The sequence below is a fragment of the Paramisgurnus dabryanus genome, chromosome 6, assembly GCF_030506205.2.
Source record: "Paramisgurnus dabryanus chromosome 6, PD_genome_1.1, whole genome shotgun sequence".
In the NCBI taxonomy this organism is placed as follows: Eukaryota; Metazoa; Chordata; class Actinopteri; order Cypriniformes; family Cobitidae; genus Paramisgurnus; species Paramisgurnus dabryanus.
In genome coordinates, this window is record NC_133342.1 from 45,317,275 (window position 1) to 45,389,363 (window position 72,089).

At 39.6% G+C, this 72,089-nt stretch overlaps 1 long non-coding RNA gene across 1 annotated transcript; it reads right to left on the bottom strand.

Annotated features, from left to right (window-relative positions):
- Positions 1 to 22,607: 22,607 nt before the first annotated feature.
- On the bottom strand, positions 22,608 to 25,412 carry LOC135765414 (uncharacterized). The gene is made up of 4 exons (XR_010540706.2): positions 25,318 to 25,412; positions 24,756 to 24,819; positions 24,591 to 24,689; positions 22,608 to 22,689 (listed from the first exon to the last, which is right to left on the bottom strand). It is a non-coding gene; the product is annotated as an uncharacterized lncRNA (long non-coding RNA).
- Between the last annotated feature and the right edge of the window lie 46,677 nt (positions 25,413 to 72,089).

A 72,089-nucleotide genomic window follows, 5' to 3' on the forward strand; every position in this document is an offset into this window, starting at 1 on the left:
CAGGGATGTGATTTTTCCGGATTAATCCAGAATTCCGGATTTTCCGACCTGAAAATGTGACCTACATGAATCATGCAGATGATGATCTGGGAATATATTATTGCTTGTGTCTATCGAAAAAAGAATCACAATCTCGATTCATACCCTGTATTCAGATGCTGCATTCACGTGTTTACATTAAAACAATCCAGATGTTATGTTGTCAAACTTGCTTACACTCACACAGTGTAAAATCAAACCCTATTCATTCACAAATCAGACCCGATCGTTTCTCTCCTCTCTTCTCCTCATTTGCGACGTTTGGCTGTCACTCGCGTGACATGAAACAAAGCGACAAACATACACGTCGGTTTACTTGGTGGATTTGGAGCGGCAATTTTCACAGAAATGAGAGGAAAAACGAACGCAATTGCAGAAAATCATGGTGGCGACTGAGAGAGGGACGATGCAACAATATTGGTTCCGAAAAAAGGCAAGGAAATAAGTTACCTCTGAACGTTTCTCAATTGGAAGGCTGCAGAGGTCTCATATGCAGGCTGCATACGTCATCGAGCCTGGTTTAACCCAACTGAGCATTACAACAATTTACGATTAACCAAGAATAATAGTAAACTTTATAATTGTGGATATTGTGAATCTTGATGAGTCTTGATGACGTATGCAGCTTAGAAATGCGACCTCCGGATGGCTGCAGCCTAGGATTGAGAAACGGCCTCTGTATCATCGTTTGTTTCAAAGGTTTTGTGTTTTTAAAGTTTTAAGGTTGACCAGTTTGATTAAAATAAATAGCATCTGTACTTTTTTGTACAATTCCTTTTATTTATTAGTGTCAACCTTCTATTGTTTATGTTTAACAGCTAACAAAGCGACTCATCTACAGGGGTCTAAAATTAGGAAAAGACACCTTTAAGACACTTTATTATAACTAAAGGTCCTGTGTAGCACATTTTTACAGATATTTGTATTAAAAAAATACTCTGGTAAAAGTAGAAGTACTGATTTAACTTCTTTACTCAAGTAAAAGTAGCAAAGTACAGGCTTGGACATTTACTTAAAGGGATAGTTCACCCAAAAATGACAATTCTGTCATCATTTACTCCCCCTCATGTTGTTACAAACCTGTATAAATGTATTTGTTCTGATGAACACAAAGGAAGATATTTTGAGAAACGTTTGTAACCAAACCGTCCGTGGACCCCCTTCACTTCCATAGTATGAAAAAAAGAATACTATGGAAGTAAATGGGGTCAATGAACAGTTTGGTTACAAACATTTCTTAAAATATTTTCCTGAGTGTTCAGCTGAACAACAAAATTTATACAGGTTTGTAACAACATTAGATTGAGTAAATAATGAAATAATTTTCATATTTGGGTGAACTATCATTTTAAAGTATAAAAGTAGCCATGGAATGATAACAATTTTTTATGCAAAGCTAACGTTACCTGGATCACACAAATGCTAGAGTGCAAGCTGAGGAACCTAAGTGGATATGAAAAAAATCTTTGTAAGATTTATCCATTCTTTATAAGCCATTACCTACATTTTATATGGATGTCTGCAAAATAGGCCTTCTTTTGACATGAACATATGCATGTGGCACATTTAGCTGTTAAAGTTGGGTAAAAATGTAAAACAAAAATAAGTTAAAACATATTTTTTGTCAAGGTTGTTGTTATAGAGAGAGGTGGTGATGGAGCAGTGGACAAGACACTTGCTTTTGATTCCCACTGTTACACATCCACCAAATAAGTTGTTATGTGTCATACTGTACAAAAAGTTGCATGTTGCACATCTAGCTGTAAAATAAATTAAAATGTGTTTTTTTGTTCAAATAAGTTGTTATGGGTCCTGCTTTACTATCCGTATAGATCCGCCACCAGTTTGATTGGCGTGTGTGTGTGGGGGGGGGGTCTTATTATATTTTCCTGCTTTTTTGTCCTTAGCCAATCACATGCCTGGGGCATTCCTTTCCACCATATTTATGCTCTCTGGCTTTCGACCATGGCGTCACGCCCAACCATTGGTCGAATTTGATATACACACTTAGACACCGTCACACTGTAGGCATTTCCCATAGCATCAGCTCTGACACATCATCTGGTTCCCTTCTCAGGGAACAAGGGTTAAATATGTAGTGATTCAGCGAGAGGAATGGAATAAAGTTATTTAAAACACTATGAACCTCCGACCGAAACACTACGCTAATCCCCAAGGGAATTCACAGATTTAACTGAAAGGGAATAATAAGTATAATTAACCTGTGATTAACTATACAAGTTAATAAGGTTTTAAATGATTTAGCAGAATAATAATAACAATTAATTAATGCATTATGTGAGTGCGAGGAAGAGAGTTCCGCTGAGTCCTTGGAGTTGTCTGGAAGTGTGTGTTGTCAGGAGATTAAGATCTCTGATGAAAGCATCACTAGCAGACCTGGTAACAAACTCAATCTAGCATCACAGCATGATGTTGATAACTACCCAGACGACAAGACCTCCAGCTGATGTCCGGCCAAATCAAGGATTTTACAAATCAAGGATTTCAACAGGATTTTTTACTTCAAAATCAATAATGGCATACAACACTGTAAGTATTGTTTATAGCCGGGACAGATAAAATGATGTTCTGCGTTAAGCTGGAGAAGGTTCGCGGGAACTTTTTCCGGTATGTTTGAAACTGCTGGGCGTCAATCCAATCAAATGACGTTAAACTGCTGACATCATTGTAGGCCAGCGAGATGGCTCTTGCGCTGCCAAATCGAAATCTGATTGGTTAATGGAATAATTCATTGCCATTGCTCTTAAGCTAAAAATGCCTGAAAATCCTAAAGGCCTAGGCAGATTTCTTTGACCATGACTGCTATTTCATACGGTGTAAGATCAAGACGGAAAAATATGTTTACCATATGAAAGATCAGTTTATGTTTAGGTAGGCCTGTAGCGACACGTCGAATTCCGTCAACGTCATATTTTTGCGTCGACGCTTCGCACGTGTGAGACCAAAACATTAAATTTTTAAGGCCCAAAAAATGATTGATCATATTTGACTAATCTTTCGTAATGATCCGCTAGCTGCCTGTCCCATAAGCAGGCTGTCAAAAAAACGCTTCTCTGTAGGCAGCCTGAGCTCTGAGATCTACACACAACCTTTCACCAACCACTCAAAACCAAAATAAAGTTTTCCAACCAATCACCAACAGAGGGTAGCTGTTGTTAGGTAGAAAAAGCCAGTGTCAAACCTCATAACAGTCACAACATGTCGGTGATTGGAATGTTTTTAAAAGGATGTAAGTGAAGTCGTACCTTGCTAATACTACATGATTTCAGCGTATAACGGCTGGAAGTGTGTATAGTAATTTTCTTGTGGACTGAATAAAGTCTATGATTGGCATTTCTTCGTACAACAAAACCCAGCAACGTGTTTTAATTCTTGACGTGATCTTTATAGGCTTTTGTATTGTAAGATAATTTCCTAAATAAGATAGCACCCCCCCAAAGGACACTGCATGGGGGCAAAGTGAGTGCGCGGGAAAAGCCACTCTCCACGATTCACAGTGGACTTCCCACTGAGACACATTTGGGTTTCAAAGACACACCTTTAGGGTGTCATACATTTGTATTCTTTTCTCTAAAAGCAAACTGTATATGAAATGCTACATCCACAAAGAATCTAAAATCTGTATCTTATTTGTTTTCTATTGGAATGTCTCATTGCAAGTGGTTACAATGGTCTCATATAACAACAGAATTCAATGTTAAAGTATATGTGAAACTTCATTCAATGTTGATAGACACCTCCCTTTCTAAGCATAAACCAATCACCCACTGTATACAGATTAAGGACAGCCCTTAGTTTTTACAACAACCAATCATTACCAAATTCCTATATGCTTTGTTCTCTGGTTATTTAAGGAGATGTGTAGAAGATTTAGGCGGGACTTTCAATATCGAGAAATGCACCCCCATGATGCTGTCCTTGCACAGCATCATGTATTGTTATTTTACTTTGAGGAATCTGTAACCAGATCTTCATCTCATTACCAGGTATGCAATGGGTTTTCGTTTGATTTTCGTATTCGAATTGGAATGTAAATTGGCTTCTGAATTATGTTTTACCTACCTGGTTAATAAATTGTTATATTTGATTTTATTCTGTGTTGCTCGGTAAATGTTGACACTGCAAGTAATATCGTTGTATCCGTAGTTACCGTAAGGACTGAAATCAGGCTAGGATCGGCCCAATCCCAGTTAGATAGTGAATAATACATCAGCTGAGGATTTGAGAGATACGACTAGCAATTGGCGTTAGTTTAAGTGTACTTAGAAGCGTGGAGGCTGTGTTTCCGTTTAGAGTAACATTTCTGATTACTCTAAATAGGGTCAGCCTCAACCTCTGTTTATTTCAATGTTATTCTATTCATTAATCTTGATTAGAAATATTAATTGTAATAATTAAGTGTCACCTCTAAGGGGACTAAATAAAGTATGTTTTAAGTTGAGCACGCAGAAAGCGGCCGCTTAAGCGTATAGTCCAACCTCTGGCAGCGACCAACACTGATTCGCTTACGACCGTTGACCAGTATATTAATTATGAGGCCCGTACTAGGATCATGTGCGACTGTGAGAACCGAATGAACGAGTGTAATACCAGAGCTTTATCAGAATAAATAAACAAACATCCATCTAAATTCTGTAAGCTTTAAAAGTAATAATCAATCAAATTGGTAATATAATATAAACTAAACCTTTTTCTTTGGAGTCAGATTAGAGATAAATATACCTAAATTACGTAACGCCAAAACGTCATCTGCAAAGCTCCGGAAAAGACCGAACGCGCTATCAATCCTTCCCATGCGGTTTGGACTTCGCCATTGGGCCAAACGGATGGATGGGGGATATAAAATTCACCCCCTTACAAAGTGGTGATTCCCGGGACGTGATATTCAACCAGTGAGAAAATCTTATCAAAATGTACAAAGTACGACTGATTCGATCCCTGGAGAATAAGAGTCTTTTCATGGAGCTAAAGGTTTGAACTTCTTCTATTTCTTCAGCTGATGTGGTAAGTCAATCTTTTCTTTGCCTTTTAAAAATGTTTGAGGGAATGTTTTAAACATCCCACATTTATTAAATAGGTTGTAAATATATCTAATGTTAGACTGGAAATCAAATCCGGTGGGGCTTAAAAATGAAATGAAACCACATTATTAGAAAAATGCTGCGCAATGCTAAATGAAGAATGAATTGCTTTGCTCTGTTAAGATCTTTTGTTTACGTGCCTACGGACAACAAAAGATCGTCTTTCATTGGAGTTAAGTCATCCAAAATTTGTTCTGATTCTCAAACAAGGAAAACAACTAGAATCTAAATTTAAATCACCAAATTCTACACAATTGTTTTTGTTGTGACAGCAAATGCACAACCTAGAAAAGATAGCTAACAAACTTTAACAATTAAAAAATGATGTTGGATGATTTAAACTAATGCAATTAATGTTTTTGCATGTGAAAGGAGGACTTGGACAGTTGAGATGTGATAAGCTTACAGATAGTAAGGTTTTTAAATGCTGCATTTGTATGTAGATGTGATGTTTGACAATCAAGGGTAGCTATCTGTCTGCAGATCCACCATTTGTATGGAGATGTGATGTTTGACTATCAAGGGTAGCTCTCCGGGGAGTCTATTGTATTCAAGGTTGTGAGTGAGCCTTCTAAAAGATCACTCTGGACTGAATGAGGATGAAATCAGGAAGTCATATTACAATTACAAACTTCTAATTCAATGTATTCCTCCATTGATGAGATACAATTAAACAAAATCTAAAATTGTTGCAAGAAAATATAATGTTGTTCTAGGCCAATAAAACACAAATGGTCTTATCTTTCACTGTGAGAAACCCAACTGAGATTAAAAGGGGCTTACCCCCACTCAGATAACGGGCTATCCATTGTTCCCAAGAGAGAACATTGTTTTTAAGGGAGACACTTGTTTTTAAGAGGAATACATTAGCATGAACCAATGAAAATCTGTGCCTCACACCAGTCTGTCCAGGGCTGACACCTTTTCACATTCAAATATATTGATACAGGAACATCTTGCAAACTAAAAACATCAATCTGGTAATCCTTAAGAGATCAGTAATGAATGTACTTTTAATTAATATTATTTTTAATATAATGTAATCTACATTGTGCTCAAGTTGCAATATACATTATATTATAATGGCCAAACAGGCCTCAGATGGTAAATATTGTGGTGTATTACATGTATGTATACTATATGAAATAACTTGCACAGGCCAAACTCACAGAATTGGTTCACTACACAGTGTGTCAAGGAGCAGAGCACGCTGTCACGTGTTGCCATGTTTTAACACTGAAAAATTACATGACACTCGTGATGATAGTGAACCAAATCTCCTTCATTGGAAATCTCTAACCCATCTTTTAATCCAATACAGAGGTCTATTTTAATCATTTGATAACTTAACCTATGATAAATGCTGAACACAACAAGCAAAAGAGTCTTTTGGTTCAGAGATCTGAAGCAGGTGTGATGAGCTGATGAATTGCCCACAGGTCTGACTGAACTGAGTAACTTAAAATGAAGCCATTTGAGCTTATGGAAAAGTTCTCCAGCAGAAATGGAGTTTGAATGCTCACAGCAGACAGCATAAGAGTTTAAAATGCTATCACAGCTTAAAGTAATACACTGTCAGACTACACTGCAATAACAGTAGTCAATAAAAACTCTGAGCAAAAGATGAAAAACTAATTTAACCTCTGAAAATAAATCTGCAAAGTAACATGACAATGGTACATCTATTCCCTAATGACTGATCACCAAAAGAAAATATTTGTACCACATGTCTCAATGCAAATTGCAAAAGGGTTAAAAAACTAAAATTGCTTCTCTGCTTGTCCCTTTATCAGGTTGAAAGCTGTAAATCCTGGCCAGAGATGTCTGGCCTCATCAGACAAGACAGCGAACCCTGCAGAAAAACAATCTAGAAAACTGAGGATGGGTGTGAGGACATTCAAAGGCCATTTTACACCTCACTACACTATACCATCACGAATAGACATGGCCTCAAAATTTGCAACACTAATTGTTAGAGAAAAAAAATCCACCCATCTTCCAGACAAACACTGACTGTACAGCACACACATTGACTAAAACAATCTCGTAACACATCTGGTATAGACTTAAAGACTATCCAGACATAAACACTACACACCATACAACATATTCCAAACTTAACACTACATTTAAAATCAACATTCTCCTGTTACACACCAGAGACATCTAATCTAACACATATGCTAAAGTGATATCATTCACACCCATATTAGCAAAACTACAACATTCATAAGAAACTTACATGGCAAAGTCACACTTTGATGATTATGTTTTAATTGCAATAACAAACTTACTGTCTAAATCTCAAATCAATAATCTGACTGTTGTTGTCATAAGTGGGGACCAGTGGCGCCCTGATCCTCAACTTATCACTAAACAACAGCACAAAAATTTTCAAGAAACAATCAAACCACTTACATCTCAACTCCTAATATCAAAGGTGACTTAGTCAACATATCACATACACACCTATATAAGTATTCACATATCTCTACACTCATACACCTACTTATACACGCAAACACATTGAAATCTGAGATTCTAAATCTTCAAGTGTATGGACTACACATACTCATAAACATGCCTATACACACAGACACATACAGATACATATACACATAGGCACATACCTGCACACATAGAAATCTAACATGAGATTCTGAATATTCAATTGTGCTCATGGACTCAACATGTTCTGAACATATACTAAATTAATCTTAGGCCTACAAGGTGCTTATATTAGAAAATTCAGAGTTTCCCTCGAAACACTCATTATAGATGTGTGTATGGAATGATTACAACATTATGTGCCTATTACTATTATTATTACTATTACTACTATTATTATTATTATTATTATATATGGTCTACCATGCCCATACCTAAATCTATTGTAGCAATATTTTACTATCACGTTTATTGATACACCCTATGAGATGCATTACCAAATTTGACTTTAACATGTTCTGTTATTTTTTTTAACATGACCCAATATATGCATACCTGAATGTTATTTAACACTTTCTGGTTTTTATTTTCTTTTATTTTCACATGACCCAATATGCATACCTGAAGAAGGTTATTTTTACATTTTCTGGGTTTTATTTTCATACAATCTATAATATGCATACCTGAAGAAGGTTATTTTTACATTTTCTAGGTTTGTTTTATGCATACCTGAAGATCATTTTAACCATTCCTGGGTTTATTTTTCATACAATCTGTAACATGCATATCTCAAGGTTATTTTAACATTTTATTTTCTGGGTTTTATTTTTATAATATGCATACCTCAATGTTATGCCTTGTTGTTTTGAACCTGATCTTTTGCATCTTCTTCTTCAATATCCAGAGACCAAGTACATTTAAATTCAACTAAACTCCAAATACAACAGGGGGAAAGAACATTGGTAATTTTATAGATCAGATATATTTGACCTGGTGAGACCGTACCACTTGCACTTTCCACATCAAGGTATCATGTGCTATGTTTTTTATTTATTTTATTTATGGTTTACCCTATGAACCTCTTGATAATGTTGCTGAGTCTATCAGTATTGATCAATGTTCAATCAATGAATGGTCCTTAAGATGTGCAGGTGTTTCACACAGTGATGTATTGTCAATGACATGATCCCCACCTGACGATGTCTGAAATCAGAGGAGATCACCGTTCAGAGGTGACAACTTTCTTCAAAGGGACAGAACGTCTAAAAACAGGTGGTTTTTTCGCAAAAGAATGGGACATTCATTGAACAAAGCACAGAGGCCTTGGTTGACACACTGAACTTGAACACTACGAACACTACAGAGATTGGACACCACCAAGAGCTAACATCTTACTGCATGTTGATCTCATCGGGACTGTTATGTTCTCCGATATGATCAAGCGGCGGAGCTGTAAGATAATTTCCTAAATAAGATAGCACCCCCCCAAAGGACACTGCATGGGGGCAAAGTGAGTGCGCGGGAAAAGCCACTCTCCACGATTCACAGTGGACTTCCCACTGAGACACATTTGGGTTTCAAAGACACACCTTTAGGGTGTCATACATTTGTATTCTTTTCTCTAAAAGCAAACTGTATATGAAATGCTACATCCACAAAGAATCTAAAATCTGTATCTTATTTGTTTTCTATTGGAATGTCTCATTGCAAGTGGTTACAATGGTCTCATATAACAACAGAATTCAATGTTAAAGTATATGTGAAACTTCATTCAATGTTGATAGACACCTCCCTTTCTAAGCATAAACCAATCACCCACTGTATACAGATTAAGGACAGCCCTTAGTTTTTACAACAACCAATCATTACCAAATTCCTATATGCTTTGTTCTCTGGTTATTTAAGGAGATGTGTAGAAGATTTAGGCGGGACTTTCAATATCGAGAAATGCACCCCCATGATGCTGTCCTTGCACAGCATCATGTATTGTTATTTTACTTTGAGGAATCTGTAACCAGATCTTCATCTCATTACCAGGTATGCAATGGGTTTTCGTTCGATTTTCGTATTCTAATTGGAATGTAAATTGGCTTCTGAATTATGTTTTACCTACCTGGTTAATAAATTGTTATATTTGATTTTATTCTGTGTTGCTCGGTAAATGTTGACACTGCAAGTAATATCGTTGTATCCGTAGTTACCGTAAGGACTGAAATCAGGCTAGGATCGGCCCAATCCCAGTTAGATAGTGAATAATACATCAGCTGAGGATTTGAGAGATACGACTAGCAATTGGCGTTAGTTTAAGTGTACTTAGAAGCGTGGAGGCTGTGTTTCCGTTTAGAGTAACATTTCTGATTACTCTAAATAGGGTCAGCCTCAACCTCTGTTTATTTCAATGTTATTCTATTCATTAATCTTGATTAGAAATAATAATTGTAATAATTAAGTGTCACCTCTAAGGGGACTAAATAAAGTATGTTTAAAGTTGAGCACGCAGAAAGCGGCCGCTTAAGCGTATAGTCCAACCTCTGGCAGCGACCAACACTGATTCGCTTACGACCGTTGACCAGTATATTAATTATGAGGCCCGTACTAGGATCATGTGCGACTGTGAGAACCGAATGAACGAGTGTAATACCAGAGCTTTATCAGAATAAATAAACAAACATCCATCTAAATTCTGTAAGCTTTAAAAGTAATAATCAATCAAATTGGTAATATAATATAAACTAAACCTTTGTCTTTGGAGTCAGATTAGAGATAAATATACCTAAATTACGTAACGCCAAAACGTCATCTGCAAAGCTCCGGAAAAGACCGAACGCGCTATCAATCCTTCCCATGCGGTTTGGACTTCGCCATTGGGCCAAACGGATGGATGGGGGATATAAAATTCACCCCCTTACAGTATGATTGTTAACTGGACTGGATTGCACATTGAACTTGAAAGCGCGACCCGCATATCCGATAGCGCACATGCACAGGCAGAGCTTTAACGACTTTATTTTTGAGTCTTTTTTGCTTAAACGGACAAATGCTCATATGTCAAAATAGATTTCTTAGTGATTTTCATAGTAAACATGTGGTTACTGTAAACATTGTATTGCATTCGGCCTTATAATAGGCATAATCTGTCTCTGTCATTAAAGTTAATTAAATATCAAAAAAAGAAAACATTTGTATCTTTGTAAATAAAGATTAATCCACATTTACTTTAAAATTTTTTTGCCAAACATCCTTTGTGTTGAGCTTTGCTATTTTAAATAAGTTTAAAGAGTAACTAAACCCTAAACCAACTTTTTTAAGTTAATGATCTGTAAGAATGGGGCTTTATTAGTGCTGTTCATTGATTTTAGTAAGTTTTTTGACATTTGGATGTAAAGTGTTTCAATACTACAATATATGGTGTAAAAACATCTGAGTGCTGCCCTCTTCAGGTTGAACGGTGGCTACTACAGAATTTTGAATTACATAGAATTTTCCTATTGGATGGTGGGTCCAAAAAATGACTCGTGACGTAAGCAGGTTTAAGATCACCACGCCCTTGTTACAATCTCACCACACACTTAGTTCGTCCCCTCTATCTCCTTGGGATCTGCCCACTTTTCTTGCATTTTTCAAATATTGCCAGTGGGTGGAGTCAGGCTCTGACCAGGGGTTTAGTTACGCTTTAAGGTTTATCTGTCATGGTCTTGTCAGACCTTCTGTACTAGATTAAGGTCTGAGTACATCTGACAGGACCATGACAGTATTATGTTCTGTGTGGGGACACGTGGAGTCATATTGTGTATGTGGCATCCACGTGTTCCCACTGTCTTGTCGCTGTCATGGTCTTGCCAGACCTTGGTGTATATTCAGGTCCTATTTCAGAGGGCAAGGTCATGGCAGCATTGTGTTTTGTGTGGGGACATGTGTGTTCACATTATGTATTTGTGTCACTTGTTCCAAGTGTCTCGTCACTTTTACCCTACTCCCTTATGTGCTCGTGTCTTACGTAATTAATTATGTTCACCTGTTCCCCATTGATGTCTTGTCTTTATATTGCCCTCTTGTTCTCTGTCGTGTGCGCGTTCGTTCGTCCTGATTCAGTGTTGTGATTCCTGTTATCCGGTTTACCTGAATCGTGTGATCTACATTAATGTTATTTTGTTCCTGTGTTTTGTTCCTCTGTTTAGTGTTCATCATCCGTGTTTATTTACCTGTTTCACCCCCACGTGGGTTTTTGTGTTTGTTTATTAAATAAATCTTCAGTTTGTTTTATACTTTCGTCGTGTCTGCATTTGGGTTCCTTTGTGTTAAAGCATACCGTGACATTATCATGGAATGTAGATTTCCTGATCTTTTGCTTCATTAAAGGTATAGTTCACACAAAATTAAAATTCTGAAAAATTTTGTTCTAAACCTGTACAAATTTCTTTTTTCTGATGAACACAAAAGAAGATATTTTTATTTTTTGGAATAAAAACAACATGATGGAATTGAATGGATATACTGTACCATTAATTATGTGCTTACCATCATTTATCAAAATATCTTATTTTGTGTTTATCAAAATAAAATAAACTTATACAGGTTTAGAACACAAGGGTGAGTAAATTATGACAGAATTTTCATTTTTGGATGAATCCCTTTAACAAAAATACAGCGGAAATGTAAAAAATTCACCCTTATTATGTTTACATCTTTTAATGCATTCATTCATGCTTTCTTGATACATAGTTACACATCATTTTCTTTCATGGACTATGGACCCCCTAAAGTAGCTTTGGCCACTCCCTGGCCTGAAATCACTGATACATCCTTTAAAGTATATAATTAAGAATGTTTTTGGCATTTATTTGAGATATATTATGGTTTTTATTTATCAAGCAACAGAAACTAATCGTTAGATTAATCGTCCAATTAGTCGTTAAATTAGTCGACTAAACATTTTTTTTGGGAAAATGTATTTTTGGATGTGGGCATGGCGAGAAAAACCTTTACATAACAGAGGCACCAACAGGGGCGTCATCTCCTCTTCCCCAGCTGGATCCTTGTGCCACTCTCAGGGAAGGTAAAATATCTATTATAATCATTCATTTCTAAAAAAGTTTTATTTCTGTATAAAGAAGGTTTTTTAAGTATAGAGCTATGCCTTTGTTTAGCCAGTTCATTCCTCGTTGACTTGGTATTTTTTACAATAATTGTTAATAGTAACTTATCTTCTTATGTACTGCGTATCATAATTAGGGTTGCCACCCATGTCTGATAAAAAACCGAGACATATCGATGACCCGAACAATTGGTTTGCTCACTACCCCCCCCCCCCAAAGATAATATTTGTATAAACCTATGCAATTATTGGCAACACTTTAAAATTCGTTAACATTAGTTAATGTATTAACTAACATAAACTAACCGTAAGCAGTACATTTGTTACTGTATTTGTTAATCTTTGTTTACATTACTTAACCTGTTAGCCAGCACTTCTATTTTTGAGCATTTTCTGAAAAACGACAACCCCAAACTAAAACGTCTGCAGCTCTTAAACCCTATGGCCTATATTCATAATTCTGGTCTTGTTTGAAACTAGACACTTGACATATTGTTGCCTAATAGTCACAACAACTCAGAGTAGTAAAGAAACAGCGTAAAACAAGGTAAAATATACATTAAATGACTTCTGTTTTTCTTTAAATAACATTCACTTAGCAAAAAAGGTATGAAATGGTCATCTGAGACACCTGGGGACACCCTATAGGTAAACTGAATGTCTGACCATGCTGTGATTCAAATTTGAGAATGATTCTCCAAAAAATTTTGTTTCTGTGAGCTTTTATTTCAAAAAAGTCCAGGCGTCCTTTCAGAAAAAGTGCACTTGGAAACTCCAAATAGACACATGATAACAAAATGACATGATTATAAAAAGAAAATGAGTCAGGACTACATATTACATGATGTATATCAATTCAGAACTTCTCTGCCCACCAAAGCACATAGAAAAAACTATTTCAGAAAAAAACATTTGCACATTATAACAAAATACTTGTTATTTTGAATGTGGTCGCTCATGAATGCACTCCAGATTCCAGTCCCCCTCTGTGTCAGCTGAAGACCTGTTACATCACAACACAACACAACACAGACACACACAAAGCAAGAGAGGATTTTAGTTTGAGTCAAAAGTTAGAGACATACAACTATTTGTATGAGAAACTATGATGTAATATACATGAACATAATACATACACACATACACACATTACATGAATATATTTATAATTACAAATGTCTTATGTTTGCCAAATAACCTATATTTCTCAGCTGGTAATACTCATATTTTCCACCACATATCTTATTTTCTAGTTTTTAGTTTGTATATTCTGTGCATTTGATTCATATAGCTATAAAAATGATTCATTTATATAACATGTCATAGAAAATGAAACCATGTAAAACTCGTATTTTAGTCATCTCCAATGTTACTTTATAATCAAAACAGCTAACAAGAAACAAGAAATGTAACATAAAATAAATAATGAACAAAAGAATCCACTTACTTTATCCAAGCGAGCGCAGCTGAGCTCATAGTCCGGTCCATCTCTCGTCGACGACGCGGTTTGTTTATATCCAGTCTTGTATTTTTGCTCCGCGATCATGCTCTTTATCAACTTCTTCAAAACACTCTCAACACAAACAAGTCCTCTGCAGTCGACAATCCACAATGGAGATGTTATATCTAACCTTTGAGAGGTTTCTCAGCGGCTCCGGAGAGCCTAGCCGACTGCTATGTTACCCAAACAAACAAACGCGCACGCCACGGAGGGGGCGTGGGCATTTCTCTCCGTGCGCTTCTGTAGATTTGCGCAGAAGTACACTTTACTGACGTAAGTTGAATCCTTGTAATCGTTTCATGATTGGTTACTACCCCTGCCCATCAAAACTTTGCTGGCTAAGCATTGGATGGCTTTGTTTTGGCGTAATCCAGTCAAAAGCCTATGGTGAGCTGAAGGACATGTGTCTGGGCAAATCGGTGTTCCCGTGACATTTTGAGTTGTCAAACCTTATCTGATTGAACAAAACAGAAAAGTAGGGCGGGATATTTATCGGAACAGTTTAACGAAGCAGGAAGAGATGGATTTTCACTGATAAAACTCGATATTTGATAGAAAATACACATGATCGATCATACTTAGCGGACGCGCGGATGTAAACAAAGGAGGATATTGCTGGATTTATCACTATTTTTATATGCGTTCCGTCTGCATTTCATTTAACCCTTTCCACACCAGTGTATTGATTGCAAAAATAAGCTCAGAACATGAATTTTGAGTGTTTAAACTTTCAAATAATGCAAAGTTTATGATTGTTGATTGAATATTTGATGTTAAACAAAGTACAAAAACACGTAAAAACGCCCTCTAGGGACCGCCGCCGGGCCGGTGCGTGTTAAGAAGTTTTAATAAAAATACAGCTATTCATGGTTTATTCATGTTAATTCACAGTGCATTAAAGCAACACTATGTAGTTTTTTTACCTTTGAATAATGTCTCTAAAATTATTTCAGTGATAGAACAAATTTTAACTGGACAAATTGTACTGTTGCTGCAACCTGAGCAGCCTCCTAGCTGCTACAAGCACACTCTGAAAGTGGCGGTGGAGGGTAGAAAACACAGCCCAGCCCCTCCACCTGCCTGCAGAAGAGTGTCTGATACCAGGCACTGTTGTGCTTTTCAACCACATTAAGGCTGTAAGTCATTTTTACATGGAAACTACATAGTGTTGCTTTAACTGTGTTAACAAGATTTAAATAATGTATTATTAACATTAACAAAGATTTTCAAAAATTGTTTTAAAAGTGCAGTTCATTATTAGTTCATGTTAAAGGAGCTGTCCGCAGTGTTTCTACTTAAACTAATCCCTTTTCAATTGCCTTTGTGTGAAGGGTTGTAATCTCACATTAAAATGATCCACTTTGCGGGTTTTGCTATTACCTCTGAAAAAAAATATTATTATTTTTATGTGAAAGTACAGCGCCTGATAACAGACTGACATGACCTGTGCCCAGCACAACACAGGCTCCACATATTGTGAAGAAAAAAAGTTATCTGCTGAAGCTCGTAAGGCCAAATGTGAATCGGATCAACTTCGGACATAAACACGGATTAACATTAGCATGGCATTTGAATTATGGAGAAACCTCCGCTTTGTTTTGGGTATAAAAACGGATCCGGAGTTGGCTTTCATCCTTTTGGACAGGTAAGCTAACATTACTACAAAGCATGTCAAATATATTTAGATAATGTGCTTTAGTTTTTTAGATATGTTTCGGTTTGCTAGCCTTCGCTTTAGCGTGTTTGCCCAGCCGTTGTCGATCGCTGACGTAAAACTGCGGACGTGTTTGTTTGCGTGCGTCCGCTTTTAAAAAGTCTTTAAACTCGTACAGTCTGACATTGATGGAAACTGAGATTATACAGTGTGACATAAACTTAACTACGATATTGATCGCACAGTGTGGCAAGCAACAACCTTAAATTACTATTTATAATAGCACAGTATATACCGGGCTTTACTGTTATACCGAAATTGTTCAGTGTAGTTCACTAATCGTTTTCGTTATCTTAACGTAAATTTACCTACGTAACAAAACATTAAATAGGCTAAATGCAGTCAATTAAACGTTGCAGTGGGAGTTTACCTGAGTTTCCAGCATGCTGTGTATGCTTTCTCCGGTGTGTTACATACATCTCAGTCTGGCCGTCGCTCATGAGTTCGAGCACGCGCTTGTAAACTTATTGGTTGCAATCTGAAACATCACCACTAGAGGCCGCTGTAAATTACATACAGCGCCTTTAACTAATGTAGTTAACTAATGAACCTTATTGTAAAGTGTTACCCAATTATCTGTTAATATATGTAATATATGTAAAAGATGTAAATCACTTTTACAATTTATATAAGCTGTTTATACTATTTATATAAACTGTTTTTATTTATATTTTATTTAAACAGGTCTAAATAGCAACTAGCCGGCCTGAAAAATGAAATTAAACTTGTTGAACTCACCTCAACATGTATTTTACAATCATTTAACCCCCCATGGGCAATGCTGAAGTCACTGTTACAAACTGTACACCGTGAAAGATTGTCATTATTTTAACTCTTATAAGACAGGGGTACACTTTTGTGTAGTCTGGCGTAAAATGTGTTTTATATTTTCGCTTCTGGAGGGCTCCTGTTTCTAGATAATTTGGTTCGGGAGAATTATATCTTTATGATTGTCCATATAAAACAATTATTACATATAATACCTAAAATACCAAAGAGTCATAACAGGAAATGAACAAGCTGAGCAAAGAGAAAACTGATACCGTTAAATAACAAAACTTTTATTGATTTTCTTGATTATCTTGAGCCCCCTCAAATTCTGCCCAGCCCCCCTAAAAGATTATTTGATTCATTAATTTGTGATCGCTTCAGTCCCCTATAAAAACTCTTTAGAAATGGTGGCATTCTGCGTCAAGCTTCGACTCCTCCCCTGATCTGAGTCATCATGGATTTAGCGCGTTTTTAAATCCGCAGGGGGGCCGAGCAGAGCGAACATCAGTAGTACAAGGTGTGTGTGCAGGGCAGACTGGCCATTTTGGCCTGGCGGCTGTTCTAACCTGCCGTGCAGTCAGCACAGGTTCACACGTGAAATAATATGATATGAATGAATGACGGACCTCATAAAATCTACGAGTCAGTCAAATGCGGTGCGAAAATGCCACCACATGAACTAACGGCGGCAACCCACTGCTTTTTTGGCTTTATCTAACAAATATGCAGCGCAAAGGAGAAGCAGAGAGAGACAGACGCAGCGAGATGTTGCAAAATCACAGAAATATTCGCCAGAAGGGAGCAGGTCAGTCAAGTTACCATTAAAAGACACGCGTCTATATATTGCGGATTAACGTTACATGTTTTAAAGTCAGGTGCTGGTGTGATGCATTGCTTTATGTACAGTTGTTGTTCTGAACACACCAGGCAGATAATTTCATGCAGAGAAACACCGGGTGATTGTGAAGTTTATCCCTTTTATAAAACTTGTTTTTTTTTGTGGAAAAACTGGATCAAAAGTACTGTTCACCTAATATTTGCAGTTCTTTAAAATCACATTTTTTTAAAATCTAATAATATAAGTAAAGTATAGATTATTAAATATGTTTGTTTCATTTAAAATATTAATATTTCAACATTTGAACTCCTTCCTTTTAAAAAGTGTATGCAACCTGTGTATTTGTCTGTGGTATGGTAGTATACATTGTGTATTCCTAGTAAGTTTTTGAGGATTCACCTACTACAGTATAGACATTGGGGCTGTTTCCCAGTTTAATACTAAAATGCCTGTTTGAGTTTTAGTTCTTAACTAAATGTAGCTTGCACTAACATAAAATACATCAGTCACATAGTTTTGTCTCAAGATGCACACCTGTACTATTTTTGTAAGGTATGCTTGTAAAAACTACATAAGCATCCTAATAAAACTAGTCCTGGATTAATCTAAATCGTGTCATGAAAACCACATCATACTGCATCTTGACAACTCACTATTAAGTTAGATCACTTGTTTGTCAGTCCCCTTTTTTATATTTTAGATCTGTATAAATTTGTTAACACAGTGGCTATATCAACTTATAATATTAACCTATAAGATAAATGACAATAAAACAGTAAAAACAGTAAAATGATGTGTTTGTACTGGAAACGTGTGCCGTGTATTTTCACAGTGAATAATGAATCAGGAAGTCTTCATTGTAAAAAAATCTCCATTCACAACTGAAAATTTTCTAGTCCCATATGAAACACAGGGAATACAATGGAATAGTGGATTACAATAAGGTTTGTAGTATACAACCCTACCCTAATAGTCAAATAATATTTTTTATTCATACCCTTACTGGGGGCTGAGCCCTCCTAAAATAAAAATCCTAGAATCGCCCCTGGTGTACACACCCTCTAAAAGTTTCAGGGTCAGGGAGCTGTCAGTCTAACTAGCCAATGAGAGTTCAGCGTGGTTAAGTCCCGCCCACAAGACAGGTTTGTGCCAGATTGACGTATGTAATTTTGTGAAGCGTAACTGAAAACTGAAAGTATAAACATAACTCTGGCAGTAAATGAATAAAACCAGATTTGCTTAAACACATGTTTAAAACTGTTAAGAAAAAAAATTCAGTTTATTTGAATTTTATTTGAGTTTATTATTTTCATTTTCTATTTAGTTTTTCTTTATTCTCATTTATAATAATAATAAAAATAATAATAAACTTTATTTTGTATAGCGCCTTTAAAAGTAGCATCTCAAAGCACTTGACATAAAAAGGTTAAATTAAAAGATACACATAACATTACAGGCACTAAAACTAACCATATAAAAAATAAAAAGCCAATAAAAAAACAAAGCAAGTAATCACATAAAAGCTACCCTAAAAAGTAAGTTTTAAGGTGGGATTTAAAACACCCCAGGGATTCAGCATTCCTAATCTCTGAGGGCAGGGAATTCCACAATTTAGGAGCCAAGTAAGAAAAAGCCCGATCACACATAGTTTTTAGCCGTGTTGTTTGGACAGTTAGAAGACCAGCGTCAGAAGAGCATAGAGCACGTGTAGGGGGTTAACAGCTCACACAAATATTGCCAAATTATTCAAGACCTTATAAGTGATTATGAGAACTTTAAAATCAATATGAAAACTCAATATGAAAAGGAAGCCAGTGCAAATTTTAACCCTATTAGATCAACAGTGTTGGTTTTAACACATTCTACCAAGCACTATTCATTTGACGATAACTCTTCAACCATTTGCGCTATCAAGAAAATCAATTGCTCCTGAAAGTAGACAAATTGTAGAATTTCCAAAAGTAGACATATTTTTGGAAATATTTGGTTTATTATGGTAATTTCTTGCTTTCAGTTCACCAATTGCTGCTATTTTCTGCAGAGCTGAAAGGGTGGATTTGAACCATAGAGCTTAAAGTAAAGAGTAGAGTAAAGAGAGTGAAAATGGCTGAAGCAAGGGGGTGAAAAGGCTCCTAAATAAAAACTGTGTACATCAGCAACACTAAAATTAGTTGTGTATAGTACAGTATATTTTTTAAGTCTAAAAAAGTTAGATTCTTTCAATCATTCTTTTTTTCTATACCAATCCAGTAACATTTATTTAATGTTATATAACACTTTTTTAATATTTTGTCTATTTAAAGTCTTTTTTACAAACTCACAACACGCAGTAATGTGATTGTAATTTATTAAACCCAGTTGTTTTCTGAACGTTATAAGTTGACCGTTCCAAAAAAAAAAACTAAACGTGTGCAAATTACCCATCAATGGGGAACTTTTTTTTTTAAAGTGTAGGGTCTTGTCTGGACCTTAAATTATTAAAGGCAGGATAGCCAGGAATTATCTAAAAAAAAACTTAAACCCTCTTTATATACCAATACATAAGTAAAATGTAAGTGTCACAGGTCGGAGAAGCGGACCGCCCCGTCGCGGGTCACGCTCCTCCTAGTTCCACCCCAAGGAGGTCCCAAAACACCCCAATGACCAGACCGACACAGGATTAAAATTTGACAACTTTTATTAAATTATTTAAAAAGATAAATGGGGGGGGAACTTAAAATATCGGCCTCTTCATGTTTGCTTTCTCTCTCTCTCTCCTTCCTTTTCACAGGCTGCGGCCTCTCCACTTGGGACAACGTACAGTAAGTACGGCACAGACAGGGTTCTCCTCGTGTTCGTTCTCTTCCTCTCTCCACAGGCTCTCCACTTGGGACAACGTACAGTAAGTACTGCACAGACAGGGTTCTCCTCGTGTTCGTTCTCTTTCTCTCTCCCCAGGCTCTCCACTTGGGACAACGTACAATAAGTACGGCACAGACAGGGTTCTCCTCGTGTTCGTTCTCTTTCTCTCTCCACAGGCTGCGGGCTCTGCACTTGGGACAACGTACAGTAAGTACGGCACAGACAGGGTTCTCCTCGTGTTCGTTCTCTTTCTCTCTCCACAGGCTGCGGGCTCTCCACTTGGGACAACGTACAGTAAGTACGGCACAAACAGGGTTCTCCTTCGTGTTCGTTCTCTTTCTCTCTCTACAGGCTGCGGGCTGGGACACACAGATACAGTTATTCAAACGCTGTTTGGCTCTCACCTCTCCACTTGGGACCACGTACAGTAAGTACGGAACAGACAGGGTTCTCCTCGTGTTCGCTCTCTTTCTCTCTCCACAGCTGCGGGCTGACAACATATGCCAGATAAGCACTGAGACCGGCAGCCTCTTCGTTTTCTGACAATACACACACAGCAATTCACAGCACCACGTCAAAGTGAAATTTCCACAACAACACAAATTCACCCACAGATGCCCGTCTTCCTCCACTTCACCGGGTTCTGTTTGGCGATGTTTGGCACGGCCCAGTCCGTTTTTACATCGCTGTGATAGCCCCAGTCCTTCTTCAGCTCACCCACCACACTGTTAAGGGGTAGGGCCGTCCTCTTTTTTCCCCGGAGTTATTTACTACGAAACAGATTAGTGCAAAGTGTGTCTTCAAACTTATTGTTTTATACTCATAATCGCTGTAAGCTTCCTTCTAATGTTCTCCTCCTTGTTCCACACAGGCGATCAACTCTAGCCACACAGAACAGGGCGTTTCTTCCCCCAACAGGGTTGCACAGCAATATCACAATATCTTCAGTGTATGGAAAACACTCACGCTAACTCCACTTCTCCTTTTGTTTCGTTTCAGTTCCCAGTATTCTCTGATCTTCTTCCAACCATTAAGGTTTTCTAAGTCCCACACAGCCACGCCAGCTTCAGCCTGAGAGGAAAAACAGCTCACAACAAGCGCAACACAACAGCACAAAACGAAACCTCTTCGGGGTGCTCCTTTAGAAGATCCACAGCATGTCTTTCTTTCGCCTCCTGTGGCTCTGTCCTCTTTCCGCTCGCTTCCCGTGATACCCGGATCAACAGCGCCATCGGGCTCTTCAAAAGGTGCGTGTCTTCATTCTACCCTTGGCAATAAGGAGCTTTCCCCGTGTCGATCGCCTCTCGTGTCGATCGCCTCTAACTGTGATTTCAGATGACCCTTTATACTGCCCTGCTCGTCGTTTACTCCAATCATCAGCCGCTAATGTTAACTACACACACCTGTGTATAATTCGCTGATTTTCCCGCTCGCGGCGCTTACCGGAAGTTCAGTGTTCGTATTTTCCGGTCCGGGCGGAAACACTTCCGGGCGGAACCAAACTTCTCCTAATTTCGGTTCCGCCCCTGGAAAGATCGTCACCCTGTGACATAAGTACTCTGAGAAAGAGAGTATAAAAATCGAGTGTCTGTAAACCTCTCACTGTGTTTTAAACACAGCTCATTATTTCCATTCGGGACGAAACAACCCAGTCGGCATTTCAACGTTGATTCAACGTTGAATCAACGTCAGGTACCAACATTGAATCAACGTTGGATTACCTTTCGGTTTTGCAAAAAATTTCAACGTTGATTTCACGACGTTGTTTCAACGTCACACTTTCAACATAGGTGAATTATGGTTGCTATCATGACGCAATTTCAACCTTCTATTTCCTTGTTGTTTTTAACACTAAATATAGATTTTTACTTGACACTGCAATACTCACTATATGACTTACTGTAAACGTGTTATTTTTAGAGCAATTATCATATGAATACAACTTGCTGCGCATAACTTACAGTACAACCCCATTCATAAAACTAAACACCTAAAGAAGGTAAAGTTTAAATGTGGACAAATAAGATGGCAGGTGCCTACCCTTTCCAAATAAACATGAAAGCAGCTGTTAAAAATATTTTTTAAGGATAAAAACACATTCTTTCAAACAGTTAGGTTTCCAGTTAGTAGTGCAGAATGTAATATTCTAAATATAGAATAAAATCATAAAATATGAAAACAAAATCATGTTCAAAAGTCATTTTATTCATCTGAATAGAAAAACTTTATTCAAGAAAAACTGCAAATATGAATTTTGTTGTTGATTTAGTTGACAGTCTTCTTATGGCCACCACCACCCATCCATTCTGGCTCATGCTGTACTTAATACGATGACAGCATCTAAAGAGAGGAAAAAACACAATATTTAATTTTCAAAAAATGCTGCATTTTAGCCCATGTACAAAAAAATCTTGTTATTGCACATCAGGACAAGATGCGTTTTCTTTGATAGTCTGACTTGAAACTTTGCATAGCCATCTGATGAAGGAAGAAAGCTGTTGTGTTTACGAAGATAACAATGAGGTTCAATTAAGATCATCTACAGTGCATTCAGAAATTATTATACACCTTTCACTTTCAAATGTTATGTTGTTGCATGATACTGTAATTGTTTAGATATTTTCTTCAAAGTAAAAACAGAATTTTAGAAACTTTTGCAAATGTATGAAAAAAGAAAACATATCATATTTGCATTATACATATTCAGACCCTTTGCAACAACATCTGCAATTTAGTTTAGTTGCCTCCAATTTCTCTTGAGGTTGCTGAGATGTTTCTACACCTTAAAGCGTCCTGATGAACCTGAAGATTTTTTAAGGAATGTCTGCAACCAAACTGACCAGAAGCACCATTGACTTACATAGTAGGATAAAAGAATACTATGGAAGTGAATGGTGCTTCTGATCAATTTGGTTACAAATGAATCCAATACTGAATGCTTAAGTGATATCAACTTTATATTTTCAACACCCCCCAAATGATATGCTTAAAGGGATAGTTCGGCCAAAAACGATATTAAAACCCATGATTTACTCACCCCCAAGCTGTTCGAGTTGCATATGTCCATCGTTTTTCAGACAAACACATTTTCGGATATTTTAGATCTTTCAGTTGATTAAATGTAATATTACGGTGTCCACCCATAGTCCACGACCTTCAAGTCCAAAAAAAGTGCGTCCATCCTTCACAAATTAAATCCAAACGGCTCCAGGATGATAAACAAAGGTCTTCTGAGGGTAATCCACGCAGTGTTGTTGTAGAAATATTTAAAACTTTATTAACGAAAATAAATACCTTCCGGTAGTGCCGCCATCTTAGACTCCTCTGTATTCAGGAGAAAGTATTAGCGTAGTGTACGCACTTTTCTTAGTGACGTTATGACAAATTCGGAGGGTGGGGGAACAGAGCAGCAGCAGAGTAGCCTCCGTAGGCTGCGTAAGCTCTCATCCTGAACGCGGAAGCGACTAAGATGGCGGCGCTACCGGAAGGTAGTTAATTACGTTAATAAAACTTTAAATATGGATATTTCTACAACAACACCGCACGGATTACCTTCAGTAGACCTTTTTTTATCATCCTGGAGACGTTTGGATTTAATTTGTGAAGGATGGACTCACTTTTTTTGGACTTGAAGGTCGTGGACTATGGGTGGACCCCATAACATTACATTTAATCAACTGAAAGATCTAAAATATTTTCTAAAATATCCGAAAATGTGTTTGTCTGAAAAACGATGGACATATGCAACTCGGACAGCTTGGGGGTGAGTAAATCATGGGTTTAATATCGTTTTTGGCCGAACTATCCCTTTAAAGTGACAAGCCCAGATTGTGGGAATTTAGCTTATTCACCATATCCCCTGGAGTTAGATAAGTCCATACATACCTTTCTCATCTCCGTGCTTGCTGTAACTCTGTCTGACTCAGCCCCCGCTAGCTTAGCTTAGCACACAGACTGGAAGTGAATGGCTTCAGCTAGCATACTGCTCCCAATAAGTGACAAAATAATAGCTAGCTGAAGCTATTTACTTCCAGTCTGTGTGCTAAGCTAAGCTAGCGGGGACTGCGTCAGACAGAGTTACAGCACGCACGGAGATGAGAAAGGTATGTATGGACTTATCTAACTCCGGGGATACGTTGAATAAGCTAAATTCCCAAAATCTGGGCGTGTTCCTTTAACAAAGCAAACACTGACAGGTTGCTTTACGTGTGGGTCAAACAGCCTTTTGTGTAGTCCCTTACCAATGAGATCGAAGATGGTCTTCTGAACCTCTGGACTGTCTGTGTAAGCCTTTAAACTCGTCCAGACCAGCAAGGCATCTTGTTAGCAGACATCCCGACCTGATCAAAAACTTTTGATTAGGAGATGTTCTAATCCTATTTTTAATATACCTTTTACAAACTTACCACAGGTGATCTGGCAAAGCGACTTATGAAACAGCATCTTCCCAAATCTCCTCTTCAGGCTCATCTTAGTGATCATTGCATTTGATAAAGTTTGGAAAAAGAAAAACATTTCATTAGTATAGACACATAAATGTAATGTTTTAGTTAGAAATACAGAAATACATTTTTTTGTCATAACACTATTCCTTACCTGGTAACACTTTATTTCGATAGTCCACTTTAGACATTTTACTAATTATAAGTAACTTTGCAACTACTTATCAACTACCAATCTTTAGTGAATTAGTAGACTGTCTGCTTAATATCTACTAACACTTTATTGTGATGATATCTCAACAGACATTCAACTGTCTATTAGTGTCTTTGCAGGTGCATGTCAACTTATTCCACTAACCCAAACCTCTTCCCTAAACCCAACCCTTACAGTCTACTAATACACTAATGACAGTTAGTAGACGTATAGTTGCAAATTATTGAAAGTTAGTTGACATGTAGTTGCAAAGTTATTTATAGTTAGTAGAATGTCTAAAGTGGACTATCAAAATAAAGTGTAACCCATTACCTTTTAAGGGGGAATGATTTGGGCATCTGAAAAGACACACGACTTCACATCTCTGTATTTTATCACACGTTTTCAAATTGCATGTTGATCTGCCTACAATTTAAAACACATAATAAAATAAAAAACAAGTCATAGCCCCTTTTAAAAAGAAAACATAAATTGTGAAATACAAAACACTGCATCTTAATTATTAGGATTAGTAGAATTTGATTTGATTACAAAACAAATATTAAATGCATTGTAAGGTTTTACGGGAGACGCTTCACAAAAATATTGGATAGAGATTTCTATTGGAAGAGAATTCTATAATGACCTTTATCAGAATGTAATGCATACACTTGCATACTGTATTTAAGTAAATATTGTAGAATAGCAGGGTTAATACGACATTACCTGATCCAGATGTAGTGGCTGTTGATGCATGAAAATCTCAGCATTGACAAGATCATCATCACTTTTCTAATTTGAAGGGCTTTGATAACGAAGACATTACAAAAGAGTTATAAAAATATACTAAAAACAAGAGCAGATTTGTCTAGATAACCAATATCTTCTATTTCCATTAAAACTTGCTAACTATTCAACAATAGAAGTAAGCAAAATTACACCATTACAATTTATTTCAATCCGAATAGAACATGCCAACTTACACAATATGACATTTTCGTACAAAGGAGTTAACTTAAGTGTTTTATGGCGCTTAAAATCATGGATAATGCGCGAATGACCGCAGCATAAACGTAACATGTGATTGACTGATTGCCATGGAAACATGAGGGTCACGTCGACTATCTTGTCCCTTTTAATTTTATAACTGCATTTATACACATTACCCCGTCGTGAAAACCTCAGCATGATTAATATTGGATTCGACGCCCATGTTATCACGTCATCAGTAAGTTTAGATTAATGTCAATTACACGAACTGCTAAACGTATCCGTTATTGCGAATTCGTGAGCCATAAAACACCAACATCTCATCTAAGTTTTAAGACTTAATCAGTAATATGAATTTGAGAAATAGAGCAGCTTAACACTGACCACACCGCTCTCGAGCTGCTGCTGCTCCGTACCAAAGGCTGATAGGTGTCTGTGGCGCCTGTAAGGCCTCTCGGAAATACACTGACTGAACTCTGAAGCAAAAACAACCAAGTGGTTAAGTTGATAACAACACATCATATTAATTTATTAATATTCATAATAACGAAGTCCAATTTCGGCGGGAACATCCCGTGATTTAGCAAATTAACTACTATGACGGATACATTCGCAACTAACAGGAAAAAAAAAACGATTTGGCATCGTGCTTTTTTGTCATACCACTTTGAATATGTGAATAAAATAACGTTTTGCGTTTAAAACATTGACTTATTGACTTTATATTTCCTTACCTCTTCTTTCTCCGAAGCATTTTCTTGTGTGATACGCAAGATCTCGCAGACAGCCGTTAAAACAGTCCAGTCTCGTGTAATCTCGTGAGATTACATCGCTACCTGTATATTCAATTATTTGTTACATCTTTAAATATTTTCATCAATTTCATAAAATGAGTTTTTAAATTTTTTTCTAAATGATTCTCAAATTATAAAACATTATTTTATTGTCTCTTTGCAACCGTTTACTTCACTGTTGTTTCAACGTTGAACTGACGTTATTTCAACCAAATTTCAACGTTGATTTTTAAGCATTTTATTAACCTTTTTCAACCGTTTACCATTCACCGTTGTTTCAACGTTGAACAAACAACTTACCTAATTTCAACCAAATTTCAACGTTGAAGGTCGGTCATATGCCCACTGGGAAATGATTGGCTTGCGTGACTATCACTCTCTCTCGCGACCATGGCACCACCCTGGTTGCTATGGGATCTGCCCACACATGCGCACACTCGATTGATTTGAACGTGCACGAAGACCAAAAGTACGGCAGAGAAAGAGCATTCAGAACTCAGAGTACCTGCATATGCAGTCAGCGAAAGCAAACGAGGCAAAAAAGGAATAAACGAAGAAATCAAACAAGAGTAAATATCGCGTGGCTTTTCCTCGAGTCGACGATGCGGTAGCGGTATTGTCTCCGGAGTGTAGTCCTCATCAGAGTCAACAATGCTTTCATCACGGAAACTCTTCTATGCAAAACACTGACTTAATAGTGAGTACTAAAAGCCATCCTATTTGTTTATATCAGGGCCGGCCCTGGCCAATTTGCTGCCCTAGGCAAGATTTCACCTGGTGCCCTTTAGAATCACAATTGTGTTCCAATCATTTTGCTCATAAACTTATACAGAAACACAAACTGCACAGCTTTGTCTTTTTTCTTTATTTTGAAAATATTTTGGAAACAAACACAAACAAACACGCACGCACGCATACTGTGGGTATACTGCACTGAAGCGGCAGTTTAAAATACAAACCCAGAATTTAGCGAACGTAAAGAACAACAAAGCGGAAACAACAATCAGACCGAGACGCGGGATTTACATAACGTTACACGGACCATGTTTAAATTTCAATGTTTCTGGACAGAAATACCAACTTGTTCACTTTGTTTGGTATTAATAAGCTGCGCATTGGAGTGCTGGCTGCTCCCCGCGGTGCTGAAGTCCAAGACCCGCTCTGACGGAGTACTGTTGGCACTTATGCACAGATATTGCATAATCTATTGGAAAGCGGACGAGTCATTAGTTGGGTTAGTAAAATAACGAAACTATAGATTTGAAATAGAAGAAAAAAATGTTTTTGGTAAAGAGATATTTTTTTTAAAAAAGTTTAAAAATGCACAACTCTTCTCAAGTGGAAGAAAGCTATACTTTTCCCCTTACGTGCAACCTATCGGAAAGCGCAGATGAGTTCGTTGGGTTAGTAACGAAATTATAGATTTAAGTACAAAATAGAATTTATATAAAGAGAAATGTTGAAATAAAAAGTGCAGAACTCTTCTTAAGTGAAAGTAATAAAGTTAAATAACGAATAATAATTATATAATAACGAATAATAGTTTCCAATGGCTTGCACGTAAATATCTGTGCATGTGCCACCAGTACTCCGTCCGAGCGCGTCTTCAGCACCGCGGCCAGCACTTATTAATACCAAACAAAGTGAACAAGTTGGTATTTTTGTCCAGAAACATTGAAATTTAAACATGGTCTGTGTAACATTATGTAAATTCTGCATCTCGGTCTGATTGTTGTTTCCGTTTTCTTTGTCTTGACGTTCGCTGAATTCTGGGTTTATATTTTAAACTGCCGCTTCAGTGCAGTATAGAGCTATTTAACAAGCACAATCTTCCGAGATACTATGCTACTAATAATTCATTAATAACTGCTGTTTTCTTGTGCAGAATTAAATATTTATAGTAAAATGTACATATATATACATATATTAAAAAAAATAATAATTTGGGCGCACGGACGCCCCAACGGGTCGGCGGCGCCCTTAGCATTTGCCTATTCAGCCTATGCCCAGGGCCGGCCCTGGTTTATATTCAAATATATTTGTTTATAGTGATAAAGTTAGGTGTATTATTACATGTGATTGTGACATGATGTTACTACATGCACCACGCGTTCATGTGTTTTGGGGGCGTGGCTGTAGAAGAAACCCAGAAGGGAGGGTGTGGAGTAAATGGAAAAATTAGCTGTGTTTTAAACAGTGGCGAGAGGTTAACAGACACGCAATTTTTATACTCTCTTTTTCAGAGTACTTACATTTTACTTATGTATTGGTATATACAGATGTGGCCTTTAAAAACGCGCGTTTTCTCCCGCGGCATTCGCCAAATCGTCTCGCGGAGTCACGCAGAATTCTGCAAGTGTTTTCGGGGGGGCTACTTTCCCTTTTCCCTTAATGTGTTTCGCTTCACAGAAAATCCACCAGGTGGCGCATAAAAAACTACATTTTTATATGCGTTGTCATTGCGGTTGTTTCCAGAAGTTAATAAGGGCATTGCTGAATATTTAACATTTCTATTAAAACAGCAAAGTGACGTCAACCACTTCTTGCCAGCATAACAGCGCATACATATATTAAGATGACTGTACGTGCAATGGGCATTTATACTAAGTGCAACAAAGAATCTAGTGTGAGCCTAATATACTTAACTCTATTTACAATGAATATCTTAATTATTTGTGTTGTCGAATTTTGACACCGTTTCATTGTTTGTTCATAATATTAATAATTATGTCAGTTTTTCTAAAAGTATTAATATTTTAAAGAGATTCATGTGGTATAAAAATACATGTTTTAAAGTTAAAAATGTTGTAAAAATATATTAGTATTATTGTTCTTAATATATTAAGAACAATAATATGACACATGTATATTGCGCTAAATTGCTTTACATATGGAAAGAGGAATTCTTCTCAACCACCACCAATAAAGTTTAAAAAATATTCTTTAAAAACGGCGTTTAAACCCACGCAGAGCGAACAAGAAAACATGGGCCTATGCTTACATACTGTACAGTGGGCATATGATATCTTTTAGTTTGACATATTTAAAACTTTAATAATACCTTTCTTGCGCATATAGGCAGTCAGTGTTATGATTTTTTTTAATCCTTTCAGCCGTTATTCATAACAGTAAAAATATTCAGTGGCTTTGTAAATATATTACTAAAATAATGGATTAAAGTAACTTTATAAAATCTCTTAATGTCACTTATGTATTTTTTAGTTGGTCAAAACAAAATAAATGGCTAGAAATAGAACAGACATTTTAATTTAAAATGTACATATATTATAGGCGTATATTATAGGTCCTTCCAGATATCTTATCTCAGACGTTCGCAGTCAACACTTTTAAAACTTATTTATATAAAATCTAATATATATATTAAAAAACAAAGTTTTAAGTTAAGACAATAATAAATATGTTTATTTTTATTGAAAGAAAAACGTAGAAAATGTTATTATGGGTATAGTTGATGCAAATAAAGTGTGCAGTATACAAAAAATGCAAACAAATTATTTCTAAAAGTGGCAAGATTTTAAAAAGATAAAGGTGGTATAAAGAAAGACATGAGAAAAGTCGAGGTATGCAAAAGAGCACAGTTTAGTTATTGTTAATTAAAGCGGTTTTATACACCTTTGTTTGAATTGACAAGCATTTTATTCGCCACTTTCAACACATTTTGTGATTGATTTACTGATTTATTACAGAAATTGTTGTCAGAAGCAAAGCTATTGTACAAAGCATCTTTATATGTATGTTTTAAAGTTAAAAATGTTGCAAAAAATATATTAGTATTCTTTTATATTAAGAATAACAATATGATACATTTATATTGCGCTAAAATGCAATATACATTATTCTGCAATATAAATTATTCTCAACCACCACCAATAAAGTTTAAACATTATTCTTTAGAAAAAAACGGCGTTTAAACCCGTGTTGCGTGGAGCGAACAAGAAAACATATGCTTACATGCTCAATCGGCATATGATATCTTTTTTATTTAGTTTTACAGTTTTAAAAGTGGCAAAAAAGTTCTTAAAATCTAATGAATACTGGTTTTGTAAAATGTATATAACTGCAGATGCGTGCGTGGGATCCGGGCAGGTATCCTTTTCCTTCAGACCTTGAAGCATGGTCGCGGGAAATATATTTTTTTTAAGTAAAAATATTTTGCACAATTGATATATTACTTATGAATATTTTAGGAAATTATTTTTGACACACGTAGGTTATTACGTGTATTTTGGATTTTAATTTCATTACTGTCTGTGCCTATCCGTGGCCTCATCCGAGCGCACTTTCTTTGTCTTGCGTCTTTTGAAGACATTGGTAAGCAGCACCATGACCCAGAAAAGACTCACACACCTTTCCCTGATGCATGCCCACACAGAAATACTGAACTTCCTGGACATTCGTCCCCTAGCTCATGAAAACGCGAGTTTTTTCTGCGCGAGTAAAGAGCGCATTGATAATATGCGTATTAACGGAATGACAACGCGGGTTTGTTTATTACATACATGGATGCGCAGCAGCACAAAAACGCTTTTTAATATGAAAAATTAAAGGATTAAAATGTAACAGATTATTATTGAGTCTCTTGGACATAAATGATGACCAATTATGAGAGGTTAGAAGGCTTAAATAGCTGCTTCATCTGTAAGTTCATCTGTAAGCTAAGTAAATAAATGCTTTGCTTTAAACAAATGCATCTACTTTTAAATGTTTTTTTTTTAAATGCTACCCAACGGATTTATTGTATATAATGACTCTGCACCTGTAGATATGGTGAGATGAGAAAACATTTTAAGTAATTCTTTTAAAAAAAACATTTCGCTGTCCAAGTGCTGAAATGGCTCTCCACACGTTTGTAAATTCTTTATCTTTTGTTTGTAACAAATAGAGTATTTTTACAGTACAAACCTTATATAAAGCCTATTCTAAAAATGTAATTATTCACCATGTATTTCTTTATAAAAGTATACAATATCAGAACTAAACCCATCATTATTTTTGTTCAAATTATGAATTATTTATAAGTTTAAAAAAGACAGTAATAGTACTATTTAGTAAAAAAAAGATCTATATAAAAATATACTAGGTATGTTAATGTGAGAATATTTTACATCTGTCGTGTGATTCTAACTTAAAAACGAAAGTAAAATATGTTCGTCCGCATGGACATTGAAAATTGTGAAGTTTAATTAATATTATATGTTGTTATAATATTATATGTTGTATGTAAATTGTAAGGAAAGTAATTCCCCCTGGGATAAGTATTTTTGCTTCTGATTAATAGCGCATATTCATCTGAGAACTGATGATGTCTGTGTGTTTCAGACCCTGGCTGTGTGCCCTGAAGTGTATATGACAATGAAGTAGTAAATCTCAATATATTTATTTTTAAAATGTATTTTAAATAGGCCTATAGGCTCATAGGTTTTTTGGTTAACAAATTCACAGCACCCCCTGTTCAAAATGACTTCCAGCGGCCCTGCCTTGACGCTTTGTGTGTTCGACTTTAAATGGTGCGGCGCTGACTGGTCGGCGTATGACATCAGAGTACCGCGAGAGCAAAGGTAAAGTCGGACCATTTGTAACATTCCGACTTGCTCTCGCGACTTTGATGTCTTCGTTGCCGAACTGTCTGCGCAGCGCCACATAGAAACGCCCTTTGACTCTTTAAGGCAAAGCAGCAACATGAGCAACAAGGGTTAAAACATAACCCTTTCATTGTTAAGTATGAGAAATTAAAATGAATTAAATCACGTTTAAACGCCACAGAGATATCAGAGCCAGCAGTCGATTTCTGATGCGCTTGCCGAGGCGAGGCTGCGCTGGGCGGGGTGTGAGCGCTTAAGCGCCGGTGATTTTCTGGAGCTCATATGGAGCTCATATGGAGCTCATCTCCGTCCGAAAGTGTCAGAGCACACGTTTAAATAGACGCTATCTTTATTAACCGACCGCATATTTAAACTTTAAGCACATACATTCACGCCTGAACAACTCTTACAATTACATTTTGTGACTAAATAACAGTAATATTAGGAGCATTTTGCTGTCAGAAAACATAGCTGTCATAACTCCACATATTTACCTGATTTGTCTTATTTAGTTCAGTCAACATTAGCCATTCTGAATGTTGACTGGATTTGAAAATAACCATTCATTTAATGTTTTAAACACAGATTTATCTAGACTTAAAATAATATGTCTTCTCAACTAGCTCAAACAAAAAAATTGGTTTAACTTATATATTTTTGCCCGTCCAACATTTCATTAATTTGATTTTTTACAGTGTAGGTTATATCAACATATGTCAAATTAAGTTACCTGATATCCACTTAATTTTATAAGTTATAAACATTCATTTAAAATAACATACAGCGTATGTATTAGGCCTATTTGCTTAAATTACATTTTAACAAAGAAACTGCAAGGGTTGATATTAAAACCCAACACGCTGGTGAAAACTGGATAAACCGGTTTTCTTTGATGAGGTGATCGATTAGCATTGGGGGTTGGCAAAGAATTGGCAGACCTAGGGGTGGGTGGTTTTTAATTTCTTGACTCTGTGTCACTGGTAGCTGCTAAAACAAGCAGCTAAACCATGTACAATTAATTACATTTTGGAATTAACTTCCTTCATGTCTTTTTATTTATACACTGTAAAAAATATTTTCTGAATTTTTAAGTAAAGTTAGCATTAAATATGTTTTACAAACAATTGGTTTACAAACTCTGGGATGTTTGTGATTATCATCATTCAGAAAAGTGGTGCTTGTGTTTAGACTTGTGTTTTACGTGATTGGAATGGAATGGAAAGTATTTATTTGAAACAGGGACAACGCACAATTAAACATTAAACTTGTTAAAAAAAACAAGAGAACATGTCTCGAGCCAGGTTGTAGCAACAGTTGCTAGTTTTCACCTGTAGTCCCTGGGCAGGTATAACGGATAAAAATTTTTTACAGGGTAATAGATAAAATAATGACAGTTGTTATTAAAACAGACAATTTTGTAATATAATAAAATAAAATACAACAGAAATATGGAAGCCATCCACTAAGATTTTGTCTTTCTATCTCCTCCTCCAACAAAACACAGTTTAGTAACATCTGAAGTATAATGACAAACGATATAACTTTAAACACTCACTTCCTTACACACACAAACCCTCCTTCTCCCACACACACACATACATACACTCCCACACAAATGAATCATATTATCGATGTGTACAAACTTGTTCATTTAACAGCCAACTCTTTGTCATGGATGAGAAGGTGTGAGAATCTGTACATAAAATATATTCAGTGGGAAAGGTATTCCACTGTCTCGTGGCCACACATGAGAAGGAGGAACTTCCAAATTTGGTTTTACGTTTTGGAAGGCTACACTCCCCCCTTGTTACACTTCTAGTTGTTCGCACTGAATTTTCAGAGCAAAGTGTTACAAACTTTTTCAAAGGAGGAGCAGTAGCACCATATATGATTTTATGAAGCAAGGTCACATTTGAGTGTTTTATTAAATTATTCATGCTAAGTATGTCATATTTAGCAAGTATTTGACAATGATGATAAGAACGAGTTTTCTTATCATGGACCTTGAGACAGATTTTAAACACAGATTCTAATGGTTTTAAAACTGTTTTGCATGCCTGAGACCATGATGTGATACAGTACGTAAAGTGAGGAATAATCATTGCATTTAAATAAATACAAGATGCTTCAGTGGTAAGAGAGTTTCTAATGTATCTAAAATTTACTAAATTAAATTTTAATTTATTACATAATTTTTTAACATGTCCTTTAAAACTAAGTGTTGGATCCAGAGTTACCCCTAAATATTTAAATCTATCTACATGTTTAATACATTGGCCATTTACTAAAACTTCTGGATACGTCTTAAGTATAGACCGGTTTGTAAAAAACATAGTTACACTTTTTTCAATATTTAACGCAAGACATGAATCCTGTAACCAATTACTGACCTTGCTCATAACGTTTGTTAGCTTTTTCGCTACATCTGTTGCATTTCTCCCATGGATATATAATACCGTGTCATCAGCATACATAACAATATTTACACCCTTGCAAACCAAAGGCAGGTCATTGATATATAAGCAAAACAACAATGGCCCCAGAATCGACCCCTGTGGAACGCCAACAGTAGAAACAAGAGATGCAGACAATTTGCTATTTATTTGAACACTTTGTTCTCGATCTAACAAATAAGATTTTATCCATTTTTGAACATTAAAAGAGATATCAAATTTGGCCAATTTATGTATAAGTACCTCGTGATCAACTGTATCAAAGGCCTTGCGTAAATCTAAGAAGACTGCTCCCACCACTCCTCCTTGATCTAGGCTAGATTTAATCTCCTCGATGAAATAACAGCATGCAGTTTCAGTAGAATGTTTTTTTCTGAAACCAAATTGCATCGGATGGAGAAGGGACTTAGAGTCCAAATATGCTGTTAATTGTTCTACAACAATTTTTTCAATAACCTTTGATACAGCTGGGAGAATACTAATGGGTCGGTAATTAGAAACTACTTGAGTATCCCCGGATTTATGCACTGGGGTGACTATGGCAGGCTTAAGAACACTAGGAAAAACATTTTCATTAAAAGACTTATTTATTATCATCGTTAAAGGCATCATAATAGATGTCTTGTATTGTTTTAAGAAAGCTGTATCACAACCTTATATATCTTTAGCTTTACTATTTGATAGTGATAAAATTGCATGTTCAACTTTTCCTGTGTTAACTAAGAAAAACTTAAAAAAAGAAGAATCATTACAGGTTAAGGGTTGTGTACATCGAGTAATTGGTTTACTTAAACTCAGTTCTCGCACCGAATTTATAAAATAATTGTTAAAACATTCCCCAATAATCTGATCATTTTCCTGGATACAACCATCCATCTTGAGTTTTAAATGTTTATTTACTGATTTTTCCCTCCCCAGTAATTTATCAATGCTCTTCCATAAATTTTTTGAATTTCCTTTTGCCTCACTAATAACATTAAGAAAAAAATTTGCCCTAGCCTTTCTAAGTTGTTGTGTAACTTTAATTCTTAAGCTTTTAAAAATCAGATGATCAGTATTTAATTTTGATTTTAAAAACTTTTTCAGAGAAGCATCCCTTTTTTTCATTAATTCCCAAAGATTTGTATTTAACCAGGGTAAGTTATATTTTTTATTTGTTTTCTTGCTCCTTTCCCTGGTATACTTTAATATAATGCCTTTAATGGTTGATATTAATTCAGCGCAAGCTGGCTCACAAGGCAAACTGCCAATGGTGTCATGCCAGTTTATTTGCTTTATATCGTTTTCAATAAAGGCCATATCCTTTGGAGCAATAAATGGCATTGATTTTCCCTTTACAGAATTCCTATTTTTAAAACGTGTTTTTGACAATTTTCTAGAGACCAACGTAAGATTATGATCAGATAACCCAGTAATAAGGTTATAGGTCTTTTTAATTCTATCGGGTTTATTTGTAAAAATTAAATCTAAAAGTGTTTGGGAAGATTTTGTTACTCTGGTGGGCTTATTAATCATCTGCGTCATTTGAAATGTTTGTACAATATCTTTAAGCTTTTTCCTACGCATTTTATCTTGCCAGTTCAAGTTAAAATCTCCCATAAGAATAACTTCCATTTTCCCATATTGTTTAAGTATGTCATTTAAATAATCATAAAATTCATTTGTGGCAGTAGGAGGGCGGTAAACTGCAAAAACAGCAAAACTCATTTGGGGGGATAATGTTAGTTTTACCCCCACACATTCCAAATTATTTTCCGGGAGGACTATTTGCTGACTTTGAATACTATCTTTCACATATATCAGAACTCCGCCCCCTTTCCCTTTTTTTCTATCTCGTCTATATACATTGTATCCAGGAATATTAAAAATAGATTGCGGAGTTGTCGAGGTTAACCAAGTCTCCGTGAGACATAAATAATCAATATTAGAATCCGTCAGTAAATGTTCAAGTTGTTCAGACTTTGAAATAATGCTCCGGATGTTCAGATGTCCACCAAAAATACCTTTCGGTTTCGTTTTTGCGTCCCACAGCACACTCGCATGATTTACAGTCTGGAACAGTTTCATCTGCTGCTGTTTGATGGAAGATACAGTTTGCGTGGTAATTGTTGAAGATCTGTGCAGGAACGATGTTATTGCCGCTTGGGCAGTATTACTATCAGGCCTGATGTTTGTTGGAAGAATATTACCTCGAGTTTCTTCTCCGGTTAAAGCCGCACACATCGCTGATCTTGAGATGCCAGGGTCAGTTGATTGACAGATATCCGAAACCCTCGGTCCAGGATTTGAATGTACGTCCCCGCACAAAAGAAGTATAGCGCAAAGCACGATGGCTGGTCCCGGCTTTGTTGACACAGTTGTAGAGTGTCCATGCATCTCACTTTGCACGCGCCTCGCTCGACCGTCATCCAAAACTTTTGAGTATAGGATGTACTGGCTCCACGAGTCCACCGGCATGCCAACAGCGAATTCACCAGGTGAGTCCAATTGTGCACGTTTAGAAGCGGAACACAAACTCCCCGATATTTGTGTGCCCATCAAGAGAAACAATAGCAACACGAAAGTAATATGACGTAAAGGCGTATTGATTTTAACAAAATCTTTAAATCTCCGAGGCACCCAAATTTCATGTCGTATTTTATAATATCCTGGCGGTTTCCCAATATGATTTAGGAGAGGTAAAACAGCAGTACCTGCCGCACTGCGTTTACCTGCCGCCATGTTGCTCCGAACATGCCAACTAGAACAATATGATTTCACCAGAGATGCTTATCTGTATCTAAAATAAAACAGATAGGAGGCCTAGATCAAGGGATTGAGGTTTGGACTTTACATTACGTTGTATGCCTTTTTAGTAGGGACTTTTATAGAGAATTTAAAAAGTGAGGAAGCAAAGCATGAAGAACCGTCATTACGTGCAACTTATTACACATTCAAAGATCAATTTAGCCACTCAGGAAGATTACATTAGTTTCTTTTCAGTGTTGAACAGTTTGTCGTCAAAATGCAAAAATATAGTATATTTATAAACATCGCTGAAACAAAGAGTGAATTAAAATTAAAAAAGTAATAAAGTTAAAGATGCTGATAATTTTGTTTATATTTACTAGCATTTTCTGAGTGAAAAATGTTTAGATTTAGTAGCCTTAATCCTAATTCAATTTATTTCAGTGTAGGTTTCTCATTTTTATCAGCTTTCTTTTGCTTTTTAAAGGGCCGTCTACCTTTGCTACCACCAGTGCTTTAATGTGGGCCGGTGTCATGAGCAATCCAGTCCCCCCGAGCAGGCGCCAGTACTCAGTACCGCCACTTCCAAATATAGCTCTTGAGCGTACCACCAACTCTCCCTGCGTCCAGAACGTACTTCTAGCGTACCAGAACGCTCATTTGCACATCTGTTTAAATCAGAGGCTTAATTTAATTATTTGGCTGCGCTGCCGCTTTTCAAAGCGCCCTTCACAATGCAAGCTACCTAATTCGTCCCACCGAGAGCAGAGACTACATTACCCATACACCTTTGAGTTTTACAAGTTAAAAGCGCATGCGTAGCTTTTGCTGCTGTCAATAGGCTTGTTCTACTTCATGCGGCGCCCCGAGAATCGACAGCCGGAAGACGTCACAGTATCGCGAGAGCGAGGCGAAATATGATTTCTTGAATCATTCTCGCGGTACTCTGACGTCATCCGGCTGTCGGTTCTTGCGGCGCCGCATGAAGTCGAACAAGCATGGTGTTAACAACGTGGTTTGGAGAGGTGTGTGAAACGCGCAACCATAGCTGCTCTGTTAAAATGAAAATACAATGAATACTTAATATGCCCTCCTGGTTTTAGACTCTGAGGAGTAAAAGAACAAGGTCAGAATCAGAGGACTCTCGCTGGCTGACATCCCACCAAGCCAGAATGATATCGCTGCATGTCAGATGCAAGCTTTTTTCCAATACCCTTTTGTAGGTACGTGACAATCTCTGCTGTCGCGGCTGTCAGCTTGGTTCCCCTCGACGCAACTTCGGATTTCCTCAGACGATGTGCAGTGTAAAAACATTATTGAAATTGTATTACACATACTTGCTAAACTACAAGTGAACGAAATTTCAATGAATTTGAACGACGCGCACAGGAGTTTTACCACACGCAAAATGGAAAACAATAGGACAAAATAAAGTGATGACTTTCGAGTTTCAAATGGCCAATATTTTGTTATTCTTGAACCCATAGACATGGTCTTGGTGTCCAGAGAGTATCTTTGCCCGACAGCGACAATATGTTATTAAAAAATAAATTACATCATTATGGATAAATGAGTGCTTGCAGAATATATATGTTTGAGAATGCTTATCAGTACCTTTTTGTTTCTTAAACTTTAAAGATGAATATTCTCCTTTAGAGATGGGCAATTTTCAGCAATAGCACATTATATTCAAAATTTTGAGCTCATAAAAAAGATTTTTCGCTTATTTAAATGACTTTTTTATGTTTTTATGCACGTTTAGTTTTGGTGCAATTTCATCAAAAGCTTGTAATTAGGAAATACACACATCATGCTTAACGTATATTTTCTATATGTTAAAAATGTTGTAAAAATTGCGTATTCTTATATAATAAGAATAACAATATGATATATTTATATTGCGCTCAAAATGATTTAGAAATGGAAAAAGGAATTCTTCTCAACTACCACCAATAAAGTTTTAAAATTCTTCTTTAGAAAAACGGCATTTAAACCCACGTGCACCGAACAAGAAAACGTATGCTTACATACAGTCCGTGTATGATATCTTTTTTATTTAGTTTTACATATTTTTATTTATATGCATTTAATAATAGTCTACCGTAAGGTCATAATGTTAAAATTGATTCAGTGGCTTTGTAAATATCTCTAAAATAAATGATTAAAGTAACTTAATAAAATCTCTTAATGCAGTAATGCGATTTTTTTAGTTGGAAAATAAATTACTAAAAATAGAACAGATATTTTGTGTAAAATGTACATATATTATTTGATGTATACGCCTTAATAATATAAGTATTACATTTACAGATTATTTTAGTCAATATTTTTAAAAAGGTCAGAGTAATATATTTAAGTTTTTTAAACTGTAATAATTGCATATTTCAAATTATTATTATTTCTATTTGACATAAAAAAATGTGTAAGTTTTACGCCTAACTTGAAGTATGATTTACTTATATTTTCACATTGATATTATTTGAGTAAATGTAGGCAAAAAATTAATTAATAATAAGTAGAAAAAATGTCAATTTTAAACAATCACATAGCCAACGGTTTTTAATCGGCAACAAAGAAACTGCGCATTTTGCCGATGACAAACACCTCAGAAACTCCTCGAATTTATGAATATTTACACTCACAATATGATTTTATTTCCTTAGTACAAGTATAACATATTATACAAATTCTCAGTGAAATGTATTAAACACCAATGCATACTTTTTATCGTGTTTCATACCATGTAAAGGGAAACATGATAATATAAAAAGTAGCCTACTGTTCAGTAATGCAGAAAATCGCACCACAACCATGTTAAAGCTATTAAAACGTTCAGATGCAAAAATGAACTAAATGTAAAATTAGATAAACTAGTTAATGATATTGCGTAAATGCGCTCGGTCTCTTCAAAGGTCTTCGCGAATTATTTTGTTATAAGACTCGATTATCATACATCACGTCTCTTCTACTGTAAGTACACGGAAAAAATAAGACAAATGATGCGCGTTTGAGTCGGATTTTTATAAAGAATATGTGACTGTTTATGTAACTGGCAAAAGAAAACTTCGCCAACAAAATGTTTGCCAAAAAGCATGCATTTGTATGACATCAAAGTCTATCGCCTAAACATCGATAATCCGTGTCATGTTACTTCAATATCATACAGTATACGCTCAGCATGAAGTCGAGCACACACATTGTCGTCAGTATGGCCTACAAGAAACACGCCTGCCCTCTACAGGTTTTTATATTTCTTGCGTCCCCCACCGAACCCCCCTTTTGCGGGATCTCGCAGAATTTCGGAAGTCTCCGCGGCATTCTGGTCTCAGAGACGCGCATTTTTAAAGGCCACATCTGTAAAGACAGTTTAAACAAATTTGTAAAAAAGTTTTTTTTAGATAATTCCTGCCTATCCTGCCTTTAACTCTACCCAGTTATGTTTTAAATGTCAACTTATATTTTATAAAATATGCAGAAATTGTAACAATTATTTTCAGATAACCATGCCATCCACCTCATTTTCCATGCCAGTTTTGAACCTTGCAGTTGGTTTAACTTATGCTTTGTGTACACCTAAAGACTTTGAAAAGATTTAGAAAAGACTTTATAAGATTATCAGCTCACATCTAAAGACTTGGGTTCACAGTTTTTAGTCTCAGACTAAAGATTTTACAAACACTGAATCTTGTAGTGACACTATTTACAAGACTACAACAAGATTATTTTAGCTTTTTATCATCATGCTCAGCAGTGATTTAAAAAAATGTATGCGCGTGTCCATTGTGCTTTCACACCAGCTGCGTTTGCAGCGCATACTGTGCAGTTTACAGTTTTTCTCAGTCGCTTTGGTACAATTCTCAGATCAGAATTGAAATTCTCAAAACTACTTGTTCATTTCTCACATCATTGTGTCACTTGTGCACATCAAAAAAGCAGTTTCTCATTTCTTTGAACAAGTTGCAAATGCTTTGGTACATCCATGCAAATGATTATGTACAATTCTCTGCTTTTTCCTACATTATCAATTGCTTATGTCATGTTGATCAAAATGTATTATAATGGGTCTCTGTTGAATAGTCTTACCCCCCACAACATTTAGGCATCAGTTCATAGTATAAGTCTTTACATGCAAAATTATTGAACAAGTTCTCATAATACAGTTCTCATAATTGTGCCGGTCAAACATATTTTTTTTATAAATTTCTATTAGAAGTTTTTTCTAAATCTGTCCTGACTTGTTAAATTGCTCCCAGGTGAATCTTGACTTTCTCTTACAGACAGAAACATCCCCAACAAGCAAAAACTGAGATGTTGAAATGACGGCTAATTATAGACCTGATATAGTCCAGCTATGAGTAACCCACTTCTACCCTAAATAACCTTGAATTTGGTTACATGCCATTTTTGCCAAAATAACTTGAAGATGTATGATATTCCAACAGGTGTTCAAGGTGTTTGCTTTCATTTCTTTAACATGATCTAAAAGTATTTGCATTGTCTATTTTTTGGCTATGGTTAGATGTCTATTAGACTTTCACTGGCAGCCCAAATTTACCCTTGTTAGCCAAACATGCTTGCTGGGTCAGGAGGAAGACTTCAGTGTATGACAGCACTGCATGTACAGTTTTCCCTAAAGATATTGTTCAATGTTCACATTTCTACTTTTTTTCTTTGGGCTATGCAGTGCTTTTCCTTTCTGTATGGCAATGACATGGTTTGTCAATGAATTACAGTACAAACAGTAAAAGCGTAAATGTAAATTTTGTTTAGTCTCTTGCAATCAAGCTCCCACATAACTTACACTAAGGTGTAAATTACAATTTACAATACTTGTCGTCAAAACTTTAGCGATAGTTTACATCAGGAAATCACTTCAGAGTAAACTGTTATATTGACAACGTGACTAAACAATTTGACTGTCTTATCCATACACAATGACACATTGACTTGTCATTCTGATGGCAATGACATGTTCATTGACACAGATATTTGAGAGATGAATTTTGAGTAAGAGAGTGGCTTTTGCAGGTTATCCATGGTGTTTTGCTACTTGTCCGAATTGTTTTGAGAAATGCACTAACTTTTTTGCAAATTGTGAGTATGATTCGAGAAATGTACCAAAGCGACTGAGAAAAACTGTAATAACAGTATAAAAAGTTCACATTACTTTATTTTATATGCATTAATGAGCAAAACCTCTTCAAGACGGTTTTTGACGGTCAGTGTAATTTATATAGCTGTGATTTGTTTAACCCACATTGTTTTCGTGCTGTTCTGGTTCGGGTGATGACAGATATAGACACGCCCGCCGACAGGGGGGGACAAACGGGTCTGTTGTCCCGGGCCCAGGATGAGGGGGGGCCCAGAACTGGAACCTATGGAATAATTCAGTGTTTTCCAAACATTGATTTATCTGCCATAGAATCAACACTGGCCGCCACAAATAGATTTTTCATGATTACCATTTACATTTTAATTTTACTATATTCATTGTAATGAGCGCTCAGCGCGCCTCCCTCCTCCCTCTCTCGTTGCATGCAGCGCCTCAACAGCGCGCGCCCCTCCCCTCTCTCTCCTGTTGCAAGCAGCGCGGCTCTCTTTACAGTCAAAAGTATTTTAACTCCGCGTACCTTTTACTTTCTTTTTCGCGTAAACGTCAACAGTCACGGATGTCACTGATAGAGAAGATGGCTGATCGAGTTCATCATGAGTGACTTAACAAAAGGTCAGCATTACCACACATACCCGTTCTGGTGTGAGTCTGTGTCCGAGCTCTCTCCTTACCTATGATGCGGTATGCTCGTGCACGTGTTCTGTAGTAACACTAACCGTGTATTCTCTCGTATTCTGAATTTGCAACAAATTGTCTGCGCTATACGTGATGATATACAATAAAACTACCACTCGTGTTTAAAATTAAAAAGCGCTCATAACGCAACAACACTGATGAGAAGAGCAACATTAGTACAGCCTCAATGTAAATGTATGATGATTTTGTCAGATGAGGGCGCGTTTTTAGCAGCAGTTAAAGAAAGAGCTGATTGGATTTACATTGACATTAATATACATTAACAATGAGTCACTGGGTCGTTACTGGGTCCTGTTTAGTCACTATTTTATAGACAACAGAACAAATAATATGTAAAAATAGAAATCAGTTATGTTAAAATGCAATATAATGTGACGGATCAAAGAGTAAAACACGACGCAATGACGCCACATATATGCTAATCGGCGTGAGACGTCATCGCCGCCACAGTCTCTCAAAATCCTGGTGGAAACACTGCAATTGTTAAAAAATAAAGAAAATAGGCATATTTGTGGAAAAAATCTAATACAGTCACCTCCATAAATATTGGAACAGAAGCACATTTTGTGTTATTTTAGCTGTTTACCAAAATGTATTCCAGTTACGATGGTTTTTCTTTATAATGGAGAGGATAATGCGATCATCCACCACTGTTATCCCACTTAGACATACAGGATTTTAATGTTGCTAAGCTCACCACTCTGTTGTTTTTTTTATCTGGATGTGCCCAATTGTTGATGAGGCCACTCTTAATGTTCCTGCCATCTCTCTGATGGATTTGTTGTGTTTTTGAAATGGTCTGTATCACTTGCATGGAGATGTCCCTGAACAGAATGATTTGGGTTCACAGCCACAGCTTCCAAATGCATATACCACACTTAAAATCAACTCCAGACCTTTAACATGTCATTCATGAGGAAATTATTTAACAAATAGACAATATCTGTCCATAAAACAGTTTTTAAGTCAACTGTCCCATTACTTTTGAAAAGGGGGAGGTACATATTAAATGGCTGTAATTCCTAAATCCTTCAGCCATTATGGATGTGAATACCCTCAAAATAAAGCTGAGAGTGTGCACTGTAAGCCATATTCATAATATGACTGTAACTGAAATACATTTTGGTAAACAGCTAAAATAACACAAAATGTGCTTCTGTTCCAATATTTATGGAGGTGACTGTATTTGAGATACATAAAAAAACGTTTTATTTGTTTTCTTCCTATACTTGAAATAGTGGTCAAGAAACCCCCGCCCAACACAAAAATGGTTTGGCCACTGATCAAAATTTTAGGATGTCATTTGATTTGAAGTTCAGTACGCTCAAAATATCTGGTCCGACTCAGCACAAGTCCGGTGCTCAGAAAAGAAAAGAAAAGAAAAGAAAAGAGAAGAAAAGAGAAGAAGAAAATAGAGGTTTTCAAAGGAGCGGGTTGACGTTGTATAAATAAATATTTATTTTGTGTCAGTATATAGTGTCAGTACTACATTTATTTACTATATAAATGTTGAATACAATGTATAATAATGCAATATTCGTGGGTCATGAATCTGATAATGCCAAATGTCTTGTTACCAGTAAAAAGTAGGGGGGCCGAGGGGCCCTCCAAGATTATCTTGTCCCGGGCCCAGGCAAGACTGTCAGCTGCCCTGGATATAGACACAATACACAATTATAGACATAAAAAGCCCTTGGCACATTATTAAATCTGTTTCTCTTAAGTTTTAAGATAAAATAAAAAAAATCACTCAGTGATTGACAGCATGAAGCAGTCGATCGTGTTTCCCGTCAACAGTTTAAGCATAAGATTTAGATTTATAGATGTACGTTATCTGTTTCTCTGAACAGTATTACGCTATATGAGGACTCATTTGCTGGGCAGAGAGTGAATGACAGCGCAGTCTTCTGGTGTTTTTAAATATTTCATTGCTTTCTTCTTTTACATTGCTCAAAGTCATGACTGTTTGAAACATACATTAATGACATTTATGGCGTCACATGTATGACCGCACGTGTGCTATGCTGGGACTTGCGATAATATCAAACATGTTTGATATGAAAGACTAAAGAAAGACTGGCATAAATCGGGTCGCCGACTGCAGATTATCACCTCACAGTTAACGATCGAGACGACGGGAGCACGCCGAGACTCCAGTTAGATTCCTAAAGACTGCCGGTCTTTAGTCTGGGACTGTGAAAATCCTTTGGTGTACGCTAGGCATTACTTTGATAGATGTGGAAGTCCTAACGTAAGTATTCCTACAAATATAATATTTATATGACTACCATTTTCGGGCATCACCGAAGACTGTAAGCAAACATATATATACCTGCACAGAATACATAGTTTCAGCTTGTTGGATGTTTGTAATGCCAGAGCGGGTCTAGAATTAATTTGAGTAAAACAAACTGCAAATTGTTCATAACATGCTGTGAGAAGTGCTTTGATTCACTCTGTTAATTTGGATGGAAATCTATCCACTAATTGATTGCTGCTTATTCAGTAACAAAGCTGCTGATTGGTTTACTTGTGCTCTGATTGCTATTTATGTTCAGCTTTGATGCATTTCCTGCCAAGCGTTTCTGAGAGTCAAGTTTCTCCATGACTTCCTAATTCAGTGAATTAGGAAAATGTTACTGGAGTCACAGTACTGGAAGGGAATGTTTTAAGTGAAGACTTCTGAAGAAAAGTATTAAAGAAAATGTGTCTCAGTGCATGTCTGTGTTAAACTACTGCCAGGGCGTTGCTACCGTATGCATGTACTATGGAGTTCAGAGAGGTTTTTAGTTTAGTTTAGGTTTTTAGCCGTTCTGGCTTATTGTCAGGTGGTTATAGACAAAAGAGCTTACCCCGTGTATATATCGTACAGTATTGTACTATGCTTTAGATATAGATCAGGTCACTCATTTAGTATACGTTTTAGTAATATCTTTTTTTGAGCTCTGCTCACTAATCCCCCCCCCCAAAAAAAAAACAGTGGAATAGTAAAAATTTATAGTAAAAAATAAAAACTGTGCAGTATAGACCTTTTGCGAGTCGACGTCACAGTTACGTCACGCGCGCATGTGGTGGCAGAAAAACAGTGGAAATGAATGAGACACGAGTGAAACGAACAATATAACTCACTAGAAAATGTTTTGTTGTGCTGTTGAGTGTCAGAATAGGAATGCCAAAAGAGATGACCTTCATTTTTATAGTATATTGTCGTCAAAGACACCATTTGAAGATAAACGTAGGTGTTTATGGTTGCAATAAAAGCCCTCAACCGGACAGACTGGAGTGATGAAATCATCTGAAAATCTTTTAATTATTTGAATAGAAAATAATTAGAGAAGATATCCGGTGTTCTGTCGAAGTCTGATCCCTCTATGTGTTTCTTATAGCGTTTTCATCACGTTAGTTTATAATTTATTTAGAAAGATTAAAGATTTTAATTAGTTCATAATATCAATAATATTACCATTTATTAAAGTTTTCGTATTTTTTTTTTCATTTTCTATTACTTCTTTTTACCATATATCTTAGCCTATGTCTTCTTCCTGTTTGTTCTAAATTATAATGTTTACTAAAAAAATATATAAACATAGCACACACACACACACACACACGATGTAAAGTGTTAATAATATATAAACAGGCCTATACAAATTAATTTGTATGTAAACATAATAGTTTTAGATCAAACACATAGGATAAAAATATAAGGAAGAAATTGAAAACAGGAAATGATTAAATGTTTAATAAATGATATTATACAGAATACATGATAGTATTGCTCTCATAAGTACTTCAGAGATTCATACTGTAAAAATAATTGATTTACCAATAAAGAACAATACATATACATTACATACATGCAAGCATATCAGTGGCCAAGCCATTAAAACTTTTAATTTATTTAAAAAATAAACGCAACTTGGTGAAAACGTTATAAGAAACATTACACTTAAGAGAAATATAGGGGAAACAGAACACCGGATCCTTAAAAATCACAGTTTAATGCTAAAACACTTCACACAGCTATTGAGAAGCATTCACTTTCTGCCACCAGTTGGGCTCCGCCCACAAAAAACGTCATCTCTGTTTGCAAACACGCAAAAGGTCTATAAATTACATACCTTTGGTTGTTGAAATAGTTATGGTCTAAACAGCTGGTCTAAACAAACTTCATTATAACTTGCTGAAGAGAAAGTAAAACGCAAATGACACAGTGTAAAGAGAGTTAATGCTCTTTTGATATTCTATTTTACTTTACATGCAGTTTTTGTGTATAATCTTTACTAACAGTCAGCAACAAATACCGATATTGGCTCTGCAGGTTTACTAAAGATCATTTAGTTTTTTATCCTGCAGTTACTGTAGATGGCAGCAGTCAGCTATCATCAGAGTTCTGCATTGCAACTGTTGAGCCTGAGTTTGCAAGCACATTAATTGTCCCAGCACACACTACATTACATTGAGATGTAAAAGGCAGGGAAAAAATATAACTGGAGTAAATATACGGGAGCAATACTGGACCTGTTGGCAAGACCATGAGTGTTCATGAGTGACATTGTAAAAGTGAAGCGAAAACATACAGGTGAGATTACAATGCTGATAAAATATTACTGATGGCTCATTACTACAAACCAGGACTTTTTATGTTCCCATCACTAATGTCTGAATTTATTAGGATGGATTATTTATTATGGATTTATTGTTTGGATGGATGTACATTTTGCTTCTGTCAAATAGTTATAATATTCCATGTATTTCTGAATCTTTTACCTTTATTTTTTAAACAGTTCAAAACAAACATGTTTTCTTGGGAATATTGTTTTATTTGCTTATTATTTTAGCCAAAATTATTGTCTGTAATATCACTAGTGCTTATTTCTAAAAGTGCTGTGCTTCTAAAATGTGACAAAATTTAAAAAATTTCCTCTTATACCCTTTAGGGACTGCATGATCATCATAATATTGAATTGAATATATTCAAGATAATTAATTTGATTTGCCCCTCCCCACTCTCTGGAAATGTTTCACGGTTTCTCCCCTGCATCAGCATATCACTGTTTAAAGGTGCACATAGCTGCCCACCAGGTCCCGGCAATCTGCCCACACTTTGGAAATAAACAAAACCCCCTGGCCCGTTTAATTAGCAGAAGTTTAGGGCTGACAATGCTTGACGCCACTAGTGCTGTGAGTAGCTTTTATGCAAAATATTTGGAGCGTCGCACAGTTTGACAATGTTGTCTTCCTAGGAGGCTGACTAAAAATGAAACGCTGACAGAAATGTGACAAAAATAAAGCATAGTAAATGTGCCTGTAATTATCATGTCATCAACGTCAGCGTCATCAACTCATGAACTTTTTAAAAAGGGTCATTATACTTCATTGTCAGGATCTTTTACATTGCATCTGTGCATGTGGGGGGTGGTTCTTATTTGATTGTCTGTTCAAACTTTTAATGAAAGTCGTGAGGGAGGTTTACTTGGCACCACTTTGAGGATTTATTGTGGGAGGGGATGTCAGGATTTCTGTAGGGTCATGGCTTTGAGAAGCACTGCTGCCCACCTGTGCTCCACTTTTTGGTAACTCATAAAAAAGTGTCCATACATTAATGACAACAGCGATGTTGAATGTAATAGTACATAGTTTAGTATGTAGTAGAGGTCTACACGGAAGACCCAAGACCCGGGACCCGTACGGGTTCGGGTCTATATTTTAAATGATCAGCCGGGTCCGGGTCGGGTCTCAATCTATTACTTTGGGTCCCGGGTCTGTTTAACATTGTGGGTAATACCCGAGGTCAGTCGGACTCGGAGAACACACACTCACATTTAAATAAAATATTTCAAAATCAGCAACAAAAACTTAGATGAACTGTCGCATACATTTTTTTCTATGACGCTAAAATTGCGTTAAAAAGTTTATATTTGGTTGCTCCAACCAGGCAGCTAACTCGCATGTGCTCTTTTAATATGTCTCTGGCTACCAGTCAGGAGCTTCTGCAGTGAGACGCAATGACTTCACCTTTGACAATTGGCTCTTTTATTTAGAAGGCGGGACCTATTCCGCCGTACCGCGCATTTTGCACTGACTTCTCTTATTTTTATAATAATATTATAAATTGACCGTCTTGCTGTTATATCTAAAGTTTTCGCGACTCAAAGAGCACAGAGATGATAGCAAAGAAGCTAACGAAAGCAGCCATGGCACTGAACGACCAATCGTTATTATAATCCAAATGGGCAAACATTATTAAGCAAGTTGACCCGATGTGAAACTGCGTTATTAATCACCATGACTGTAAAGTGGACTTTAAAATCTGGAATAAGCATTAAACATTTCAATCGTCAAGAGAGGAATAACATGGATGGAACTTTCTTGGAAATAAGGATTGTGCATCACACAGACAGGTACAAGGAGGGAGAAGGCTAACTTCTATAGGTAAGACAAAAAGTTACATTTTCGCTACTTGTTTATTGACTTATTAATAACATTTAGCTAAGAATATTTGCTGGTCGGGTCTGTGTCTTCCCGGACGGGTTCGGGTCCAGATTTTAAATAATAGACGGGTCTTCGTCAGATCCGGGTCCAGCTTTTAAATAATAGACGGGTCCGGGTCCAGCTTTCAAAACAACAGACGGGTCCGGGTCGGTTCAGTGTAGCACATTTGCGGGTCTGATCGGGTTCGGGTAGGAATTTTTGGACCCGTGTAGACCTCTAGTATGTAGTTTAATACTTATTGCATAATTCTATAACATTATAACATACTTTTATACTTAATTTAAATACCCCCATATACTTCATCCTAGAGTATGTTTGGAATAGAGTACTATAAATTGTTTAAATAAGAAATACATTTGAATAACCCAATGCAACTTTAAATACTCTCATGCTTTTGTAGTTCTTTTTAGGGGTCAAGCACCGAAGGTGCTGAGACACCTATTGGAATTGTTAGTATTATTATTAGGGGTCAAGCACCGAAGGTGCTGAGACACCTATTGTTATTAGGGGTCAAGCACCGAAGGTGCTGAGACACCTATTGGAATTGTTATTATTAGGGGTCAAGCACCGAAGGTGCTGAGACACCTATTGGAATTGTTAGTATTATTATTATTTTTCCCCAATGGGAGTCTATGGCAGCCCTATGAACCGTACATAGGAAAATTATGAAATTTGGCACAGTTGTAGAGGTTGTCATAAATAGTCATGTGACCAAAAATGGGGTCTTTAGCAGTAACTCTATAGCGCCACCAGTAGTCCAAAAATTCAATGTTCAAACTGTTATAATTGGTGAACCATTTGATCTATGAAAATTCTACTTAGTACACGTGATTGCTCTCATCCCGCTTATTGAATTTGATACTTTACAGTAAGACTCCACCCATTACAGTAGCAGCCATTTTGAAATGTACAGTATTTCGTTTTTTTTTCGCTACCCCTCCTTCAAATGTGGTTCAATTGTTATGAGATTTGGCACAGATGATCTTTGGAGTGAGCCGCATAGAAATGACCGAACAGAATTTTGATATTTATCTTTATTCAAAAGTAATAAATGCACAAACTTAACGAGGTTGACAAAAAAATGGTTCTGAAGCTGTAGCTCGGTCATTCTTTGATAAATTGAAATGAAATTTGGTACACTTCATGTGGACCATGAACTTGGGGTCCATGCCAAATTTGGTGACAACGCCTCCTATGGGTCATGAGATAATAAAATAGGTTATTTTGGCCATAACTTCTGAACTGTTTGTCAGAAAATTATGATCTTGATGTCTATGGATTGCTTACCTCATGCCGCATCTGTCGATGTGTATTATGCCGGGTTTGACCAAACCGCCTGTCCGCCATTTTGAAATTTCACATAAATTGTTATATTTTTTGAACTATTCGAGATATCCGCCCAAAAATTGGTAAGAAACTTTGACATGATGTCCTGAAGTTACCTGGGAAGTCAGAGTACAGCGCCACCTATGGGTTATAAACTATAACAATTCTTATTAATATTATACTGTTATCTCTTTTCTGCTGCCCAATGAACTGTGTCAACTGAGTGGCGCATCTAGTAAATCATATGCATTGAGATTCTGAGTTCTTGGGTTCAAATCCCACCTGAGTCATGACGTTTTGTTCTTCCTCATCAATTCTTCTCAACCTGTCTGTAGTTCACATGTGTTCTATTTTTCCATGTTTGCTGTTGTTGCTCTGCATTGTGGTGGTTCTCGCTGTGCTTTGTGAGCTTGCTGTGCTTTGTGAGCTTGCTGTGCTGTGTGTGCTTGCTGTGCTTTGTGAGCTTGCTATGCTTTGTGTGCTTGCTGTGCTTTGTGTGCTTGCTGTGCTTTGTTAGCTTGCTGTGCTTTGTGTGCCTGCTGTGATTTGTGTGCCTGCTGTGATTTGTGTAATTTCTGTGCTTTGTGTGCTTGTTGTGCTTTGTGTGATTGCTGTGCTTTGTGTGCTTGCTGTGCTTTGTAAGCTTGCTGTGCTTTGTGAGCTTGCTGTGCTTTGTGTGCTTGCTGTGCTGTGTGTGCATTGCGCCGAAGGTGCTTGACCCCGTGTTGCTGCTTGCAGCTATATTTATTATTATTATTCTGCGGTTTCTTCTTCTTAGCCATAGGCGTCTATGACAGCCCTATGAACCGTTCATAGGAAAATTATGAAATTTGGCACAGTTGTAGAGGTGGTCCTGAAAAGTCAAGTGGCCAAAAATGGGGTCTTTAGCACTAACTCTATAGCGCCACCAGCAGTGCAAAAATTCAATGTTCAAATGGTTATAACTGCTGATCCGCTTGATCTATGAAAATTCTACTTAGTACACGTGATTGCTCTCCTCATGCTTATTGTTTTTAATGCCTTACAGTAAACTCCACCCATTACAGTAGCGGCCATTTTGAAATGTACAGTATTCTGTTTATTTGTACTCCTCCTTCAAATTTGGTTCAATTGGTATGAAATTTGGCACAGGTGAACTTTGGAGTGAGCCACACAGAAATGACTGAACAGAATTTTGATATTTATCTTTGTTCAAAAGTAATAAATGCGCAAACCTAACGAGGTTGACGCAAAAATGGTTCTGAAGCTGTAGCTCGGTCATTCTTTGATCAATTTAAATGAAATTTGGTACACTTCATGTGGACCATGAACTTGGGGTTCATGCCAAATTTGGTGACAGCGCCACCTATGGGTCATGAGCTATGAAAATAGGCTATTTTTGCCCATAACTTCTGAACTGTTTTTCAGAAAATTATGATCTTGATGTCTATGGATTGCTTACCTCATGCCGCATCTGTCGATGTGTATTATGCCGGGTTTGAACGAACCGCCTGTCCGCCATTTTGAAATTTGACATAAATTGTTATATCTTTTTGAACTATTGGACATATTCGTGCAAAAATAGGTAGGGAGCTTCGGCATGATGTCCTGAAGGTACCTGGGAAGTCAGAGTACAGCGCCACCTAGGGGTTATAAACTATAATAGTTCTTATGGAATTGCTTATAACTTCTGAATACTTTGTCTGATATTAATTTCTTTGTGAAATTGTATTCACTGGTTTATGCCGATTGCAACGATACCTCGTTTGTCATTTTCCAACATTCTGTTCATGTGTTATTGCAAAGCATATGGTAGATGATTTTTTAGCTACTTCTTTTACAAACTTTGTTTATTTTATGCCAGGTTCTGCTCGTATAATGTTTGGAGCAATCCGCACAGACGTGACTGAACAGATTTTTCTGCTGCGTGTCAAATTTTTGAGAAATACCTCTGTAATGCGGACCGTGCCTGTCATGCTGTCCCTTTGTCATATTAAAAAGAATCTGACAAAATTTGCCCGTGTTGTTCATTATTGTACAAAATGTTCTTCACAAATTCACTGCCATTTAAGTTATCTGATTGCCCTACACTTTGTATTTCTGTTTATTTTGCTTTGTGTTATTTCTGCACTTTCAGTGATTGGCATGTCAATGTGTGCAGCTTTGAAGCCTCTTTTCCACAGCCTTTCAACCCATGATAACTCAGTGGTGCATGTTGCAAGTGCAATGCTTTGGGAACCTGAGGTCATGGGTTCGAATCCCATGTGCAGTGGTATTTAGTTTTGTGATTCTCATACTATACATTGTATTTCAGTTATTTGTGCTCTCTGTTGTCATTTCTACCGTTTTGGTAATTGCTAGATATCAATGTTTATAGCTGTAAAGCTGTATTCTATAGCTTGGACACACCAACTCTGTAATTTAATCGTTTACTCAGTGGCGCATGTGGTAAGTTCCGTGCTTTGGGAACCTGAGTTCCCTTTCAGTCGGTCACTACGACGTCACGTCGTGACCGACGAATTGGGAACCGCTTCGCGGGTGACCTATCTGCTTCGAGAAACCTTTAAAACGCCAATGAACTTGGCATGCAGATAATTGCATCTGCCGGCGCCGCCCCGCCGCACAGGTATTTAATGAGCGGCAGGTGCAGTTATCAAATCAGCTTTTTAGCTTCGTAAGCTGGCAGACTAACACTGCTCACGAGAAGCTGCTCTTACCTCTCTCGGATAGATCTCTGCGTGCTTAGTTGATTGGGCGAAGGCACCACAGCGAGGTTCGCGGAGTGTTCCACCTTTGATCTACGTGATCACCTTTTTCACTCTCTTTTATTTGAGTGTGTGCGTTCTCCTCCCTGTGTGCTTCATCAACTACACAGCTAAAAGAGTGATTTCCCCTAAAAGAGCTGCAGTTGAACTTGTGTCTTTTTAAAGACAGCCGTTCACTGCTCACGGGCGTTAAAGCGTCTTTTTAAAGATGTTTTCGTCCGTGTTCGACTTCTGGATGCGGCAAATACATGGGTCCTCGCGATGGACACGATCGCTGTCTCTCATGTCTGGGTCTCCAGCATGCTGAGGCTGCTTTCGTGGGAGGGACATGCTCCGCTTGCGAGAGCCTGACTCTTGCGGATCTGCGGGGTCGTGTGGCGTTTCTCCGGGAACGCCGCCCTCCGTTGCTGATCACCGCTAAGAAGGCGGCTGTGAAGCTACGGAGAGACGACCTCCGCCTCACGGTGCTGAATCGGCAAGCTGGTTCGTCCAGCGGCTCTCAGCCACCGGATCCGCAACCATCTGAGGTTCCGATGGAGACGGAGAGCGCGCATTCTGCGTCGCTTTCTGCCTCTGTCGGACCTCCCGAGGATTCGGTATCGGTCGTAACATCGGAGGGGGGGCCGTCATTTTCGGACGTGGATCCGGATCCTCTCCCTCCTTCGGGAAGGGCTGCGGTTCCCGATCTCGACCCGGAGATGACGGCCATGCTCGCTCGGGCTGCGGAGGCGGTCGGGTTGGAGTGGAGAGCTCCTCCCCCTCCCGTACCGTCCCGCCTAGACGATTGGTACTTTGGGGCTGCACGGGCTTCACAGTCTTCCCCACCAGTGCCTTTCTTTCCCGAGGTGCATGATGAGCTGACTCGGACGTGGAAAACCCCGTTTTCCTCCCGGAACCGTCCGCATCAGCCATCACCCCTCACCTCCCTCGATGGGGGGGCCGCTAAAGGGTATGCCGGTATCCCGACAGTGGAGCGTTCGGTAGCGATGCAGTTGTGTCCTGCCGGCGTCTCCTACTGGAAGGACCGTCCTACCCTTCCCTCACAGGCCTGCAGGCATTCGTCAGCTCTGACGGAGTCTGCATACCGGGCTTGTGGGGAGGCGGCCTCAGCCATACATGCCATGGCTTTGTTGCAGGTCCATCAGGCTAAGGCTCTGAAGGACCTGCACGAGGGAGGTCACGATTCGGCGGTCTTTAAAGACCTACGTGCGGCTAAAAATGGGGTCCCATTTTTACGGATCTGGCGCTACGTGCGACCAAGACCACCGCACAAGCCGTCGGTCGTGCTATGTCCACCTTGGTGGTCCAGGAGCGCCACCTCTGGCTGTGCCTTGCGGACATGCGGGATGCCGATAAAACCCGGCTTTTAAATGCCCCGGTGTCCCAGGCCGGCCTGTTCGGCGAGGCGGTGGAAGACTTCGCACAACAGGTCTCTGCCACCCAGAAACAGACTGAGGCCCTTGCCAACATCATGCCACGTCGGAAGAAACCAACACCTGCCCCGTCGACGTCGGCACCTCAGTCTGCCCCTCGCCGAGGGCGTCCTGCAGCGACGGCCGCCTCCGTTCCTCATCGGGGCCGTCCTAGGAAGCGAGGAACCGGCCGTCAGCAGCCCGCCCCGCCCGCTAAGCCTGGTGGAAAGCATAAATCTAAGCGGCCCTGAGACGGGCGACCTGGAGGTGGAGGGGATCGCTCTTCGGGAGATGGTGAACGCACCACTCCCCCCCCGGAGGAGGACCGGGTGGGGAATCCTTGGTTTTCTTTAATTTCCGTTCCGCCGGCTTTTCAGCCGGCACCCACAGAACCACAAAAAGAGCGAATTCCTCTTCCTCCTCCAGGTCTTCAGAGGCAGTTGGGTGTGACGGATGGGCTCATAACCCTACGTCCTCCCTCTCCTCTCTCGCCAGCGGATGTGTCGAGCGCACCGAGACATCTTCATCAGAGTGTTCCCCGCGCAGCCATCCATCAGCGGACTCAGGTGAGTGTTCATTCACACAATACACATATCAACGCAGCCCAAGAGAGCGCGTCATCGAGCACCGCCGTTCCGCTCGCCGCGGGTACTACGATTGTGTCGTTAATTCCCCTCGCTCGGTATCTGGAAGCTTGGCAGCAACTTCCCAGTCCGTCGCGTTGGCTTTTACGCACGATCCGTCTCGGCTATGCGATACAATTCGCCCGGCGACCTCCCAAATTTACGAGCATTCGTTTCACTGTAGTGAAACCCGCAGATGCGCACGTATTACGTGCAGAGATTGCTGTCTTATTGGCGAAAGACGCGATCGAGCCGGTTCCTCCAGCCGAGATGAGGGCAGGTTTTTACAGCCCTTACTTTATTGTACCCAAGAAAAGCGGCGGGTTGCGACCGATCCTGGATCTGCGCATTCTGAATCGAGCACTTCACAAGATGCCGTTCAAAATGCTTACGCAGAAGAGCATATTTCAATGCATTCGCCCACAGGATTGGTTTGCAGCCATCGACCTGAAGGACGCGTACTTTCATGTCTCAATACTTCCCCGACACAGGCCGTTCCTCCGCTTTGCGTTCGAGGGTCGAGCATATCAGTACAAAGTCTTACCGTTCGGGCTCTCTCTCCCCGCGTCTTCACGAAAGTCGCAGAGGGGGCTTTGAAGCCCCTCAGAGAGAGCAGTGTTCGCATTTTGGCATATCTCGACGATTGGCTCATTATAGCACAGTCGCGTCAAATGCTTTGCACTCATCTAGATCGGGTGCTCAAACACCTCGCCCGTCTCGGTCTTCAGGTCAACCGAGAAAAGAGCAAACTGTGCCCTACACAGAAGATTTCTTTTCTCGGCATGGAATTGGATTCGGTCAATCTTACAGCACGTCTCACGGAGGCGCGCGTCCAGTCAATTCTGACTTGCTTGAATACGTTCTCTGGCAAGACTGCGGTCCCTCTGAAACAATTTCAGAAACTCCTGGGGCATATGGCAGCAGCCGCAGCTGTAACACCGCTCGGTTTGCTACATATGAGACCGCTTCAGCATTGGCTTCACGACCGAGTCCCGAGGAGAGCGTGGCTCACCGGCTTTCACCGTGTCACGATCACACCGAAATGCCGTCTCACTTTCACCCCGTGGTCAGACCCAGCGTTTCTCAGGGCGGGTGTGCCACTGAGACAGGTCTCCAGACATGCAATAGTATGCACAGATGCCTCCAACACGGGGTGGGGAGCCACGTACGGCGAGCTTGCAGCTTCAGGAGTGTGGACATCACCCCAGCTGCATTGGCACATAAATTGCCGAGAACTGTGGGCTGTATATCTTGCGCTCGTCCGCTTCAGCAGCGAGTTGAGAGGCAAAGATGTATTAGTTCGCACAGACAACATTGCGACTGTTGCGTATATCAATCGCCAAGGCGGAGTGCGCTCTCGTCACATGTCGCATCTCGCCCGCCATCTCCTCTTTTGGAGTCAGAAGAATCTGAGGTCTCTTCGTGCCATTCACATCCCGGGGTCGCTCAACGCAGCGGCAGACGCGCTTTCTCGAGCAGCGCGCCCCGGCGAGTGGCGACTCCACCCTCAGTCGGTCCAGCTGATTTGGAGACGTTTCGGCAGAGCGCAGATAGATCTGTTTGCATCTCCAGAAACAACCCACTGTCGCCTATTCTATTCACTGAACGAGGGAACACTCGGCGTGGATGCATTGGCACACAGCTGGCCGAGAGGTCTTCGCAAATACGCATTTCCCCCAGTGAGCCTCATTGCGCAAACATTGTGCAAAGTCAGGGAGGACGAGGAGAAAATTATTTTAGTTGCTCCATATTGGGCCACCAGGAGTTGGTTTCCAGAGCTCACTCTCCTCGCGACAGCCCCTCCCTGGAGGATTCCCCTGAAGAGGGACCTTCTGTCTCAAGAAGGGGGCACATTATGGCACCCCCGTCCCGATCTGTGGAACCTCCATGTGTGGTCTCTGGACGGGGCGCGGAGGTTCTAGGTGATTTACCCCAGGCGGTATCTAACACCATAGCTGCAGCGCGAGCGCCGTCTACGAGACAGGCGTATACGCTGAAATGGAACCTGTTTGTTGTGTGGTGTACCTCTCAACGAGAGGACCCCCGAGAATGCTCGATCAGTATTGTGCTTTCATATCTCCAGCACCGCTTGGAGAAGAGGCTGTCACCATCTACTATTAAAGTAGATATCGCGGCAATATCTGCGCATCACGCACCCATAGACGGTAGATCTGTAGGTCAGCACGATCTGGTCATTAGGTTTTTAAGAGGTGCGCGGAGGCTGAATCCTTCACGCCCTCCCTCTATTCCTCCGTGGGACTTGTCCATGGTGTTGAAAGCCCTTCAGCACTCCTCGCATTGGCTTCTATTAAAAGGGTAGGGGATCTTCATGCATTTTCGGTCAACGATTCGTGCCTTCAGTTCGGGCCGGCTGAATCCAGCGTTACACTGAGACCCCGGCCGGGCTACGTGCCTAAAATTCCCACCACTCCCTTTAGAGATCAGGTGGTGAATTTACAAGCGCTGCCTTTGGAGCAGGCAGACCCAGCCATGGCTTTGTTATGTCCTGTTCGTGCACTACGTGTGTATGTGGATCGTACTCAAAGCTTTCGGACCTCAGAACAGCTCTTTGTCTGCTATGGTGGTCAGCAGAAAGGGAAAGCTGTCACTAAACAGAGGATGTCTCATTGGATTGTAGACACAATCGCCCTGGTGTATGAGAAACAGGGCATTTCTTGCCCTTTTGGTTTGAGAGCCCATTCAACCAGAAGCGTGGCTTCATCTTGGGCTTTGGCTCGTGGTTCCTCACTTTCAGATATTTGTAGAGCTGCTGGCTGGGCGACACCTAATACGTTCACTAGATTTTACAGTGTTCGTGTTGAGCCGGTATCCTCTCGAGTTCTCTCGTCAGATCAGTGAGAACATCGAGGAACGGCTCCTGTGTCGGTTTGGTGCCTTTCTTTTTGGTGCTGCGCAAAAACCGCACCATTATGGAAGGCCATCAAGGCAAAAACGTTACAAAAAAATGTTTTTTGTCTTCTCCACCGCTTGGTGGCCGATGTTGCGGAGCATCGGCTGCCAGCCTCTCACTAGATGTATCCTTGACTATCTGGGTGAGGCTAGCGCCCACATTGCGCCCCCTAGTGGTTTCTTTGTGAAGTATTTCCGTGGAAAGTTTCTGATTTACCATGTTTCCCTTAGCGGAGTTCGTCCCGCGCCTCTCTAGTGTTGCTAAGAGAGTGTATTTTTTATAGACCTCGTGTCTTTTTATCCATCACCTTAGTGGTAGACCCCTAGAGGGTTTTCTTTCCGCAGCGATCTTAGTCCCGCCTGACGAGTTCGCTTCCCAGTTCGCCTAGTCACTATCGTGGGTTAAGGAACAAGTAGTGACCGGCCTCTGCTTCAACCCCTTTTCCGTTCCCTTAAAGAGGAGAGTCGGAGGGTTTACGCAGGCACTGGAAGGGTCAGCTTCAGTGGCGCTTTGGTAGGGATTCCCAATTCGTCGGTCACGACGTGACGTCGTAGTGACCGACTGAAAGGGAACGTCTCGGTTACATATGTAACCCTCGTTCCCTGAAGGAAGGGAACGGAGACGTCACGTCCCGTCGCCACAGTTTGCTGTTCCACTGCTGATATCGGCCGGACATTTTTCCTTCTGGCCAGCTTTCTCAGCAAAAAATAGCTGATTTGATAACTGCACCTGCCGCTCATTAAATACCTGTGCGGCGGGGCGGCGCCGGCAGATGCAATTATCTGCATGCCAAGTTCATTGGCGTTTTAAAGGTTTCTCGAAGCAGATAGGTCACCCGCGAAGCGGTTCCCAATTCGTCGGTCACGACGTGACGTCTCCGTTCCCTTCCTTCAGGGAACGAGGGTTACATATGTAACCGAGACGTTCATGGGTTCAAATCCCATGTGCAGTCGAATTTTGTCTTAACTTTTTTTATCTCTTAGGTTTTTTGATTTATATACTATACATTGTATTTCAGTTATTTGTGCTCTCTGTTGTCATTTCTGCACTTTTGATAATTGCTGGATATCAATAATTACAGCTCTAAATCTCTATTCTATAGCTTGGACACACCAACTCAGTGGTTTAAACGTTTACTCAGTGGCGCATGCTTTGTGCTTTGTTTCGTGTTCGGGCTCTGTATTGCGCGTAGGGCTGCAACTAACGACTATTTTAATAGTCGACTAGTCACCGACTATTGAAACGATTAGTCGACTAATCGAATAATTATTTTTTTCTAAAATTTAGCATGAGATTGCTTTAATTCTGTGGAAAATGATAGTAAACAAGAAAGAAGGGCGTAGTTCAATGAACATTTTTTATATTTAATGAAAACAAGTTTTACATTTTTAATAATTGCAGCTACTATGATTTTACCAAAACGAAAGTTATGTATTTCAGCTATTTTAATATATATTTATTAGGGCTGTCAATAAATTATTTTTATCTGTTCTAAATTTACCTAAATGTAACACTTTTCAAGTTTTTAATGCTCTAATCAGCATGGATTTGGTCAATATATATGCTATATGAAAATGTATGTCTACAACAGCCGGTTTACATTTTCAACAGAACCATCAGCCATAGTTTTATGCATGATTTTCCCTTTAGAAGACCTTGTTCTTTCTCCATTTCTGTTTGCTGCCGCATCATTTGTGACCTGTGCTGGCAAATTGAGTTGGGATGAGCAAATTATTTTAACATTCTCTATTAAAAAACTTCAAAACCATTGGAACAATTGTTGGAATCTGATAAAGCATGACATAACTACACCTGTTTACGCAGAGCAAAAACAATATCAATATATGTTACATATATGTTTTTCTTTTATTGTTTAATTTTGACATTGAGACAGACCACTTTAAGATACTGTAGGCTAATGCAAGGGTTTAATATAATGACACAACAGATACTTTTCCTTAACAGTTAACCAGACATTCACTTCAGATATAACAGATTATAGGTCATACCTGCGTGAATTCTTGTCAAAACAGATATTTTTAAAACTGTAATTTTGTGTAAGATGTCTATATATATCTGGGTCGCGCACTCGCATGTTTGTGTGCATGCGCGTCAGACGTCTGCGTCAGACATCGCTTTTGAGCCTTGTCACTCTTAATAACTCTAACATCAATCAGGTCCCGAACTTTATCTCTCTTAATTATTTTAACATCAAGCAAGTCCTGCAGTCTATTTTCTATCATTTCTGAATGCTTTAAAAATGAAACTAAAAAGTGAAAGAAGACGCATCTTTGCTTTATATTGGTTTGGGACAGTACACCTCTCAGGAAACGTGCAGATAAAGATAATTTTAGATGTTTAATGACCATTTAGAACATTGGATTCGCTAGACGAGAGCTTAATGAAGTGAAATTATTTTTATGAAAAGCTCCGACTTATCTAGACAGCGCCGGTTACTTGCTGCTTCTCAATTCATCCAGCTGTGGGTCAAACAGAAATTGCGTGTTGCGTTAATCGCGCGTTAATAAAATTAGTGCCGTTAAAATGAATTTGCGTTAACGCGTTTATTTTGACAGCCCTAATATTTATATATAGCCTATAAATATATATATATATATATATATATATATATATATATATATATATATATATATATATATATATATATATATATGCGCTGAATTTTTTAAGTTTTGAAGGTTTAAATCAAAACAAACCAACTGCAGTTGAATTGATATTAATTTGAATGCACAACCAAAAAACGAGATTTCTGAAAAATGAAAAAAACAGTATATATATATATATATATATATATATATATATATATATATATATATATATATATATATATATATATATTATATTACTCAGTGAGGGCATTCGCCTGTTGTGGGGTGCACGTCTGCTTCTTTTGCAAGGCGTCCGTGGCTCTCTTCTTCAGACTGCATGCATTTAGTTTAAAATTTTGTCATGCACAGTCGGGCATAACGTTAAATCCTTTATTTATTTTAAAGCGAAAATACGCATATAAAATGTACAATGTACATCCAAAACAAAACGTATTGGATTCCATGTTATTTAAATCTTACCGAGGCGAGTCAAACTCTGTTTCATTCAACTGTCCGACGCTTTCTCTTTAAATGTTTGTGCATGACCGAGGTGCTGCCGTGAAATGCAAAGACTGCTCTGAAAACCATGCAGGTAATCTTTTTATTCGCCGTATCCAGGCTAAAATGCTCCCAAACCTCAGATGTTTAGGTACACGCAGCTGCTACGTTGGACGCTGCCATTTCTGTGTGTTATCGCTGAGCAGAGAAGCTAATGCGCATGTGCGACTCTCGGCAGAGATTGTAATGAAGACAGACGCCTCACTCGGTCTCAAAAAACATGTCTGGCGACAACGTCGACAATGATATTCATTGTCGACTATTTCTATTATCGATTTTTGTCGACAACGTCGACGAATCGTTGCAGCCCTAATTGCGCGCTTTCTGTGCTTTGCGCATTTGCTGCGTCATATGGTGTTTGCTGTGCATTGGGTGCTCATTGCGCTGAATGTGCTTGGCCCCGCAATTGCTGCTTGCAGCTATATTCTTATATGTGTTTTCTTTGTTTTGATTTCATGGAAAGCTGCGTTGGAACTATGAGCAATTGTGAAATGCGCTATATGTAAAATAAAATTGAATTGAACTGAATGTAACATTTAAAGGCCATTCCATAGCACTTTATTTTGTGTTGATATTAAACTTACGTTTTAGCAATACATTCAGAATCAAGCTTTTCTGTCTTTATTTCACTCTTATGCAATATAATAAAGACTACACAGTATTGTGTATCCTAATATGGATATAATACCTCAAATGCCTGTTTGTCCTTTTTATCAAGTTCAATTACTGCCATTCAATTATAGGTAATTTTATTTACAACTTACAGGCTTCGGTTAACTGCACTTTATCTGACCAAAGTTGAAACTCTGTGAGCCCTGAAATTTTTCTTCACACCAGTTAGCAGTTATGCATTACTTCTGTAATATCCAAAATGTACAAAAACAGATCAATTGATCAATCAATCAATTAATTCAGTGTTTCCCAACCCTGGTCCTCGGGCACCCCCTCCCAGAAAGTTTTAGATGTCTCCTTATTTAACACACCTGATTTAACTCTTCAGCTTGTTAGGGACACGTTTACCATTTTGGGAGGAGGCTGATGATCAGGTGTTTTAAATAAGGAGACACCTAAAACTTTCTGGGAGGGGGTGCCCAAGGACCAGGATTGGGAAACACTGAATTAATTAATAAACCAAAATAATTAACTTTTGCTATCATATATTCACCTGAAAAGCATTTTTATGACTTAGGAAAACGTGAAAGATACAGTATCACATTCATATAGATGCAGTTACTTTTGTGATTCTGACAATTGACCGCCACCAATCCCCAATCTCCTCTGAATATATACAGTACTTTGCAAAGGTCTTAGGCCACCACTGTCACGTTACGCTTTACAGAAAAGAGAACCCAAATGCAGACACGACAAAAAGTAAAAATGAACTGAAGGTTTATTTTAACAAACACAAAAACCCACGTGGGGGTAAAACAGATGATAATGTCACAGGTCGGGGTGGACCCAGATGTTAATAAGGTCACGCCCCTTTTTCCACCTCGAGGAGGTTCCCAAAGCCACCCCAATGACCAGACACACAAGGTAAGAATAATATTAAAATACACTTTATTTAATTTAGCTAAAAAAATAAATAGGGGAGGGAGGAAGGGGAACTTAAAATAACGGCCTCTTCGGTTCTCGTTCTCTTCACAGGCTGCGGGCTCTCCACTTGGGACAACGTACAATGAGTACGGTACAGACAGGGTTCTTCTCGTTTTATCCAGCTGTGCTTCCGGCAACGTCTCAGGGAGGAACGAACTGTGCAAATAGTGTGAAATGCTTACCTGTGTCCCAGTGGATGCCTCAAAGCGAACGAAGATCCCAAGCCTTGTGTTTACCTTGGTGGTGTGTAACCTACCTTGTTCCAGTGACTGCCCCAGAGCGAACGAAGATCTCAAGTCCTGTAAGTAACTTACCTTCAGGGTGTGTAACCTACCTTTGCCCACAGCAATCCCCGAATGAGAAACGAGCCGCCTCCGTAGTGTGAGTATCCACCTCTGGCCACTGGTTCGCGTGGGGCGTGAGAGTTCCCCGAGGGACCAGGACGTCCAGCCGAGGAAACCTGTAGGGTGAACGAGAGACCGAAGAAATTAGGCAATTAGCAACTAAGTACGGAAATAAGCCACTAATAGTGTTCCCCCTGTTCTGCCTCCAGGAAGAAGCGGAGGGTGCCACGGATCAAAGGACAAAACCAGGAAGGAGTCCCAGCCCCCGTTTCATGGTCCAAACCACCCTGGAGGCGAGAAGGAAATATTTGTTTTAAACTGTCCTTTCCCCCTTCCCCCTTGCTTTTAAATATTTAAATAAAGTTATATTTTAATTATAGTATACTTGTCTGTCTGGTCATTGGGGTGGTCTTGGGAAACTCCTCGAGGTGGCAATTAGAGAGGGGCGTGGCCCTTTAGAGATCTTGGGTCCGCTCCGGCCTGTGACATTAGTATTTTTGTCTTGTTTTCTAATATAAATATCTAAAAAATCTTAAATTGAGATACATTATTTGATAAGCAAGTGGCTTAATATTTTAAGAGGTTTTGTACTTAAAACAAGTCAAAATATCTGCCATTACAGTAAGAAAAATAAACTTCAATTAAGTTTATTGAATTACATTGAAAGTGGAATTACGATATTTTGGCTTGTATTAAGTAAAAATAACTCTTGATTGTCATAAGTTATTTAAATAAACAAGATTTAAAATCTTAAGCCACTTGCTTACCAAGTAAATGTATCTCAATGTAAGATATTTATATTAGAAAACAACACACAAAATACTAAGCAATACATTAATTTGCAGTGCATGTTACGTTAGCATGCTTGTTTACAGTAATACCGTTATATCTTTGTCGCAAAGGAGAAATCTACAAAACTGTATTAAACTACCCAAATCTGAAATGAAAATTGTACTCACCAAACACTTTAAGGAAGGTCGCCTTGCAAACGGGCACCTTATTCGGGTGACTTCTGCACCAAAGACTGTATTTGACTGATATGCTCCGGTCTTTTCGTTTGTTTACGTCCTGGACTTTCAGACGCTGCCGTTTCACTTGCGTTATGTCCATGAGGTGAACAATGGTCTTGTCCTGTTCAACCTTGTTTGGTCTTTCATAAAACTTGTTGAAATTCATCATTAGGTCGTCTGGTGACAGCTTATCAGCCTGACAGGAACCGGTCGCAGCAGCCTTGTGTTGACATCCCACTGTTGGTATTAACGCACCCCCTGAGTGACGTGCCTTCTTTTTAAGTTGTTTTTTGTGGTTTTCTTTATTCATTCAAAGTTTTATACCCCCAGCTGTAGGTTTCACTGACTCATCCAGGCCATCAAAATTGTTATTATAGTTAAAAACACTCATTTTGAAGACTGCCCACAAACAAAAATCTCTCGCCTCAGACCGACGCCAAGTTGAATTACGTCAAACGCTTACCGAATTCTGATTGGTCGACAGGATATATAGCATTTAGGAAAAGAACAGGTTTGGCGCTTATCGCGTTTTGGAAAAGAGCTCTTCATATTTTCTTTAACAGAACACTGTAAAAACTTTATTTTACAAGTATTGTTTGTGTTTTTACAGCATTTCTCAGTTTTTGGTTATACACTGAAAGTCTGTTGTTCCCTTTCAGTCGGTCACTACGACGTCACGTCGTGACCGACGAATTGGGAACTCGCTTAGAGAGACCAATCTGCTTCGTATACTACTAAAACGCCAATGAACTTGGCATTGAGATATTTGCATAATGCTGGCGCCGCCCCGCCAGGTGCCTTTATAAGCAGCAGGTGCAAATAGGGAAATTAGCTTTTTCGCTTCGAAAGCCGGCTTTATCTGCTACTGAGAAGCTACTTTACTCTGTTGGGATTTGATTGCTGAAGTTGGTTGAACTAGCAGTATCACAGCGGACGCTTCGCTTATTCCACGGCTCTACATCTGTTTATTGTTTTGAGTTTAGTGTGTGCGTTGCCTTCCTGTGCGCTTATCAACTAAGCATCTGAGTGAATTTCCCTAAAAGAGTGATACGAGAGAGCTTTGTGCCTTGTTAAAGGCAGCCACTCTCTCGTATATGCGGGGATCAGCGTCCTTTTCAGGATAGCTTTTCGCCCGTGCGATCTTGGATGCGAGAAGTATAAGGGTTCCAGTGACGGTCACGAGCGCTGTCTTCGTGCTCAGGCATCGAGCACTCCGGGGCTGCGTTCGTGGAGAGTTTCTGTTCTCTCTGTGAGAGCATAACCCTCTTGGATTGCGGAGACGACTGTCGTTTCTACGGGAACGCTGTCCGCGCCTTTGCAGTGCTGACGCCGCCATGGTGCGGCTGTCAAGCGCTCGCAGGGCGCCCTTCGCGTCACTACGCTGAGTAGGACGGAGGATGCGTCCTCCACCTACCGGCCTTCTCATCCTCAGCCGGTTGAGGCTCCGGTGGAGACTGCAGAGTCGTGTTCTACGATGTCTGCCGAATCCATTGGACCTCCTTCTGGTCCCGTCACTTCTGCAGCATCAGAGGGGTGTCCATTTTTCCTCCGAGGCAGAGTCGTTCCGGAGATGGCGGCCATGCCCGCGAGCGGCGGAGACGGTAGAGTTGGAAAGGTTAACCCCTCTCCGCCCGAACCGTCCCGCCCACATGATTGGTACTTCGGAGCTGCTCGGGCCTCTCGGTCCTCTCCTCCTGTGCCTTTCTTCCCCGACGGCACGAAGAGCTGACGTGATTTGCGGCCGTCCGGCCGTTCAGCTTTCACCCCTCACCTCCCTCACCAACGGAGCCGCTAAGGGCGGGGACCCCTTCAGTGGAGCGGGATGCGTTCCTGGAGGGACCACCCAACCCTTCCCTCCCGTGTTTGTAGACAGTCGTCCGGTTACGGACGCTGCCCATCAGGCATGCCGGAGAGGCGGCTTCAGCCCTGCACGTAATAACGTTGCTGCAGGCTCACAAAGGATTTACCAGGGAGGCCGCGACCTTCAGTCGTGCGATGTCCACCTCAGTGGTTCAAGATCGCCACCTTTGGCTGTGTCTGGCTGACATGGACGCAGACGAGAACAACTTGAATGCTCCTGTCTCACAGACCGGCCTCTTCGGCGAGCCAGGGGAGTCGTACAGCTCCGCTGCACAGACTGAGGCGATCTCCTAGGTCATGCCCCGGCGGAACAGAGCTGCCCTTGGTCCACCACGCCGGCTCCTCAGTCTGCCTCTCGCCGTCGGCGTCCTGCGGCGACCACCTCCGTTCCCCTCCTCGGACCCCATCTCGGCAGCGCAGGGGAACCGGTCGTCAGCAGCTCGCCCCGCCCGCTTAGCCGCTTCCCGTGAAAATCTGGAGTTTAAGTGGCCAGTGAAGGGCGACCCGGATTGGCAGAGGATCACTCTTCAGGAGATGGAGCTCCTTCCCCCGATAGAGGGTCGGGTGGAAAATCCTTGGTTTGCATATGTTCCACCGGCTGTTTAGCCGGTACCCACTAACCACACATAGAGTGCATTCCTCTTCCCTCTCCAGGTCTCCAGAGGATCGAGAGAGCCGTGAGCGGGCACACACCAGCTCACCCTACCTCTCCTCTATCGCCAGCGGGTGACCTGAGGAGTCCGAGCTCTCCGCTGAGGAGACCGGACCACCAGCACCCTTATCGGAGTCTGCGCTCTCCGCAGAGGAGACCAGACGACCGTCACCCTCAGCGGGCTCAGGTCAGTGTCACACACACATACTGTAGATGTTTATGCTGTCACAGCAGACGCACCGGCAGTCCCACCTGTCTCGCTTCGCTGCCCCACCGCGGGTACTTCGGTAGTGTCGTTTTCTCCTCGTACGGTGCCTGGGTGCTTGGCTTCAGTTCCCAGCCCGTTTCGTTGGGTTTTACGCACGATCCGCCTCGGTTACGAATCCGGCACACCCCAAAATTCGGGCTTTCGTTTCACTGTAGTGAAAGCGTCCGATGCACATGTACTGCGTGCAAAAGTCGATATCCTGTTGGCGAAGGATGTTCGAGCCGGTCCCTCTTACCGAGATGATGATGATAGGGTTTTTCCAGCCTTTATCTCATAGTACCCAAAATATGCGGCGGGTTACGATCGATTTGATTTACGCACCGGCTCTACGAAGGTGTTCTTTTTGGATGATAACGCCGAGGCTCGTATTTCAATATTCAGATCGGTTTGCAGCCTTAGACCTGTAGACGTGTACTTTATGTGTCCATCTCCCCTCGCTTTAGACCGTTTTTCGCTCTGCGTCGTGGGGTGGGCATATTAATACGAAGTACACCATTCGAGCTGTCTCTCTCTCTCCGTGTCTCCATGTGCTAGTCACGGCATTAAAATGTCAGAGAGAGAGCGTTGTTCGCATTCTGCTTTTTTCTACGTCGACTTATAATAGCCCGTTCTTGGCAGACGTGCGCGAACACAGAGAGTTAATGCTTTGGCATCTCGCTCGTTTAAGTCTTCAGGTCGACTGGGAAAGAGCAACTTTGCCCCGTGCAGAGGATCCTTTTTCTCAGTATGGAAATAAGACTCGGTCGACTAATTGACGTGTTTAACAAGAGCGCGCAACCAGTCAGTTCTGACTTGCCTCGGTTTAATTCGAGGGAAGTACGCGGTCCCTCTGAAACAATTTCAGAAGCTCCTGGACATATGACAGCATGCTGCGGTTGTGACGCCGCCCGAGCTGCTTCATATGAGACCGCTTCAGCATTGGCTTACGATCGAGTCTCGAGGAGAGCGTGGCACACCGACATACACCGTGTAAACATTGCACCTGCGTGTCATTTAAATTTTTCCCTGTGGTAGACCCGGCATTTCCGATAGAAGATATGCCCCTGAGAGGTCTCCTGGCATTCTGTATATTGCAATGCCCTCAGCACGGGATGATCAGCCACGTATGACGGGCTTGCAGTCTCAGGGGTGTGCATAGCACCCCAACTGCCGCGAGCGGTGCGCTGTATATCTGGGACTTGTACGCTCCGCTATGGAGATGCGAGGGAAGGATGTATTAGCCGACACCAATAACATTGCGACTGTTGCGTTATTTACCGTTAAGGCGGTTTTGCGCTCTCGTCACCTGTCGCATCTCGCTCGTCATCTCCTCCTTTGGAGTCAGAAGCATCTGAGGTCCCTTCGTGCCATTTTCATCCCGGGTTCGCTCAATACAGCGGCAGACGCGCTTCCCGAGCTGCGCCCCCGGCGAATGGCGACTCCACCTCCAGACGGTCCAGCTAATTTGGAAGAAGTTCGGTTGTGCGTAGATAGATCTGTTTGCGTCGCCGGACGATACCCACTGTCGCCTATTTTATTCACTAACCGAGGGCAGCCTCGGCGTGGATGCGTTGGCACACAGCTGGCCGCGGGGGGTGCGTAAATACGCATTCCTTCCAGTGAGCTTTATTGCGCAGACACTGTGCAAAGTCAGGCAGGACGAGGAGAGCCTTTTATTAGTCGCCCCGTACTGGATTGGTTTTCAGAGTTAATGCTCCTCGCGACAGCCCCTCCCTGACGATTTCCCCTGAGGAAAGACTTTCTTTCTTTAGGAAGGGGCACATTATGGCACCCGCGCCCCGACCTGTGGGATTTCCATGTATGGTCGTTGAGCGCGCGCAAGGTTTAGGTGATTTATCGCAAGCGGTATCTAACACCATCGACGCGGTTCGAGCACCGTCCACAAGACGGGCTTACGCGCTTAAAGAAACCTTTTTCGTCACCCGGTGCTCTTCGCAACGCGAGGACCCCAGAGAATGCCCATTAACATTGTGCTTTTATATCTTTAACATAGGTTAGATGGTAGGCTGTCCCTCCGCCATTAAAGTTGATATCGCCGCTATTTCTGCTCATCATTCTCTTATCAACGGCAGATCAGTTGGCCGGCATGATTTAATTATTTCATTTTAAGAGGCGCTCGCAGGCTAAACCCCTCGCGCCCTCCCTCTTTCCTCCTGAGACCTGTCCATGGTGCTGAAGCCTTCAGGTCTCCCTTTTGAGCCTTTGCAGTCTACGAGTCTGATGTTTTTATCAATGAAAACTCTGACCCTGATAGCATTGGCCTCCATGAAGAGAGTAGGGGATTTACATGCATTCTCTGTTGACGATTCGTGCTTTTAGTTTGGTCCTGCTGTCTCACTGAGACCCAGACCAGGCTACGTGCCCAAAGTTCCCACCACTCCCTTCAGAGATAAGGTGGTGAGCTTGCAAGCGCTGCCCCCGGAGGACGCAGACCCAACCATGGCTTTGTTGTGCCCCGTACGCGCACTGCGACTCTACGTGGATCGCACGCAAAGCCTCAGGACCTCAGACCAGCTCTTTGTTTGTTATGGTGGCCAGCAGAAAGGGAAAGCTGTCACTAAGCAGAGGATGTCTCATTGGATAGTTGATACTATCGCCCTGGCTTATAATCTTCAGGGTATTCCTTGCCCCTTTAATTTGAGAGCGCACTCCACACGGAGTGTTGCCTCATCTTGGGCTTTAGCTCGTGGTTCCTCGCTAACAGACATCTGTAGAGCTGCTGGTTGGGCGACACCTAATACGTTCACTAGATTTTACAGTGTTCGTATCGAGCCTGTATCCTCTCGTGTTCTTTCCTCATCAGGGGGAGCACGGAGAGCAGTCTCGCAGGTCGGCTTGCAGCCTCCAACTGATGCTTCATAACTGTGTCAGTATGGAAGGCCTTCAGAACAAAAATGCGTAATGGTTTGAATTGTTCTTCCTCCGCTGCCTTGGCAGCCTTTGTTGCGGAGCATTGGCTGTCAGCCTTTCACTAGCTGTATCCTCGCGAACCTACGTGTCTGGCTCGGGCTCCACATTGTGTCCCACCGGGTTCCTTTGTGAGTATTTTTCCGTGGGGTTAATCCTACCAGCCCACGTTTCCCTTAGCAGAGCACTGCTTTGCTTACACAGCCACGGCTGTCTTTATTCCTCAACTACGGTTGACTTCGCCCACCATTAGCCCTTAAGACGGGCGGTGGCTTCCGCAGCGTTCCTATCCCGCTCAGGTAGGGCGCTTCCCAGTCGCTGGCACTTCTGTGGGGTTAAAGAAACATCTAGTGCCCGGCCTTCTGCCTTAAAACCTATCTCCTCCTCCTTAAGTGGAACCGGAGGGCTTTACGCAGACACTGGAAGAGGTCAGCCCCTAGTGGCGTTTTGGTAGGGATTCCCAATTCGTCGGTCACGACGTGACGTCGTAGTGACCGACTGAAAGGGAACGTCTCTGTTACGGATGTAACCCTCGTTCCCTGAAGGAGGGAACGGAGACGTCACGTCCCGTCGCCACAGGTGCTGCCACCTGCTGTTTATCGGCCGGTCTCATTTTCCCGGCTTTCTCAGCGAAAAGAAGCTAATTTCCCTATTTGCACCTGCTGCTTATAAAGGCACCTGGCGGGGCGGCGCCAGCATTATGCAAATATCTCAATGCCAAGTTCATTGGCGTTTTAGTAGTATACGAAGCAGATTGGTCTCTCTAAGCGAGTTCCCAATTCGTCGGTCACGACGTGACGTCTCCGTTCCCTCCTTCAGGGAACGAGGGTTACATCCGTAACAGAGACGTTTTACAGATATTTTCTGTAATTTTATGTTTTAACATTAAAAGAACAGAAAAAATCATAATGAAAGCTTACAAAATTTTGTATTTTTTTAAGACAATTCATAGTATTTAAATGTTGGTGTTTTTTCTTAGAATTATTTTGTGTAAAAAGACAGGCTTCCATTTTTACAGATAAATGGTAAATGGACTGCATTTATATAGCGCTTTCCACAGACCCATGGCCATCCAAAGTGCCTTACATGTTGCAACCTACCTGCCGATTTGTAGACAACCTATGTGAACCACTGAGCCACTGCCGCAAACTGGCTTTACTGATTAATCACTATGTAAACCCGAACAGTACAATGAACTCGTAAGTGAACTGTACTCAAACCTCTAAACAGAGTCATTTCAATACCACAGCCTCATTTTACCACACACTGCAAATAATTGCTTTTGGTGGTTGTGATCAAGGTTATATTTTGTAAATGAAAACTGAAACTAAGACTAAAACTAACAGCTAAAAAACATTTTCGTTAACTAAAATAAAATGCAAAATGCATAATTAATGAAAAACTAAAACTTAAC